This window comes from Aulostomus chinensis, chromosome 4 (assembly GCF_037954235.1).
Source record: "Aulostomus chinensis isolate RoL2024-O1b breed Wild chromosome 4, RoL_Achi_v1.0, whole genome shotgun sequence".
Lineage (NCBI taxonomy): Eukaryota > Metazoa > Chordata > Actinopteri > Syngnathiformes > Aulostomidae > Aulostomus > Aulostomus chinensis.
Window position 1 is genome coordinate 21,452,314 of NC_141323.1, and position 72,089 is coordinate 21,524,402.

Consider the following 72,089-nt stretch of genomic DNA (forward strand, 5'->3'; position numbering starts at 1 on the left):
GCCAGATTCTGCCAGTCCCACTGACATATTTCAATCACACATGTTCAGAGATGGTTTTTTTTTCCTGAATACATTTATTATTTTCTGATCACCTTGTGGATTTTTCATCATTCTCCTCATTACCATACTTTAGGTTGCAGTATGTACACCTTAGTTAGTCTTGGGTTTCAGAAATCATACAGCATACAAATAATAGCAGGTTGAAACACATTTATTTAAAAGAATTTAACATGGTTACACACACACACACACACACACACACACACACACACACACACACACAGAGCCTCTCTTTGGTATAAAATGGTCTGTCACGTTCTCTCACATTGCACAACAACAAAACAAACAAAGACGGCCATGTCCAGTGTGGTCCTGGATATGACGACTGGACTGCAGGGTCCCAGTATCACTGTGACAATTCTTTTACCAGCTATGACCTTGGACAAGAACTTCTCAGGAGGAAACTTATCATGGTGGCACAGTGAAGAAAACTGGACCTGAGCTGCCTGCTGAAATCTTGCAGGTGAAGGACAGAGCTCCACCTCTCTGACAGACACCACCACTGTTGGCTCATGTTGTCAAAAAATGAAGTGTGTCAGTTTTTGACACACACGCATCGAAACACACACACACACACACACACGCATCGAAACACACACACATACATACACATGCATGTTCTTACACACAGAGACTTTTCCTCTGTTTTTGTTTTTTACTGGTTTTGAACCAGTAGTTGGTTTCTGTTGGTTTGGTTTGCTTGACTGGTTGTTGTTTGTTTGACCTTGCAAATCCATATTTTGGGTTCTCGCTTGTTCTGCTTTTCATTTTGTGTTTGTATTAAAGTTCTGTTGCTGAAAAAAAGACTTTTTTGTCTTTTTCTTGAAGTAAATATATGAGGGTCGAAACTGACCCATAACACCATGGATGTTACAATAGTTAATAATATTGAAATGAATAATAAATAAAACCAATCCATGTCAGAGATGTGTTCTAACACCCCTCAGTAATGGTCAGGAAACACAACAACCTTTTGTTTATTTCTATGATTTTCTTGAGGTTCATTTGATAATTTTTTAAACTGAAATCGAGGATTTACTGACTAAAAAAGGTCCAGAGGCCCACAACAAAATATTCAAATCAATATTTCCATGGATAAGGAAGCCTAACAAGGTAACCAAGAGATGGGAAACAACTTGGATGATAGAAAATTGTTTTTAGTTTATTTTACAGCTGATTGAAGACGTGGGTCAAAACCGACCTGTTAACATAAGAGATGGGAACAGAAAGCTAACACAAGAGGAAGGTTGAAGCTATGAAAAAGGAGTTTGATAAAAATCTTGAACTGACAGTAGAAATATCCTTTTGTATGTTTACCTTTGTTGACAGAAGTCACTTTAGCTTGGCAGTGAAAAGAATCTCTGCTAGCTTGACAAATAAGTGCACAAACTGGGTTCAAGCTGGACTTTGGACACTGGTATCTGCAACAACTCCCATCAACTCCTAATTTGTGTGTACAAAAAAATCATTGAGAAATCAAGGTGAGATCAAAGAAAGAATTTTAAGATCACCCAGGGACGATGAACAGGCTCTACTGGTGCTTAGGACTCTGTTGATCAGCTGCTGAGTTGCTACTTGATGTCCACATTGGTCTGTTTCATCCTGAGTAGTTTGATCATAGCAGAGTCGCTGCATCACTGATCTGAATGTGGACGGACAGATTGACCCTCCACAGCAGACGCATGTGACAGATCTCTTGATGAGACTCCTCAGTCTTCAATTTAGTCGTCGTGTGTCATGCAGTGTTGAGGAGGCCGGCTGGCTGTGGGTAAAGTGGGGCGCAGAGTTTGTGGAGTTGGCTCTGGACTGAAGGGGGTCACTGATTTGTTCTCAGATGCTACAGCTCAGGTTAGCGAGGTGGTGGAGAAATGAGTGAGAGCTCTGCCAGCTTGAGCCTCTTGGGTCCCGGGAGGCTTCACTCCTGGAGGTGGAAATGATGAGGAGTTTTAAAATCTGCTCCTCTTTCACGCTGACTTGTTTTCTTGGGTTCCCTCTTTTATTCATGTGTGATTTTAATCTCAGCTCTCTAAACCTGAATGGAGCCAGAACCCATTTTAAAAGAGTTGCTCTTTTTAAACTGCTGGAGATCAAGAGGATCCCTGCCATGTTTGTCCAGGAGACCCACAGCACAACAGTCAGTGAATGGGGATGCAGGCAGGCTTTTAATGGAGGTCATTTGAAGTCCCAAGTCCAGTTGGAGCAGAGGGTGGAGTTTGATTCTCCAGGAGTTTTTTTGTTGTTGTTTTTTCACCAGTTTCTTTTGATTTGGAGGAAATCGTTCCAGGTGTTTGAAAGAAGGTGAGAGCAACTTTGGAAAATCGAAGCGAAGTAAAATCTGGTCAACTGGACGTAAGTTTTAAACTACGGTTCGTAAACTTACGTCCAGTTGACCAGATTTTACTTCGCTTCGATCTACGATGACCTGGATGAATGAGAACCTACACAGAAAACTTTGGAAAATGTTCAACTGGTGTTTTTAAATGTCTTTGCACCAACAAATGGTGGACAGGACAGCTTTTGAAACATTTTAATGCCACTGTTCAACACTGAATCTGCTGGTTTCCTGTTTTTAGGAGCTGATGGGAGCCGCACAGAGAAGCTCTTTTAGACAGGAACCATTCAGAGCTCCATCCTGCTTCTTCCAGCAGGATCCACAGATCCACCAACACACCAGCTGTTTGATGTGTGGAGGCTTTTTACCAGGATTCCTAGACAGCACAGCTGGACTCACTCAACAGCTAACTTGTTAGCACCGACTAGACAGGAGCGCTTCTATGGTTTTACTCAGTGGTTCAATATTTTTAAAAGATGTCCCATTCAGCCTGTGGGTTTTAGTGATCACTCTTCAGTCTCCTGTTCCGTTTTATTAAAATATTCATTTAAAAGCTCCTGAGAGAGAGAGAGAGAGAGAGAGAGAGAGAGAGAGAGGGAGAGAGAGAGAGAGGGAGGGAGAGAGGATCAAACTGATCTCAAACTTGACTTCAAAATTCTCTGATTATAATAATTTGTACTCCTTGATAGATTCATCACTACAGTGTCATAGAGGGTCCATTACTATTGCAGTATATTAAAGAATATAAGAACGAGGTTTCCATCCATGGAAATATAATATTTCATGTATTGCAGTATATTTTCAAAGATATAACACTTTAATGTGAGACTTTAATGTCTGTCTTTGGTTTCTAAACTCTGACTCTCCTGTTATTGGTGCTGACTGAATTCTACCACCTGACAGACTGGGAAGGCTCATATTTGTGATGGATCCATCAATACATGAATATCTTGTTTCAATGTTATAACATTAAAGCTCATCTTAGTAAAACAATGAAGTTACCTGAACTAAATTCTTGAAAAAAATGACTGTCACTGACTTAAATAAATCAAATCTACTTCAAAGTTCCTTCTGTTGTCTTAAGTCGGCCATTTTAAGTGTACTTGTAGTTCCAGAGCATTCCAAGTGGAGATGATATGAATCATTTTGTTAGATGAACTCAGTTCCTCTGCTTTGATGTTGGTGGACTGAGTGGAGTTTGCCTGAACCTGCTTGAACCTGTTTGCTCCTGCTCAGTCCCTCACTCAAGCCTCACTCAGCCTCAGCAGCACCGCTCCACTGAGGACTGATTCAGGTTCCTCGCAACCAAATACAGAGGAGAGCTGAACCTTCTCTCTGTGAGGCCACAGTGCTGACCACTGCACCATTGTGTCCCCTGAAAATGCCACCACATTGTTGGGATTTTCTGTAAAACCAAGCACACATGAACATAGCAGTTCCTTCACAGGGCTAGTGGTGCAATGGATAACGCGTCTGACTACGGATCAGAAGATTCTAGGTTCAACTCCTGGCCAGCTCGCTTTAAACTTTATACTGAGAAGATGAAGTGAGAACCACTGCTAAAAGTCACTGACATCCTCCAAGGTTTCCTCCTTGTCTGCTGTAAACATGAACACATGCATGGATCCTGCTACCTCTCACATGTTAAGCTGGCACTTGACAGTGACAGCAGGAGAACAAGAAATCCCAGAGTGTCATCAACATTTCCTGTAAACTAAATGACAGAAGCTGTTGAATTTCTGTGTCAGAACAAGGAGAAAGGAGCCCCAATGAAAGAGTGGTGTGTGTGTGAATGAGAGGACATTGTTCAGTCCACAGACCTGAGCATCGCTGCTCTGACTACCACGTTACCTCCTGGTTATCAGTGTGAAGTCAATGGTGAGGTAGTCAGTTGTTCCTTGTGTTTTATTCCAGAGGCCTGGTAGTTAAACGCTGAATTAAATAATTTTAATTCTTAACTTGAATTTTCATGCTGTTTTGCTGGAAATGTTTGACAACTTCTTGCATGTTGGTGCCCCATCACACAAAAAAGGTGCAGTTGTACTCTTTTCACCTCTGACCCACAAACATTCCACCAGTGAACGTCCAGAAATTGAAGCATAAACAGTTCAGCAACAACGAATTCTTCAAATCATCCTCTGAACCGAGAGCCACAGGCTCCTCCCAACATATGCAACACTGCCATTGAACTCTGCTTCAGTGTAACGGTGGTCGAAGGGTCAACATTGAACCTGTTGTATGACTTGAAAATTGTATCAGAGATCTGTGAGCAGGGCTAAATATATGAAAGTGTTGTCATTAACAGGTTGTGCATTTCTGTAGGTCCAAACATATCCTGGAGTCCACCAATGCCAGTTGTGACCTTGTGGGCTCCGGCTCCAGCGCTGTCAGTGAAAAATGACTGACAATCCATTGTCTCCTGGTGAGTCCTGCTGTGTTGGTAGGATGCATCAAATCACTGTGGGAACAAGAGACACAGTGACTGAACTGTAGCCCATCCATCCATCCATCCATCCATCCATCCATCCATCCATCCATTCATCCATCCATTCATTTTCTTCCACTTATCCTGTTAAGGGTTGTGGGGTGGGGGGACCTGTCTCCCCAGCTTTCAGCGTGAAGTGGGTTCACCCTGGAGGGGTCGCCAGTCCATTGCAGGGCCAACACATAAAGACAGACAACCATTCACACTCACAGTCACACCTAGAGTCAGTTTAGAGTATCAATCAGCCTCGTCCTCATTCTCATGTCTTTCCCACTGAAAAACTTTCACACCTGAAGTGTGAAGCATCGATAAAAGTTAATTTGACAGCACAACAGAAAATCCGAGTATATCACTGACATATTCTGTAAAAGAAATGATAGAAGCTGTTGAATTTTTAGAATGAGAAAAAATTTCCCCCAATGAAAGAGTGATGATTCTTTATTTTGATTTTGTTCTTCACTCCTACACAAGAGAGGGAAAGTGTCGGCTGGCTAGGAGCAACTGCCTGCTTCAGAATGGGAGGAGCCTCAGGACTTTCCAGTGAGAGCTGCAAACTTCCACCAGCGCCCACTGCCAGCACGTCTTCATGATGGAGCTGAGAAGAACACAACAACACAAGAGCACTGGAGAGGAGCACAACACTTCTTTGCTTCCTTGTCACTCTCATATCTGTCTGTACCATCTGGAGCTGGGGGGAGGAGCTTCACATGTTTTTTTTCTTGTTTTTTTTTCCAAAAGGGAATGACATGACTTACTCTGTATATTAGTATATGAACTACTGAGAATGTTCATCCCCAGTTTTAAGTTAGAATTAAATGTTAAGTAGAAAAATCTTCCCTCTTCAATCCTGTCACTCAGTGTTGTAAACTGTTTCAAACAAATTCTACTGTTCAACAGTTCAAGTGTTTCTAATGAAGCTGAAAGTGCTCTCTTATACTTTCCTCAATTGTGTTTCTTTCATGTCCTCCTGAGATCAAAGACAGAATTCTAGGTACTGTCAAAGCCCTGATGACATCATCAGGAATTCTGACTTTGATCTGGAAACTCTTGCTTTAATCTGAATTTGATCTGACTGAAGTTTTAGTTTAGGTTGCATGAGACAGATGCCCCCCCCCCCCCCCCCCCCGTGACCCTTAAAGGATAAGAATAGAAAGTGGATGGAGGGATGGACTTAACACTGAAATCAGCTGATCTGATCCACATTCTAATTTTTCCTTTCTCTCTTTAGGAGTCATGGAGAATAGTAGTGTATATAATAATGTATATAAAACCTTGGAGTATCTTTCCAAAGCTTTTAGTATTTCATCTTGTTTCTACTTGTAGTTTTAGTGTCTGGATCTTTTCTTTTTATATCCTGCTGTCTGCTCTTTGCTTTTGGAGCTTCCTTCAACAACTACCAAGCCTCCTGGGTACTGTAGGAAACATGGTCAAGTTCTTCTTACTTTTGCAGTCAAGTCCTGCTCACATTGGTCTGTCTTCATTTTGACTCCTCCCACTGCCACAATGACAAGCCTTTATACACTTGGTGACTGGGGCCCTGGTTGCTGCAGGCCTCAACACCAGCCTGTGGTTGTGAGCAGGGCAGAACAGAACTGACAGTATCTCACATGCAGGACCTGGGTCAGTGCCTGGTGCCAGCTGGGGCACCGCTTTAACCTGGACCCCCTGGAAGATCTTCTCCAGGAAGTCGCCTTTTTGGTTCCATCAAGGCCTGTGAGGATGGTGAAGAGTGATCCACCACCAGGCAGCACAGTCAGCAGCAGCCATTTTGTTCCACTAGACTCATGTATGATAGTGAAAGACTGGTGAGTACTTGCTAACGAACACTTCCTGTTTTTATTGCTATTCTTCCATGAATGTGCTCATGTTGGCTTGTCCCCAACCACAGTTTCAAAGCCATGATGACATCTTTCATTAACAATCAGATCAAATTTTTTCTCTATTTGGACAAATAAGGTTTCAACTGACACGGCTGGCCAACGTCCTGGAGTTAATTCAGCCTGTAGAACCAGGTGCTGGTTCCTTCTTTTACCAGGCAGGAACAGGCAGCAGATCCAAGATCAGTAGGCGAAGATATCTGCTTTGACTGGTAGGAGGAAAGAGAGCAGGAGAGCTGGTCAGAGACAAAGACAGACAATGAAGAAGGAGTGCTGTATTCTGCTAGCACATGCTAGTCACAGTCAGAGATAATGAGTCTCAGCAGGTAAAGATTCATCACTGATTTCAGAAGATAATTGGACGTTCACTGGAAGACTATGAATGTTTGTGGGTCAGAGGTGAAAAGAGTACAAGTGCACCTGTTGTGTGTGATGGGGCACCAACATGCAAGAAGTTTTATACATTTTGAGCGAAAAAGCGTGAATCTTCAAGTAAAGAATTAAAATTATTTAAGTAACAATGAGGTCTCTGTAATAAAACAAAAGGGACAACTGACTACCTCACCATTTCCACCCCTCTTTAACAGATTCACATTTCAAAACAACCAAGTTTATTTTATTCCCTTCTTTTAGTAGAGGATGGTTTTGATCCATCAACCTCTGGGTTCTGGGCCCAGCACGCTTCCTCTGTAAATCCATATTTTGGATTCTGGCCTTTTCTGCTTTTCATTTTGTGTTTGTATTAAAGTTCTATTGCTGAAAAAAGGTTTTTTTGCCTTTTTAAACACACACACACACTTCCAGTGACTAATCCATATTTTCATCACTTAAACCACCACTGGAGTATTGAAAGAGATTCCACATGTTGGTCAACCAGAGAAGCTTCACCTGGTGACGCTCATCCAACCATGCATGAAGGTCAAGCTGCATTATCTGCTGTGCTCATTAGCAGGGGAATTAGCTGAAATGGTCAGTATCAGTAACAGGGTGACACTTTATCACAGCAGTGGACAAACATCAGCATTCATCACACAGCAGCTCCTCTGATCAACAGAACAAGCTGAAGTATTCTGGAGAATGAGGGCATGGATCCCTCTACCTCTCACATGCTAAGCTAGCACTCTACCATTGGAGCTAATTCCCCTGCTAATGAGCACTGCAAATAATGCAGCTTGACCTTGAGATTTGAGGGAAGAAAACCTTGAAACATTCATTCATCTTCTTCCACTTATTCCTGTTCAGGGTCTCGGGGGGAGCTGGAGCCTATCCCAGTGTCTACGGGCAAGAGGCAGCGTTCACCCTGGACCAGTCACCAGTCCATCACAGGGACAACATACAGGGACAAACAACCATTCACACTCACATTCATACCTACAGTCAATTTAGAGAATCCAATCAGCCTTGTCCCCAAATTGCACGTCTTTAGACTGTGGGAGGAAGCCGGAATACCAGAGAGAACCCACACAGGCACGGGGAGAACTTGCAGACTCTACACAAGAAGATACTGCGCCCGAGCCGGTACTCGAACCCACAACTTTCTTGCTGTGAGGCCACAGTGCTAACCACTGCACCATCCTGCAGCCCCCTTGAAACATGATGATGTTATTATTTATGTCTTTAATGCACCCAAACCTTTATTTTTCAGGGGTTTTGAGTGGTTCTGGGTCATGAATCAAAATTTGAATTGGACAAAAATTTCATGCAGGGTCACTGGGGCCACACGTTTCATGTTCTCAACAGATTGAAACTGTAGAGTGTGTGACATGTGGTGTGTTTGTCAAGTTCATCAAGGACAGTAAACATGAGCAGGTCTAGATTCACCTCCATCTTTGGAGGTTGTTGAATTTCCTCCTGAGGACCGTCAGGCTGTTTCCTTACTTTGCTGTGACACAACAGCAGACAGCAACAAGGACTGCTGTAGTGCACTTGGTAAAATCACCATCTGTAGACTGGACCAATATGCTGATGTGATCCTTTGATTAGTTTCGGATCAGTCAGAGATCAAAGACTGAAGCAGGAGATCAATGCTCAGCATTCAGAGATCAAAGGCTCCTGGAGCGTTGCCCTCTCTTGTCTTTGGGCCTGGATGTTAATGAATGTTTTACACAATTCTTTTTAAGAAAAAACTTGCATGACATTTCAAGGAGTTTTTCCTGCCAATACAGGACAACACCCACTCACAAACCAGTGCTGGACAAGTTCCTTCAAAGCTGTAATGCCTTATTTCTTACTTGTTACTGTCATTTTAAAATAATTGGTTCCATTACGATTGTGTCTGCCAGCGCTTGGTGACTGTACAGGAGGTCTGGGGACCGCAGGGCCACAACAAGCCCATTTCCTCAACTCTCCATTTAGTACAGAGGTCCCCAAGTACGGACCAGTGAGGATAAATGTGATCGTGGAGAAGTCTGTTCTTCAACTGGTCCAACTTGATGGTGAGATCTGTGACGCCATCTTGTGATAGTGGATTCATTCATCTGCTATTTCAACACATTCAAGTTCATTATCCCTACATGTCCAAATACATTTGGTGTGGAGTTTTACTTTCTGGCCTCAATCATAATGTGTGCATTTATTCTTCATGAACATTTCTCAGCTTTGTAAGTTTATGATATTTTGTCTTCCTCTGTTTTCTATTCCATTGTTGTTGATGATTCTATTGCAGGTTTGAGTTCCCTGTTGACTGAAGCAGAAACAGGAACAAAAAGCTGGAGGTGGTCAGAGCTCCAAGTTGGGACGCTGATATTAAAGTAGGAGATGAACACATCCAGGTTAGCCATCACTCTCAGAACCTGCTACTTTACCTCTTCAGAATGTAGCAGCATAGCATAGCTTCATCTCACCGGTTAGTGGCCCACTTTGATGTCTGGGATATGAGGTTAAAGGTTCTTTACAGCTCTGAATGAAGGGTTTATAAAGTGTTAACAATGCCATGAATAACACAAGCATTCAGTAATCCTTGATAAAAGGAGACTCACCATCAAGTTGGACAAGTTGAAGAACAAAAGGACTTCTCCACTATCACATTTATCCTCACTGGTCCATACTTGGGGACCTCTGTACTAAATGGAGAGTTGAGGAAATGGGCTTGTTGTGGCCCTGCGGTCCCCAGACCTCCTGTACAGTCACCAAGTGCTGGCAGACACAATCGTAATGGAACCAATTATTTTAAAATGACAGTAACAAGTAAGAAATAAGGCATTACAGCTTTGAAGGAACTTGTCCAGCACTGGTTTGTGAGTGGGTGTTGTCCTGTATTGGCAGGAAAAACTCCTTGAAATGTTTTTTCTTCAAAAGAAATGTGTCCTTCTCATGTTGAGCTGTGGACATCAGCTGACTGCTTTTCTTGCCACTGCCTTGCTGGCAGGAAAAGCCTGAGCAGAAATGAAGAGTGAGTTCAAGGCAGTAGATTTCACTCCATAGTTTAGGCCTTCATCCAGCAAGGAACCATAAATGATGATGTCAGCACTCCTCCAGCACTGCGATGCAGCTTAGAGAGGTCGGAGAATCACATGACTTCTCTCACTGGTTATTGATGTTTATCTGTGTCTATATATAATTTATGTCATGTATATATTTGTATATTAATATGTTATTCATGTTACATAAAACATGTTAAACACGGAACAGCGTGGACACAACAAATGAACTGGTTCAGAGACACGAGGCAAAAAAAGCTGGATGAACTCTTCTTCATTCCAAAAATGACTTCACCCTTGAACACTGACGTCAGGTCATTTTATAGGGTCCTCCATTTTTTATTTATGTGACGTTGCATATTGGGAAATAATTATAAAAAAATATATATTTTGATGAAAACTATATTTGATCAGGAAAACTACATTGGGTCAAATAAATCCATCGTTCGTGACGGTGTTACTAATTTTAACTTTAGTGCTCTGGTGCTGATTGCCTCATTAAGATCTTCATGAAGAAATAAACTGAGATTTGTAAAAATGTTTTTTTTTTACAGAGTTGGCAGTTTGAGCATTGAATCTTTCTTTGTGTTGAGAACAAACCCTCAAAGCCTTCATGTTTCAGTTTGCTTCACAGCTAACAGACAAACACCTCTTAGCCTGGTTCTGGTAGTCCAGGTTTAAACACCAATACAAGGATTTTATGCTGATTTCTTCACATGCAGCTGAAATCTAGACTTCAAGTGTTCATGTGAGGTTACAGCTTCACGCCTATTTAGTTTTCAACAAATATTACGTCACTTTTATGCATTGAGCTCACTAACGAACTTTAGTCTCAGTAGCTGAATCTGTTAGGGGGAAGGCAGTGTGGACCGGCAGGAGCCTCCTACAAAATGCAATGGAGAGAAGAAGAAATCCTGAGGAGTCGCTATGAGATTGAAGTGTTAAAGACGTGGCTCCTTTGGTGGTGATAGGATTTGAGTTATTGACTCTATTTTTAGTTTATTTCAATGTTATTGCAAACATCAGCTGCTCACTTATCAGCTAGCAAGTAAACAACAGTATTGTTCAGTGTGCTAGCTGAAGTAGACCGAGCGGTCAGTTGAGTCTTTATTTCCATGTGTGCTCATGGTAGCAGGGGTTTAGATTTCTAAATGTAACCCTTTTACCACCGGCTCCAATATTAAAACCCACCTTAGGCTTACAGGGAACACTAACTCATTTCAAATATCTTGTATGGTAAAAGTCCCATCTGGAATAATTAATATCAATCTAGGGCAATGTATGATTCTCACTCTTAAATATTCAAATGGAGGCTATGGGGAGTACACTTGACCTTTAAACTCTGCTGAAAAGCTTCAGTAACAACACACAAATTCAATGAAACCAACACAAGATTTCAGTTTAGAAAATGTATTAAAAGCTTGCAGAAAAACACATTCAAACCTTGAATAAACAAGACTATAGAAAATGAAAAGAACCCCGGGGTATATTGTTTGTCTTTTTTTCAACTGTCTAATTTTATTTCGAGTGCACTCTTGTTTACTTTCGTTGGCCCGCTTTAATTGGAGCTCATGATGGAAACCTTTACCAGATCCCCCCGTGTGTTGGTGAAGTCAACAATACCGGACCGCAGCCGATGAATCCCTCGCTCGTTGTGGCAGCAACCGTCCCGCTCGCAGCAGCCCGCAGCAACAGACCTCCGTGATTCGGCAGCAGCGGCACATCCTCCGACTCCTTCGGCAGCAGTGACGCGTCCTCCATTAACGACTCTCTCCCGAGGCGACTATCCGAAGCTCCTGTCCCGTCCGTGCAGCGGCGTCTCCATTCAGCGTGGACAGCGTTAGCCTAGCTCCCGCTAGCTTCTGTAACTGGACTTGCCTGGTGCTCAAAACACAATCGGTGGCGGAGAATCCGACTCACGCACTCCGATCACGTCGGTCAATTATAGTTCACAGTCCGTTACCGATAAAAACTCCTCTCCGACAACACACAGTCTCCAAACTCCGATAACGTTACGTCATTCACACGATGCTCCTTCCTCGCGCTCGTTTCTCCCGGAAGTGTAAACACTAAAGGTCATGAACTCACGCACGTAACCTAACGTAATAGAATTACTTTAACATTTTTGAAAGACATTCACACCCCATGAAATGATGTTTTTTTGAAAGTTAAATTTTAAACCAATATTATTTTAATATCTTCTTCATAATACTAATGTAAATTTTAGCTTAACCATGAACTGGCATTTTATTCTTAACTTATTCCTGTGAAAATCATGAAATAAATACCACTGATTTCTCAGAGTATTACATCAACCTCGGATTAAATTAAAGCTGCAGTCAGTGTTGTTTGGGCCTGAGCCTCCTCCCGCCCACCGGGGCCGAGCAGCAGGGGTCGTCCTGAATCCAGTGATGAATTTTATGAAAGCGGTGGGACTTGTACATTTACAGCAATTGCTTGCAGTGTACTACAAGATTTCAACAGTATCACCCTGTTTATAAAAATACAGTACTTTGCTGTTAATTCTAATAGGAATCTGTTAAATTACACCCCATGACTGTTTAACAGAACTATGCTGTAATGCTAAAATACAGTACTTCACTGTAAATAAATCAAGAGTATCATGCAGTATCTTTGCCTTATGGACGCAAGGAGAATCTCCTGATCTGCACGTGAGGCCAGAGCCTTGGTTTTCATCATCCATCTCAATCACAGTCATTTGGTGAGTAGCGATTGCATTTATTGTAGACACTGGCGCAAAGTCTGTAGGCCAGTGGAGGCTAAGTGAAGTTTCCAGTTTGTGTGGCGACACACGAGTGGGGGGTGCACTTATTAAAATATAATAGTGACCAAAGCCGGACAACGCCACCTTGGGAATTTCGCCCAAGGAAATAGTTAACGTACTGACCAAAAGGCACTCACAGGTTCATTTACTAATTGGCAGGAGACGTGGTTCCATGACAAAAATATTTTATTGTAAACAGGCCAGCAGATTAAAAAGAGAACAAGAATGAATCTAAACAAGTCTGGAGCTTACCAGTGGGGGTGAGGGATCCCAAGGCAGAAGACACCCTGATCAATTGGGACATCACATTTAAAAACACATGATTAAAGCAAAACAGGGGTGCACAGCACACAAGAGGAAAAGCGACACCAGGACCATGAGCTCCCAGTACCTGAAACGAAATGACAAGAATTATAATTTAACACCAAAACTAAAAAAAAAAAAAAAAAAACACAAACCAGAACCAAACTCAAACCACAATTTAAAAATTAATTCGAGAAACAAGATTTAATTATTAAAAACAAATTAGCAAGGAAAAATAATACAACCCAAAATAACCAGAAACGAGTTCATTTCTCCATTGCTAGACCAGGGAGCTAACGGATAGCCGTCCAGCAGCTTGCTACACCCTGAAGCCCAAGCGGAGGAATGGGAAACAATGCAGATCCAAACCTTCAGAGCACCATGAAGTACAGTTCAGTGGCGCCACACGGTGGACATCAGGATCTGGCAGACCCTGGTTAAACAAGGTGAATTACTGCAACAACCTCCAGTTCAACACAGCGGATTCCAATTCATTAACACAGAAGCAGAGCACTCCAGTGAACACAGTAAACAGTGAACAAACAAACAAGCAAAACATGTGTAGATGGCCAGTAGGTCGCAGAACAGGCTAGTAGCAGAGCAGGCTAATAGAGCAGGAGCCTGTAACAAAGCTGGGTAGTCTGTAGCCAAACAGCCAGAGCAAAGCAGGGTAGTCTGTAGCAAAACAGCAGCCAGAGCAAAGCAGGGTAGTCTGTAGCAAAACAGCAGCCAGAGCAAAGCAGGGTAGTCTGTAGCAAAACAGCAGCCAGAGCAAAGCAGGGTAGTCTGTAGCAAAACAGCAGCCAGAGCAAAGCAGGGTAGTCTGTAGCAAAACAGCAGCCAGAGCAAAGCAGGGTAGTCTGTAGCAAACAGCAGCCAGAGCAAAGCAGGAGCATCTGGCAAAGCAGGATAGTCTGGCAAGACAGCGCCCGGTAGCAAAGCAGCAGCTAGTTCTTCCTCAGTGTCACGGCTCACCAGCTGTGCCAATCAGGTGTAGATCGCACGCATGCAGAGCAAAGGGTTTCACAGCTAGTATGCTGTGGCAAACAGCCTCTGCACGTCAGATCGGCGGGGGGGGGGGGGGTGTTTCCCCACTAGCGGCGATTAAGGGACCGTGTCCCAAAAGCCGGACGCCTACAATTAAACACGTGAATATGAAAAACGTGCATGATCAGCATGCAACACGAGCTACAGGGAGCTACTGCTACATACCAGCAAAGACGGTGGCGAGAAGGCAGACGTGAGGCGATCAGAGGCGGAAGCGAGGTGACCAGGAAGTGGGAGGACCGCGGACCCCAAGAGCAAGAGATTGACCAGGTAGATGCTGCCCCTATTTATAGAGCAGCGCCTCACACTGGTTGGCTAATGATGGTACAAGCCAAGTCAGGCATCACCAACCAGTCTCACTGCTAGGATGGGACCTCTCATCCTGCCACATTTGCATTGATAATTACACTCGGTGCACATCATGCTAGCCAGATTTAGCAGCTAGCCAAAATGTTGAAAATGCTTGCAAATTAGTCCAAAAAACACAGAGAGTTGACTTTACTTTTTACATCTCGAGCCTCCACAAATTAATGTGTGCGACATCTGTATTTTGCCTGTGAATTCATGAAGCTTTCTGATAGTCTGAACCATTTTACAGTACACACAATATACGTGTCACACAACAGTTAAGTCGGTTCATATTAAGATGAGTGCACACTGACTGTGTTTACATGCAATTACGTTCCTCCATCTTGTGCTAGGCTACTGCTCTGGCATGAGTCTGTCTGATGGCATGATTACAGTGTACTTAAGGCCATAGATCAGGAGCTGTGGTTGTATTTGTTTAAAAAAGAGTGGTTTTAGCATCGTTCAAGTGCCTGCTCATTTGTGTTGATTTTTCTTTGTCTCTGATATTGCCTACAGATGCAGGAGCCTATTTTCCAGCTGCCCTGATCCTAGTAAGTACTTGCCTGTCCATCACATTTCACAGTTAATCAGTTATTTTTTCAGACCTCAAACATTGAAATAGACAACTATGTTATCTGGTCAAAGAAGCTGTTTTTTTCTTCTTCTTCTTCTCTTCTCTTTTCTCCCTGTTTTTTTGGATCTCCAACACTATATCTACATGTATATATTTGATGGCTTATAATGTCTCATTTATCTGAGTGAGTTCCAACACTCCTTTTTTAGGCGCTTCATTGGAATAAATCCTGAGAGTGTCTGCATGTTTTCCCTGTGCTGGTTCTCTCCAGGTACTCCAGCTTCCTTCCACAGTCCAAAGACATGCAAATGGAAATGCAACTCTAAATTGACCGTAGGTATGGCTGTGAGTGTGAATGGTTGTCTGTCAATATTTGTTGGCTGCGGTGGACTGCGATGGACCACTGACCTGTCCAAGGTAATGTCCCCTCTGGGATAGGCTCCAGCCCCACCCTGTGACACTTAACAGGATAAGCGGAAAAATGGATGGATGGATGGATGGATGGACGGATGGATGGATGGATGGATGGATGGATAGATGGGTGGGTGATCACTCACAGGACTGTGAGTCTCTCACTCTGACCGCTTCATGCTATGGGACTTACACTGACGTAACCTGATTAGCTCAGTCAGTTGAGCATGAGACTCTTAGTCTCAGGGTTGTTGGTTCAAGCCCCATGTTGGGTGTTGATCTTAAACACCACTGCTTGTCCTCTCAGTTTTGAAAGCTTTGTTTGTAAATTGTCAGAAAAATCAGTGAATAAACAATACAAACTTAGGCTTTGTCAGAAATTCCATGCTTCCAAACTAACCAATATGAAAAAAACAAAAGGTGAGACTTTTTCATGCATTCGAAAAATTTGTATGCGCTTCATTGTATCCGCTTTCTATACTTCCATGCATCCCAGCTTATTTCTGTTAAGGGTTGCAGGGGGAGGCTGGAGCCTTTCCCAGTGGCTTTCAGGTGAGAGGCAGGTTTCACCCTGGACAGGTAGCCAGTCCATTGCAGACAGAATACCCACGCAGGCACGGAGAGAACATGCACACACCACACAGAAAGAACCTGTGCTCGAGCCAGGACTTGAACTTGCTTTGAGGCGACACTGTTAACAACGGTACCACCGTGCCACCCATTGACTGTAACACATTGTAAACAATATACACTCTTGTTATCATACAACACGTAGCCCTGTACAAAAATCAAATAAATTACATCGCATAAAAAGCATAAAGAGATGTGTTAAAAAGTTCAAAAATAAATAGAGTTCATGATCTTTAAAATTGGTTATAATGTGAGCAGGTTAAAAGCATAAATATAATATGTAACATTTAAAAAGTAAAACTATTTACAGTTAAAAAATAAATTCATATAAAGGTCTTTAAGTTCTCTGAGTCTGGAAAAGATCAGTGATCTGAGAATAAGGAGAGGGGAAGAAGCCGTGTTTATATGTAACCTCAATTGTTACCTGTCAATCATTTCATTCCTGTCTTATCTTTGGGTGTATTAAGACCGCAAAAGCCAATGAGAGGAAAGTTACTGTGTAAGGGGTGGGACTAGTGGCGCAGGTTTGTGAGGTGAGTAGTTAGCGCGCATGGGGAGAGAAACAGAGGCAATGATCAGAGAGTTAAGAGGGGAGGCATCATTTGTGTGGAGAGCATTTAAGTTTATTTTGGAGGTCGACGACTGGTGGTCCTGATGTAAACTTCTGTGTGACCTTCGAGAGGTGAATATTTATGCCTGTATTTGCGCTTTATCTAACTGTTATAGTGAAAAGAGACTGGATGTGTACATGGTTAGCGACGTGCTAGCTAGGGATAGCATTCCGTGCTAATGTGCCAGCAGATCGTAGCTTTAGCGTTGTAATATTTTTGGAGCGAAAGTAAAGGTAATGCGAATTCGACACGAGATAATGTTTGATAATTGTGGCTAAATTAAGATAATATGCTTGAAGGAGACGGACATTGGAGAGAGAGAGACGGGTTTCCATCCGATGGCTCTGCTGTTCTGCTGTGCCTTGTCCTGCTGTGTTTTCTTCTTCGTGACTTTCGCTGTCCCGCCATTGCGTGTGAGTGTTTGGATTGTGACTTCCACCGCCATTGCCATTACCATTCAGACTCTCATCCTCCATTCCCGTTCTCCCCCTTCTAATAAAACCCTGGATTTGTGAGGACTAACATACACATGCACTTGCTTTTATTGTGTGCTCAGCTGCGAGTGAAGCGGCCATTACAGTTGTGAAGCCCCGACCGCACACGAGCTTCAATAAACAGGCCTGAAACAGGTAAAAATTTAATTTAAGGTGTTTCATATGAATGTGTGTGTGCCCACAGGTAAAATATTGAGTTTTAGTTGTTGTAAATTAAAGAATACCGTTTTAGAAGGTAACTTAAGGATTCTGAAAGGGATTAAATATGATGTATATTTTAAAAAAACAAAAGGGTTATCTTTTGTAGAGGAAACTTTTTTTCCTTACAATTGAGGTGTAAAGGATGACTTGAGGGTATTTTATGTGAAACTATCTAACTAAAAAAGATTTTTTTTTTCATTGAAATGAAAGTTCAGAACCAAGAAAGACACTGTTTGTTTTGTTTTGAAAATCCTCTTACTCATTGTTAATAATTTTGTTCATTGTATTTTTATAATACTAGAATATATTCAATTTTTATTTCATCCATCTCTGTGAACAAGTACCTGTGAAGGATTAATTTGCAATTCTTTTAACTTCAGCTTGAGGAAAGGGCAGCTTTGAGTCTTTGGGGACCAGCATGAGCGACCTTCCCTCACGCACTTCTTCTTGAAGCGCCTTTCCGCAGCTTTGAAATGGAATGTCATGCAGCGTGTAATTTGAAGTCGACAGATGGCAGATGCAGTACTTTTCTCTAGATGACATCAACATTCTTTTCTTTATATTGACAGGACACCTATTTGGCGTGTGAAAAGACCCTGAGCCTGTTGCGCCTCACTTTTTTTCTGAGGTTGTAAAGTATGTGAAATGGATATAGAGCCCATGTGTGTCAGCGTCAAGGGCTTACGGCCATACCACTCTGAACTCGTCTGATCTCGGAAGCTAAACAGGGTCGGGCCTGGTTACTACTTGGATGGGAGACTGCCTGGGAGTCCCAGGTGCTGTAAGCTTTTTTGTTTCTTTGTGAGGAAAGGGCAGCTTTGAGTCTTTGGGGACCAGCATGAGCGAGTTTCCCTCACACACCTTTTCTTGAAGCGCCTTTCTGCAGCTTTGAAATTGAATGTCATGCAGCGTGTAATTTGAAGTAGACAGATGGAGGATGCAGTACTTTTCTCTAGATGACATCAACATTCTTTTCTTTGTATTGACAGGACATGTATTTGGCGTGTGAAAAGACCCTGAGGCTGTTGGGCATCACTTTTTTTCTGAGGTTGTAAAGTGTGTGAAATGGATATAGAGCCCATGTGTGTAAGAGTCAAGGGCTTACGGCCATACCACTCTGAACACGCCCGATATCGTCTGATCTCGGAAGCTAAGCAGGGTTGGGCCCGGTTAGTACTTGGATGGGAGACCGCCTGGGAATACCAGTTGCTTTAAGCTTTTTTGTTTCATTGTGAGGAAAGGGCCGCTTTGAGTCTTTGGGGACCAGCATGAGCGAGCTTCCCTCACACACCTTTTCTTGAAGCGCCCTCTGCAGCTTTCGAATGGAATTTCATGCAGTGGTTAATTTGAAGAAGACAGATGGCAGATGCAGTACTTTTCTCTCGATGACATCAACATTCTTTTGTTTTATTGACAGGACACCGATTTGGCGTGTGAAAAGACCCTGAGGCTGTTGCGCATCACTTTTTTTCTGAGGTTGTAAAGTGAGTGAAATGGATATAGAGCCCATGTGTGTCAGAGTCAAGGGCTTACGGCCATACCACTCTGAACACGCCCGATCTCGTCTGATCTCGGAAGCTAAGCAGGGTCGGGCCTGGTTAGTACTTGGATGGGAGACCGCCTTGGAATACCAGGTGCTGTAAGCTTTTATGTTTCTTTGTGAGGAAAGGGCAGCTTTGAGTCTTTGGGGACAAGCATGAGCGAGCTTCCCTCACACACCTTTTCTTGAAGCGCCTTTCTGCAGCTTTGAAATTGAATGTCATGCAGTGGTTAATTTGAAGTAGACAGATTGCAGGTGCAGTACTTTTCTCTAGATGACATCAACATTCTTTTCTTTGTATTGACAGGACACCTATTTGGCGTTTGAAAAGACCGTGAAGCTTTTGCACGTCACTTTTTTTCTGAGGTTGTAAAGTGAGTGAAATGGATATAGAGCCCATGTGTGTCAGAGTCAGGGGCTTACGGCCATACCACTCTGAACTCGTCTGATCTCGGAAGCAAAGCAGGGTCGGGCCTGGTTAGTACTTGGATGGGAGACCGCCTGGGAATACCAGGTGCTGTAAGCTTTTTTGTTTCTTTGTGAGGAAAGGGCAGCTTTGAGTCTTTGGGGACCAGCATGAGCGAGCTTCCCTCACACACCTTTTCTTGAAGCGCCCTCTGCAGCTTTGGAATGGAATGTCATGCAGTGGTTAATTTGAAGTAGACAGATGGCAGATGCAGTACTTTTCTCTCGATGACATCAACATTCTTTTCTTTTATTGACAGGACACCTATTTAATTTGAAGTAGAAAGATGGCAGATGCAGTGTACTGGGCTTCTCTCTACTCCTCTCTCTCCTCCTATATGTGTCATACATTAATTATACTCATAGGTATTACTAACTTGTCTCCTTTTCTGGAGCCTTTTAGGCTCCTCTCATTCCAGATCTGGGTGCTGCTGGAGGAGGCTGCAGAGCTGAAGAGGCTCAAGCTGCCACCCGTAGCTCCACCTACTCACATCACCGTCTTTCCATCAGTCTCTCTCTCTCTTTATCTCTGTCCCTCTCTTTCCTTCTACATATCCGTCTTCCTCCATTATCTGTTTGTTTCCTGTTCTCTTTCCCCCCAATCGGTCAAAGCAGAAGGCCGTCCCCATTGAGCCTGGATCTGCTCGATGTTCCTGCCTGTTAAAAGGAAGGTTTTTGTCGCCGCTTTTGCAGGATGTGCTTGCTGATGGAGAATTGTTGGGTGTAGATTCATTGAAGCAGTTTGGTACTGGACCTGCTCTACCTGTAAAGTGTCATGAGATAAGTTTTCTTGTGATTTGGTGCAATATAAATAAAATTAACTTGACCAGTGTCATTTGTGGTCTTTCGTTAATTGCATGCCACATGAAATTATTATTAGTCACTTTTATCTCACATTTGACCTGCAGCTACAGTCTCACAGTGGCAAGACGAGAACACTTCTACTTCTGATGATAACAGTTTGTTCAACAATGAACTTCATCCAGTACCATGTTGTTAAACACTGGAACACCAGCATAGCACCTGAACAGGGACTTGAACCCTGGACCCTCAGATTAAAAGTCTGATGCTCTACCGTCTGAGCTACTCAGGCTCTTCCTTCAGCATTTAGACAGGAAAAGAAACACCTGTGAAGGTCAAACTGCTGCTTTCTTGACTTGTTCAATCCTCCATGTTCAAGTCCACCATGCTTTTGATTGGCTCTGATTCTCTGTGGCAAAATCCAACAAGAGGCTCCAGAAATGTCTTAAATGTCATAAGAATGCACAGGACAAGATGTTCGTTTCCTTCATGTCTGCAGTTCCTCCACTGGAAAGTAAAGTCAATGCTGTTCCTCTGCTGAAACCTGGGATCGGACCAGGGACCTTTAGATCTTCAGTCTAACGCTCTCCCAACTGAGCTGTTTCAGCTCTGCATGAGGGCCCTGCTTTTCTCATTTTATAATCTCTTCCACTCTCACTAGAACTTAGAGAGGATTTGAGCTTCTGAAGTCATGACACATTGAACAGTTCGACAGGACCATTTTTGATGAATGTCTGAATCAAACAAGCCTCTTTTGTTTGTCTTCTTCCCAGTTGCCTCAACATTGTGTGAGCCAATAATTCCACATCTGTACCAGACACACCTCTTGTTGGTGGGTTTTCTGGATCTTTCTGTTCTAACAGTGTCTTTTATCTTAAATATGCCACTTTCACATGAAAACATCAATAACAGGACAATATCAATACTATTATTGCTGCTGTTGCTGTTGTTGGTTGTGTGTCTGTCTTCCATCCCCCTGTCCCCCTGTCTTTCTCTCTGCTTGTCTTTCACCCTCATCTTGTTCCCATCTTTTTGTCATTCTCTCCCTCATTTCTCTTTGTCTTTTGTCTTTTCTTCTCTATATTTGTCTTCTGCTGCTCCAGGATCAGCTCCTATCATACAGTGGTCCAGAACCATTATGAAGCCTGATCATGAATGTGAGCAAAGCTCTTAGAACAGGCCTGCTGCCACCACAACTAAGATCCTGCAGGTCACTAGAAACTCCAGTGTCCAGCTGACAAGTGGACTTTCCTCTGATCTGTGGTGGTGCTGAGTTTAGCAAACATCTCCAACAAGAAGATGAAGGAGGCCATCAACTCCTCCAAGCTCAACATCTATACTGGCTTTACTGGGAGATCAGGAGGTCAAAGCAGATCTTCACCCTCCACCTCAGATGGTTTCTACTCACAGAGATGAGGGACCAGTTCAAACCAGCTACCTGGAGCTCCCTTAAGCCATTGTCCCCATCAGCTAACATCTGGATCTGGACCTGCACCGGTGCTGATTTGTGTCTTGAGTCCCCAGAGTTTGTTGAACCAGAGAAGCTTCAACTGGTGACGGTCGTACAACCAAGTGTGAAGGTGAGCCTGCATTGTCTGATCTGGAGCTAACAGGGGAATTAGCAAGTACTCTGACTGTTCTAGAGTTGCTGCTTAGTTGAATTTGAATTTATTTGTTGAAATGTTCCAGTTTCTATGAGGTCAGGGAAGATTGGTGTGGATCTAAAGGTCCCTGGTTGGATCCCAGGACATTGTTTTGGCTCATTTGAACATTTTCAAACCCTCGTTGCTCAGATTTTACATGAATTTGATCATGACTTTTGGACAAATGTCTTGTTTATTAATTAAATAATCACTTCAGTTATGAATTTAGTGAGTCACCCAGACTTGGTCAATAACAAAAATTAGTCTGGTTATTATTCAGTTTCCAGTCAGTAGGGACACACGCACACACACACACACACACACACACACACACACACACACACACAGCCTGTCTTTGGTATAAAATGGTCTGTCACATTCACGTTGGAAGATTTCTCTGACTCCATTGTGAATAAAGAGATTCATCATCTGACACCTGAGTCTTGATCCACTGATTCCTCTGATCCACCTCTTTCTGCTCCAACAAGGCTGACATGGATCAGGTGGGTCCATGTCATCCAATCAGTAGGTTTCTCTTCTCAATTAATTTTCTTCATCCCAGTTTAGATTGATTCTTCTCAGCCTCATGAAGGAGCATCTGATCAGGTGTTTGACTGCTTGTTAGTTGTAATTCCATAGATTTTAATCTCAGATGTTATAGAATTAATAAGAACATCTTAAAGACCTTTGTCCAACACTTGAAACTCACCTGTCTGTGGAGGCCCAACTGGCCTTTGGTCGTGAGGTGGTGGATGCATGTGAATGAAATGAGGCTCGTGTTGCTGTGAGGAGCCACTAGAGGGAGACACCTGTCGTTCCTCCCAGCTGACAATGAGGCTTCACAGCTGCATTTGAAGCTGTCCTTTATGAGTCACAACTGTCTTGAGCTCAGGAGCCAAACTCACCGAAAAAATATGCAAGTGGCTTTGGACAAAAGCGTCTGCTCAATGAAATTGTAGGATTGTAGAATTCTATAAATGTATAATATAATTGTCGAAATGCTCTTTCTCACCACCCCCCAAAGTCTGTGCCAGGGTCTCTGGCCAGTGGTCAATGGCTCCTATCACCTTCCCAGGATGGATCCAGCTTGCTTGTCTTTTTAATTCTGCACTTATTAGAGACCTGGAAACAAAGGAATGCGGAAAAAGAGAAAATAGGACCTCACACAAATGGGCTTGTGACACAATTTTAAAGAGTTGTGTCAATGTGAATCTTTTACAAATGTGTGTGTGAATGTGGTTGTTGTGGCCGAGTGGTGAAGGCGATGGACTAGAAATCCATTGGGGTCTCCCTGCTCAGGTTGGAGTCCTGCCAACAACGTTAAAGTGTTGATGTTCTGGAGGAGACAACATCTGATCTTTTTAGATCCACGAGTCAAAGGTTTTCTTTAAAGTGCTGCAGCAGCTGAGGATGAGGGAGAGACAGAATTTCAAACCATCTTCGTGAGGACATTTTGAAAAATGATGATATTTGCCACAGTTATTATTGACTTGGAACACTGCAAAAATATCCCCTCTCCAAAAACCCTCCTCTTCAACTTTGTACCCAAGTTGTCTCCTCATCAGGCACCACAGTGTCCAGGATGTTCAGTCAAAAAGTCATTAATGATTTTAAAAATGTCCATCAAACACAAAATAAGGCTTCAAATAGGTAAAATCACCATCTGTAGACTGGACCAATATGCTGATGTGATCCTTTGATTAGTTTAGGATCAGTCAGAGATCAAAGACTGAAGCAGGAGATCAATGCTCAGAACCCAGAGATCAAAGACAGAATTCAGACATCAGAGAAAGAATTCAGACATCAAACACATACCTGATGGAGGCTCCACCCCCCCCCAGACAGTTTCCATGTAAGTCGTAAGTTTTATTTTTAAAGCGCCAAATCACAACAAGTGTTATCTTCTTTTTATTCTTTTTATTAAAGATTGAAGCTCCATACAAGACAGTTTGTAGACAAGAACATCACAGCCTGGGAAGCTTTCACTTCTTTTGATGGACAGCTTTGATTTCAGGTTCTACCTCTGTAAAATTGAAAGTAAAGTAAATGAAGCACCTGTGAAGGTAAAACTGATGATGTCATGACTTGTTCAGTCCTCCAACGTTAAAGTCCAACAAGCTTTTGATTGTCTCTGATTCTCTGTGGCAAAATCCAACAAGAGGAAAAAGAAAATCTTGAGGTTGTCTCACTTTTTTTTTTTAAAGAAACTCTGCATAGGACAGTGATAGGATGCTTGTTTCCTTGGATGAAAAAGTCTGGTACTCTCATCTTCTTAAACATTTACTTGCTCAATCAGGACAAGAGAATCTGAGCTTGGATGTCATTTTGTAGTAAAAGGTGAATTAAACTTGTAAACATCAGCTGGTGTTCACTCTGATGATGTATCGATGGTCTGTATTCTGCCTTCTGTAGCACGATGCTGCTGGGAAGAAGCCTGATTATGTCAGAGTTGTGTTCAGTGGCTCCTGCTGGGTCCATTTCTGACAAATAGGCTCCAAAGAGTTCAGGTGTTTAAAAGCTCAGGGTTGCTGTCAGCAGACGAGGTGGCCGAGTGGTTAAGGCGATGGACTGCTAATCCATTGTGCTCTGCACGCATGGGTTCGAATCCCATCCTCGTCGTGAGCGACTCTGGTTTCTACTCCAACATTATGGAATTACTGTGAGGCTTTTAACTGACACAGATACCAGTTGAGTCAACTTCCCTTTCACAACCTGACCAAAACAACTCAGACACCCAGAGCTCACATGTGTCAATCACCTCTGTAGAAGGTCCCGCCCCCACAGAGCTATAAATCCTCCCATCAGTGAAGAAAACTGAAGACGCCTCTTGGATGAGAGCTGAAGCATCTTCAAGAAACCTGAAATAGTCCACTTGGTACATTTAAATAATTCTACAATTTCTTTCAGCTTTCGTCCAAAGCCACGTGCATGTATCACATGTATATCATATATATGTGATACTCTTTCATCTACTCATGAACCAAAAATGCAGTCTAATACCAGTAAATTTGTGCAGAAAAATGTCATTTGTGCTCCTTCTTTTATTTATTTGTTTATTTAGTATTTTTTAATGTATTTTCTTTCAATTCACATTTTGTCCATTAACTTCATAATCACTCTTCACAGTCGCCATCTCATCACATGACTAAAGTTTGGGTTCTGTATTGGTGGTAAAATATCCTTCCATGCCCCTCACTAGTTTGCACACAGAAAAGCATATTTTACTGGTTTCAAATCTCTTAGTGTGTTCTCTCTCTTAAACCAGCTGTGGCAGCTTTCATTGTGTGATTGATTTTAAAATATAAAGATAGAACAGAACCATTGGAAGAAGATGTCAGGACATTTGAAGGAATGTAAATCTCCTCTTGAAATGTTGCAGTGTGCAGCTGAGACTCTCTGGCAGTGGCACAAGGAGCCACAATGGCAGAACCTGGACCCTCCTGGAGGAGAACCACAGGTGAGGGCCTTCTTGGCTCCAGATTGATGGAAATCAAGTGTCTGAGGCTGTTAGCAGCCATGAAGTTGATCTGGTTGGGCACTGGTATTTTTTCTTGCTGCAGCTCAGGAGTGATTCAGGAGAAGAGTTTCAGAACAGCCAAGGTTGGGGACTGGAATTTTCAAATTTCCCCTGGAACCAGACAAACTTGGGAGGTAAAACCTCCAATCATAGCCACTCAGATGCAGCAGCAGAAAGAAGCTGTCATCTACCCTGACAGTCAGAGCATCAAGTCAAGAAAACATCAACCATCTTGTAGTTCCAAACCTTCACCTGTCAGATTCAGCTACTTCTTATTGTGGGACTTTAAATTTGAACACAATGGAATTTGGACAAGGAGTTTTCCTTCAAGTCAGAACATCATCGTCCAGCCTCCAACCAGAGGTCCATCAGTTATCATGGGAGCCACATGTGGAGTCTGGGTTCTTTTCTAGAATGTGACGGCAATGACAGTCCTGCCAAGTGACATCACTGACATGACTGGATGACTTCAGTCACATGACTGGATGGCTTCAGTCACGTGACTGGATGGCTTTAGTCACGTGACTGGATGACTTCAGTCACATGACTGGATGATTTGAATATTTTGTTGTGGGCCTCTGGACCTTTTTTAAATCAGTAGTTGACCACAGGTAGCTTAGCCAACTGTTAACTAATTAACTTTTAGTCCAGACAAAGAATGTGGGTTGACAGTTATTCATACAAAGTCTTTGGTTTCAGATGCAGCCTCAACTGAGACTCCTGGTTCAGAGGATGGGTTTGTTTGCTGTCAGGTTGCCACCTTTCAGAAATGAAAATCAGGGACGCCCACCACGGCTCCTGGGGGCCATGACCACCAGGGGCCTGACTCCCATGAGGTGGGTGCCCACAGCAGTGGTGTGTTTTATTTTGTAGGTGTTTTTAGTCAAGGGGTGATCAAGAAAGCAATTCCTCCTACTTAAAGCTTGAAATGCTTTATCACCAATAAACACATTCTTTATTGTTCAACACTGAACTGCACAATTAAGTTTTAAAATACAAACTCAATAAATGGAGAACTTTATGTGACTTAAGTTCATAACACATCAGCAGGTTTCCCTCCCTTCTTTTTCCAAGTCTCCTTCTTGTTCCTCCTTGCAGCTCTGGGGAACTCTTGGTCTCTCAAAGCCCTGTTGGAAAACTCTGAACAGGACTGCTCAAAGTTGAGAGTGATCACTCCTTTGAGCTCCATGGAGCTCCTGTTCCTGCAGTCACTCCATTTCTGCTTTTTATTTTGTGTTTGTATTAAAGTTCTATTGCTGAAAAAAAAGAGACTTTTTTGCCTTTTTCTTGAGGTAAATATATGAGGGTCGAAACTGACCCATAACACCATGGATGTTACAATAGTTAATAATATTAAAATGAAGAATAAATCAAACCAATCCATGTCAGAGATGTGTTCTAACACCCCTCAGTAATGGTCAGGAAACACAACAACCTTTTGTTTATTTCTATGATTTTCTTGAGGTTCATTTGATCATTTTTTTAACTGAAATCGAGGGTTTACTGACTAAAAAAAGGTCCAGAGGCCCACAACAAAATATTCCAATCAATATTTCCATGGATAAGGAAGCCTAACAAGGTAACCAAGAGATGGGAAACAACTTGGATGATAGAAAATTGTTTTTAGTTTATTTTACAGCTGATTGAAGACGAGGGTCAAAACTGACCTGTTAACATCAGAGATGGGAACAGAAAGCTAACACAAGAGGAAGGTTGAAGCTATGAAAAAGGAGTTTGATAAAAATCTTGAACTGACAGTAGAAATATCCTTTTGTATGTTTACCTTTGTTGACAGAAGTCACTTTAGCTTGGCAGTGAAAAGAATCTCTGCTAGCTTGACAAATAAGTGGCACAAACTGGGTTCAAGCTGGACTTTGGACACTGGTATCTGCAACAACTCCCATCAACTCCTAATCTAGCATCTCTGCTGTGCTCAAACTATTTTACAGAACATTTGACAGACCTGTGGAGCAGTGAGGACAGACATGAGTTGATCCACATGATCCACTGAAGCGCCATTTTCCCCTGCCACTGAGGTCACCAACATGAGCTGGAGTTGGGACTCTTGAACTGAACCTGGTATCACAGCGACACCTACTGCTGCAAAATGGAACAGCAACATTGAACCCAAGTACAGGATTGGAGGGAGACTGATGGTCGCTGTTTGGGTTTTTGAAGAACAAGGAGGGCGTTGGTTCAAGCTGGATTCTCAGAGACTATTTCCCCAACCTCTACATTGGCATCTACACTGTCATCCAGTCAGGTGACTGAAGTCATCCAGTCATGTGACTGAAGTAATCCATTCATGTCAGTGATGTCACTTGGCAGGACTGTCATTGCCGTCACATTCTAGAAAAGAACCCAGACTCCACATTTCCTCCTATCTATTATTGTGTACCACCCTCCTGGTCCTTACTCTGAATTCTCAGAGTTTATATCCAGTTCAGTCCTCAAAACAGATGAAGTCATGAGTGTAGATAAATTTCCTTTTCTCCACTGATTATATGTCAAGGTTTGTGTGTGGGGGTGGAGCCTATCCCAGCAGCCTTTGGACAAGAGGCGGGGTTCACCCTGGACGTGTCACCAGTCCATCACAGGGCCAACACACATAGACAGACAACCATTCACACTCACAGCCACACCTACGGTCAATTTAGAGTATCAATCAGCCTCGTCCCCTCTTGATGTCTTTGGACTGTGGGAGGAAGCTGGAGTACCAGAGAGAACCCACACAGACACAGGGAGAACATGCAGACTCCACACAGCTGGGGCTCGAATCTGGAACCTTCTTGCTGTGAGGCCACAGTGCTGACCACTGCACCATTGTGTCCCCTGAAAATGCCACCAGATCGTTTGGATTGTCTATAAAATCAAGTACACATGAACATGAAGAGGTCTTCACAGGGCTGGTGGTGCAATGGATAGCATGACTGACTACTGTCAGAAGATTCTAGCTTCAACTCCTGGCTCGCTCACTTAAAATTTTATACTGAGAAGCTTTCACACCTGAAGTGTGAACCACTGCTAAAAGTCCCTGAAATCCTCCAAGGTTTCCTCCTTGTCTGCTGTAAACATGAACACATGCATGGATCCTGCTACCTCTCACATGTTAAGCTGGCACTTGAAAGTGACAGCAGGAGAACAAAAAATCCCAGTGTGTCATCAACATTTCCTGGAAACTAAATGACAGAAGCCAGTGGTGGCAGGTGAAAAAAATTCTTGGTGGGGCTGGTGTGCCAAAAACATTTCCGTGCCTAGTCTAGTATAATCATTCAAAAAGAGCAGCCGGACAATTATTAAATGTTTTAAAATCGTATTTACTTTCCTTCTTAAAATCGACAGTTTCAAAGACAAAAAAAACCAACAACAATTTACAACTACAGTAAATTTTATGCGATCAAATATTATACAATGATGTTAACTTTACAGAAGGTGATTTGAGCTTAATCTATACAATACAAATCAACAATGTGTGTGTTTGTCTCTCTCTCTCTGTCTCTCTCTTTGTTCATCTGTGTCTGTCTCCTTCTCTGTGTCTCCGTCTTTGTGTCCTTTTCTCTGTGTCTCTATCTCTGTTTGTCTGTCTCTTAGTGTGTGTGTCTCTCTCTGTCTCTCTCTCTTTGTGTCCGTCTCTCTTTCTCTCTTCGTCTACCTGTCTCTCTCCCTCTGTCTCTCTGTCTATTTGTTTCAGTCTTTCTGGGTGTGTGTTTGAATTCAGCAGTTATTTGTACAGGAACTTTGCTCGTCTCTCTTTCTGGGAGGCAAATTTCTCAATGACCCTGGTGTTGAAACCAGGAATGTTTCGTGTCAGTTTTTTCTCAATGGAGAGCATAGCCAGAGCGTTGAGCCGATCTTGTGCCATGGTATTTGTAAGAAAAGTTTTTATCCTCTTCAAAGTGGAGAAGCACCTCTCAGATTCTGACGTTGTCATTGGTGTGGTGATGAGGATGTTGAGCAGACTTACAGTTTCAGTGAACGTGTCTTGAAGGTTATTTTCCATCAAAACCTGATAGAGAGCCAGTGCACCACTGCAACTCTGAAACTCTTCGTTCCCGTAGATCAGAGACAGCTCTGTTTGAAGTCTGGCCTTGTCCAATGAGGGATAGGCTTCCACTGTGGTTTTCAGTGCTGAATCTGGGAACTTTCGGCTGTGCTGTGGGAACAGGTCTCCTTGCAGGAGTGTGGCGCTGACAAGATGCTTGGTGAAACTAAATCTCTCCTTGGCATGGCTCACAATGGTGTCACATACCTATGCAATGATATAATTATACAAAATAGGAATTATTGCATCTTCACTTGTCTTCATACATTGACCTGATGAGCTAGCCTATATTATGTAATAAACATACTGTAATGATTCATATCATCATAAAACAATATACATTTAAGTCTGGACCACTGTATCATATGGCCAACATCTTATTTTGATTTTATTTAATAATGTGATTCAAATCACACTAAGAAGCAAGTTCTTACCTCCAGTGCCAAATGGTGCAGTGTGTCTTCTCCCAAGGTTCTGCGTCTCTTTGCGGGTGGCTCCTGAGCAGGTCCCCTGAACTCCTCATCCTCAGCCAGAGTAGGCACATCCTCCCTGACCCAACACATAAGTTTCATGAGTAAGTTCTAAAAACTGGTTAGGGATACATGAACAAAACCAAAGGTGGATATCATTACTGTCAATTATATTATACAGATAAATCAATGCTTTAAATAAGATGATATATAAGCATTTAAGTCTACATATACAGAGAAATTGAGGTTAGGCTACAAATTAATTAATTTAGCATACCTGATAGCCTGCATGTGGTCAATGAATGTCTGGGTGACTCCTGCCATGTAGACAGCATCAATGTTTCTCTTCTGCAGCTGGTTGTAAAGGATGTCCACATGTGGCATGATTTTGTGGAACAGGGCCAGTAAAAAACAAAAAGTTTCATCTTCCAGCATTCTCACATAGCCACCAGCTTCTCTCTTTGTCTGGCTATCAAACCCTTCACTGTTCCGGATAGCCTGAAAGCAATTCACCAGATCCTTCTTGTGCTCATAAACTGTGTTAACACGACTGTTGAAGTTCCAACGTGTTGATGATGCACTTGGAAGTCGGTGCGCAACCATCTCATCAAGCACTGCAGTTCTCTTGCTTGACTTAGAGAAAAAAGAAGCAAATCCCCCCATGTCAGAAAAAAAGTGACTGATCTGAGGGATGTGGGAGGTTGCTTGCTGCAGTATCAGGTTTAACTGATGGGCATAGCAGTGAACATAGTGAGCGTTTGGATAGATGTCTTGTACCTTTCGCTGCACTCCTCCTTTGGCACCCCTCATCACAGCTGCCCCATCACAGGCCTGGGCAATCAGCTTCTTTTCTTGTCCCTCAGAAAGGATGCTGTGCAGCCTCTCCAATAATGCACTGGCTATTGCATCCGCACAGGTGTTGGGCAGTTTCAAAAATTCAAAGAACCGCTCTTGAATATTGTGGCGGTCGTCAATGTATCTCAGAACTAAGACTAACTGACACTGTGTTGAAACGTCAGTAGTTTCATCAGCCTGGATCGCTAAAAAGTCTGCCGATTTAACTTCATCCAGGATCTGTTCTCTCAAAACTGCCAGCATACAGTCCAGGAGCTCGTTCTGTACTGTCTTCGAGGTGCCTTTAAAAACGGTTGCATTTTCAAGGTGCTCCCTCAAGTCCCGATCAATGGATGCCATCAAGTCAACTGGACCTCTGAATATTCCAGCGTTGTCAGAGGTATCACTTTCGTCATGTCCCCGCAGAGCCAGTTCAAAAGCACCACAGAATTTAACAGTTAATTATCTTAGATAAGATGTTACGGTTCTTATCTACCTCATCATTGTGCTTCCTTACAGCGATGCGGTGACTGTCATCGAGCTGCGTTGCTATGCTAATCTTCCCAAGAACCGCTAGCTTCACGCAGTTTTCCATGTGAATTTTCGCTCTTTCGTGTTTCTTAATCCGCTCGGAGAGGTGCTTTAGGTCAGTGATTCCTGTCTGTGTCCATGCTGAATCACACCGGTCACTCCTGAAAGGGATGCAGGGGAAGCAAAAAAGTGCGTTGGCTGCTCCACAACCCGTCAGCCACGGCTTGCGCTGAAACCAGCTCCGGCAAAAAGTCCTGTTGTAGGACTGCTGGATGTTGATTTCAGGCTTGTCCGGTCCCAGCTCCTTAACGCGGATTTTTTCCGCCATGGTCCTCCTCGCAAAAGGGACATTTAAAAGGGATCTCACCGAATTTGGTGGAAACTGCTGCTCTTGAACTTCGATCGTTGTTGTCGCCATTTTCTCTCTCACTCACTTCTCGCGGTATTTTTTTCGTAGGGATTCGGAAATCTGGGAATCTCACTACGCAAAAAGAATATCGCGGGCTCCTCAGCTAGCTTTAGCAATCCAAACCTTCACGCATTTTACGTTGGCGTAGGGGCGACTTTTCCAGCGCCCCTACGCCGTTAAATTTGGCGATGTTGATTGGCCAATTATTCATTATTTTTCCCTAGCAACCATACAGGATTGGCTAATTAATTGCAGGTCTGGGGCGCTTTGACGAGCGCCCCTAAAGACAAATTATACAGTCTATCAGAGTAAATTCACTATTAATTGAATGAGTCAGTTGGCGTAAATGTTGTTTAAATGACCCATATTGCATGTAGACACACACAATTAAGTAAGGCTGACACTGACGATACAAATTGTAAACATATGCACATATATATGTATCAATACATGTAGGGATTTTCCTCTCCACAGCTGGTGGGGCGGCGCCCCAGCGCCCCCTATGAGCCAGCCGCTACTGATACTGGCTTTACTGGGAGATCAGGAGGACAAAGCAGATCTTCACCCTCCACCTCAGATGGTTTCTCCTCACAGAGATGAGGGACCAGTTCAAACCAGCTACCTGGAGCTCCCTTAAGCCATTGTCCCCATCAGCTAACATCTGGATCTGGACCTGCACCGGTGCTGACTTGTGTCTTGAGTCCCCAGAGTTTGTTGAACCAGAGAAGATTCAACTGGTGACGGTCGTACAACCAAGCGTGAAGGTGAGCCTGCATTGTCTGATCTGGAGCTAACAGGGGAATTAGCAAGTGCTCTGACTGTTCTAGAGTTGCTGCTTAGTTGAATTTGAATTTATTTGTTGAAATGTTCCAGTTTCTATGAGGTCAGGGAAGATTGGTGTGGATCTAAAGGTCCCTGGTTGGATCCCAGGACATTGTTTTGGCTCATTTGAACATTTTCAAACCCTCGTTGCTCAGATTTTACATGAATTTGATCATGACTTTTGGACAAATGTTCTGTTTATTAATTAAATAATCACTTCAGTTATGAATTAAGTGAGTCACCCAGACTTGGTCAATAATAAAAGTTAGTCTGGTTATTATCCAGTTTCCAGTCAGTTAGGACACACACACACACACACACACACACACACACACACACACACACACACACAGCCTGTCTGTGGTATAAAATGGTCTGTCACGTTCTCTCACATTGGAAGATTTCTCTGACTCCATTGTCAATAAAGACATTCTGCATCTGACACCTGAGTCTTGATCCACTGATTCCTCTGATCCACCTCTTTCTGCTCCAACAAGGCTGACATGGATCAGGTGGGTCCATGTCATCCAATCAGTAGGTTTCTCTTCTCAATTCATTTTCTTCATCCCAGTTTAGATTGATTCTTCTCAGCCTCATGAAGGAGCATCTGATCAGGTGTTTGACTGCTTGTTAGTTGTAATTCCATAGATTTTAATCTCAGATGTTATAGAATTAATAAGAACATCTTAAAGACCTTTGTCCAACACTTGAAACTCACCTGTCTGTGGAGGCCCAACTGGCCTTTGGTAGTGAGGTGGTGGATGCATGTGAATGAAATGAGGCTTGTGTTGCTGTGAGGAGCCACTAGAGGGAGACACCTGTCGTTCCTCCCAGCTGACAATGAGGCTTCACAGCTGCGTTTGAAGCTGTCCTTTATGAGTCACAACTGTCTTGAGCTCAGGAGCCAAACTCACCAAAAACATATGCAAGTGGCTTTGGACAAAAGCGTCTGCTCAATGAAATTGTAGGATTGTAGACTTCTATAAATGTAGAATATAATTGTAGAAATGCTCTCTATCACCACCCCCAACGTCTGTGCCAGGGTCTCTGGCCAGTGGTCAATGGGCTCCTATCACCTGCCCAGGATGGATCAAGCTTGCTTGTCTTTGTAATTCTGCACTTATTAGAGACCTGGAAACAAAGGAATGCTGAAAAAGAGAAAATAGGACCTCACACAAATGGGCTTGTAACATAATTTTAAAGAATTGTGTCAATGTGAATCTTTTACAAATTTGTGTGTGAATGTGGTTGTTGTGGCCGAGTGGTGAAGGCGATGGACTAGAAATCCATTGGGGTCTCCCTGCTCAGGTTGGAGTCCTGCCAACAACGTTAAAGTGTTGATGTTCTGGAGGAGACAACATCTGATCTTTTTAGATCCACGAGTCAAAGGTTTTCTTTAAAGGGCTGTAGAAGCTGAGGATGAGGGAGAGACAGAATTTCAAACCATCTTCGTGAGGACATTTTGAAAAATGATGACATTTTGCCACAGTTATTATTGACTTGGAACACTGCAAAAATATCCCTTCTCCAAAAACCCTCCTGTTCAACTTTGTACCCAAGTTGTCTCCTCATCAGGCACCACAGTGTCCAGGATGTTCAGTCAAAAAATCATTAGTGATTTTAAAAATGTCCATCAAACACAAAATAAGGCTTCAAATAGGTAAAATCACCATCTGTAGACTGGACCAATATGCTGATGTGATCCTTTGATTAGTTTAGGATCAGTCAGAGATCAAAGACTGAAGCAGGAGACCAATGCTCAGAACCCAGAGATCAAAGACAGAATTCAGACATCAGAGACAGAATTCAGACATCAAACACATACCTGATGGAGGCTCCACCCCCCCCCCCCCACAGTTTCCATGTAAGTCGTAAGTTTTATTTTTAAAGCGCCAAATCACAACAAATGTTATCCTCTTTTTATTCTTTTTATTAAAGATTGAAGCTCCATACAAGACAGTTTGTAGACAAGAACATCACAGCCTGGGAAGCTTTCACTTCTTTTGACAGACAGCTTTGATTTCAGGTTCTACCTCTGTAAAATTGAAAGTAAAGTAAATGAAGCACCTGTGAAGGTAAAACTGATGATGTCATGACTTGTTCAGTCCTCCAACGTTAAAGTCCAACAAGCTTTTGATTGGCTCTGATTCTCTGTGGCAAAATCCAACAAGAGGAAACAGAAAATCTTGGGGTTGTCTCACTTTTTTTCATAGAAACTCTGCATAGGACAGTGATAGGATGCTTGTTTCCTTGGATGAAAAAGTCTGGTACTCTCATCTTCTTAAACATTTACTTGTTCAATCAGGACAAGAGAATCTGAGCTTGGATGTCATTTTGTAGTAAAAGGTGAATTAAACTTGTAAACATCAGCTGGTGTTCACTCTGATGATGTATCGATGGTCTGTATTCTGCCTTCTGTAGCACGATGCTGCTGGGAAGAAGCCTGATTATGTCAGAGTTGTGTTCAGTGGCTCCTGCTGGGTCCATTTCTGACAAATAGGCTCCAAAGAGTTCAGCTATTTAAAAGGTGAGGGTTGCCATAAGCAGACGAGGTGGCCGAGTGGTTAAGGCGATGGACTGCTAATCCATTGTGCTCTGCAAGCATGGGTTTGAATCCCATCCTCGTCGTGAGCGACTCTGGTTTCTACTTCTAGATTATTGAATTACTGTGAGGCTTTTTTTTTTTTTGGAACTTATTTTTTATTTAACATACATACAGCACAGATAGAACATGACAGAGATGCGCAGACAAATATTCCAGACAAGTGTTCAGATACTTATTCCAAGATACACATGAAAAAAAAATAAATAAATAAAAAAATTTTAAAAAATGTTGATGTTTATAATTCCAATACTGTTTTCACTGGTGCCCATCTTTCAGCAAACTGTCCTGTTTTCAGCTGTAACCTTGCTGTGATTTTTTCCATGATGTATACATTTTTTACTCTATTCCTCCATTGTGATATGTTTGGAGGTTCTGGCTTTAGCAAGCAGGCTGTTATTGTCTTTTTAGCGATCAGAATCAAAATCCTCCACAAAGCAATCAGGTTTCTGTCTGTCAGATTCTCAGGTGGTATGCCAAGGATAAACATTGCTGCGTCCAAAGCAAAATTAATGTCCAAAATTTGCCCAATCTCCTTCCGACCATTCTCCCAGAAGTTCAACAGCTGTGGGCAATCCCAGAATATGTGCGTAAAATCTCCTATTAACTGACATCCTCTCCAACACAGTTCAGATGTGTTGCTATATTTTGAAGTCTTAGATGGAGTGTTGAAATATCTCATCTTCACCTTCCAGTCAAACTCCCTCCACATTGGGCTGCTTGTTAATTTGTGTCCTGCTCTGAATGTTTCCTCCCAATTTTCATCTGGTATAATCGTATTTGTTTCTAATTCCCATTTTTCCTTAACATCCAAATTGTTGTCCTTACATTCATGTTGTAGTACTCTATCGATTTTTGATATTAACCCCTTTTTAGTCTCCCCCTCCAAATACGACAACAGCAATTCCTCCAGCTTAGATGGTGTTCTACAAATATTTTCCCACTCTCTGTGCTTCTGAAGGTAGTGTCTTCATTGTAGAAATTTGTAGAAGTCATGGTTCGGTAAGTTAAACTCTTTTTTAAGTTGCTCAAACGACTTCATATACTGTCCATTGAAAACTTGTGCAATATAAATTAACCCCTTACTTCTCCATTTGTTGTACCCTGCATCCATAACAGATGGTAAAAAGTCTGGATTTCCTGCTTTTTTGGTGATTCTACTTATTGAGTTCGATATTTTCAGTTTTTTTCGCACTATTGACCATACTTTTATTGTTACCCTAATCCAGTCATTACGCAGCCCCTCTTTTTTCTGCATCTTCTCTTTCAAAAACGGGAGTACCTCCAAAGGTGTTTTCTGACAGGAATTTTCTTCCATTCCCACCCACATTGTGTCTGTCTCCTTCGTGATCCACGTAATAATCGCTCTAAGTTGTGCTGCCCAATAATAATTTTTTAGACCAGGTAAATTTAACCCTCCCTTCTCTTTTGGGCAAAGAAGGATTTTGTATTTGATTCTAGCTTTTTTATTTTGCCAAACAAATTTAGATATGATTTTGTCTAACATCTTAAAAGTTGAACTAGAGACCATAATTGGCAGTGACTCGAACAGAAACAACAATCTGGGTACAATGTTCATTCTCACTGTTTCGATTCTTCCCACCATCGACAGGGGCAATATCTCCCATCTGGCCAAATCCTTCTTTATTTCTGTAATCAGTTTTCCATAATTTTCTTTAAATAGCTGTGATATAATGGGAGTAATAATGATGCCAAGATATCTAAACCCTGTGGTGGTCCATTTGAAATTGAACTTTCCCTCTAATTCAGTTGGATATTTGCCTGAAAGCATCATTGCTACTGACTTAGATTCATTAGTTAAATAACCTGATGATTCTCCATATTCATTCAGATTGTTCAATAAAGCTGGTATAGTTAAGGAGGGTTCACTTAGATATGTTCATATATCGTCAGCAAATAAAGATATTTTATGCTCCACTCCCCCTTCATCTCTTATTCCCTTAATATCCTTATTTTGTCTTATTGATTCGGCTAATGGTTCAGTACTTAATGCCAACAGCAATGGACTCAGACAATCCCCTTGTCTGACCCCTCTTTTGAGGGGAAAGAAATCTGAACAGCATCCGTTAACTCTAATCCGTGATTTGGGGTTTTTATAAACCAATTTTACCCAATCTATAAATGTTGAATGAAACCCAAAAACTTCTAATGTCCGATATAGGAAGCTCCATTTTACCCGGTCAAATGCCTTTTGTGCATCTAAACTGAGCATCAAAGCGGGCTGTCTTTTGTTTTTAGTACATGATATAAGATTTAATGTTCTCCTAATATTGTTAGCTCCTTGTCTACCAGGGATGAACCCTGTCTGATCTGGTTTGATTAATTTTGTTATATATATCTGTATCCTATGTGCTAAAATATGAGTCAATATCTTCAGATCACTACACAACAAGCTGACAGGCCTGTATCCTTCACATGTGGTTGGGTCCTTTCCTTCTTTATGTATGACTGAGATAATGGCTTCTGACCAAGATGTTGCTGGGTCACCTGATGTCAGGGCATAATTAAATCCTTTGAAAAGGGCTGGTGTAATCTCCTTCGCAAAACACTTATCAAATTCTCCCGAGAGCCCATCCGTGCCAGGGGATTTATTATTTTTAAGTACCTTAATTGTATTAGCTATTTCCTGTACTGAGATTGGCCTAACCATTTCAGATGCCTCCTCTGTTAATAATGACGGTAAGTGCAATCTTTTGAGGAATGCCAGTGTTTTATTTTCTAGTGATTGCGAGTCAGGGTCATCATATAGATTTTTATAATATTCTGCAAAGGCTTCTGCTATCTCCGTTGGCTTTATCATATATTTTTTAGAGTTAGGATGTCTTATTTTATTTATCGTCCTATTTGCCTGGGCTTTTCTAAGTTGAAATGCTAATAATCTGCTGGCTCTATTCTCCATCTCATAATATCTCTGATTCGTAAACCTTAAAGCCCCCTCTGCTTTGTAAGTTAATAGTTCATCGAGCCGTTGTTTGATTTTTTTCAGTTCGATAAGTGTTGAGTTACTTGATGTTCTTTTGTGTTCCAATTCCAACTCTCTAATTTTATTCTCTAACATATTTTGTTGCTTTAATCGGGCCTTTCTCATTCTGGAAGATATCTCTATTATTTTCCCTCTAATAACTGCCTTCCCCCCGTCCCATAAAATTGAAGGTGAAACTTCCCCTTTGTCATTAGTTTGAAAGTATTCCTTTAAATTTTGTTTTAGTTCCTTTACCACACTCTCATCTGATAACAGAGATACATTAAGTCTCCAGTATTTGAAAAAAGATTCATTACCCATATCTACCGTTAGCGTAATAGGAGCATGATCACTTATAGTGATGGTGTCTGTGCCACAGTCCAGCACTTTATGCATATGTTGTTGTGAAACGCAGAAAAAATCTATCCTTGAATAACTCCCGTGTGGGTTTGAGTAAAAAGTCAAATCCTTCCCTCTAGGGTTATTTCTTCTCCATGGATCAGTAAGACCTCGCTGTCTTATGACATTATTTAGTACCTTCGATTTTTTTGCACTTGGTCCCTGTTCTGGAGGCAATCTATCCAGCTTACCATTCTGCACCGTGTTAAAATCACCCCCAATCACTATCATCCCTTTCCCATTGTTGGCAATTACGTTGGCTATATTTTTAAAGAATGCCGCATTTTCCTCATTTGGGGCATAAACATTTAGTATGGATATTGTCATATCGCTTATGGAACCAACCATCATTATATATCTTCCCAGATGATCTTTTATCACTTTCTCCGTATGAAATTGCAGGGATTTATTTATTAATATGGCTACTCCCCTTCTTTTTCCAAAAGAAGCATGAAATACTTGGTTTACCCATTCCCTTTTCACTTTGTTACATTCGTTGTCATCCAGATGTGTTTCTTGTATCAAAGCTATTGAACATTGCATTTTTTTCAATTGACTCAGTATTTTTTTTCTCTTTATGGGGTGATTCAACCCATGGACATTATATGACACAAGGTTTAGCCTACTCATATTTGTTTAAGTGGAAACCCAGTAACTTTACATCTCTTATTAACTAATATAACTGTGCAAAAAGTAGCACAGCGAAAAAGACAAGTCTGCATCTCCTCAAGAACGAATACACAATAACAAGAAAAACAAGAAAAACAAGACTCCCAACTGTCCCCTGACCAGAGAGTTGTGACGAAGGCCCTCTGGTGGTTCGCACTATATGCACTTGCAACTGCTCGGATGTTGTGTAAAGTTGCCATTTGCTCCACAAAAGCAGTGATTTTGCTCCAAAATAGAACCAAAACAATATTTTGTCTGTTTTTTTTTTTTTTTTTTATAAGTAGTAAATTACCTCTTAACCAGCTCCATTTGTCTTCGTGTATGTCCTTTTTAACAGACACTTGTATTGATCATGTATATTTCAGGGCATCCTCTTCGTATGAAATACTTCACTTGATAAGGGCCCGTAGATCCGTCTCTGTGATGTTTGGCTGCTGTCTTCTCCCCCTCTGTCCCGTCATTATGGTCCAGCTGCCTTGCGCCATCACTCTCTGTAGTCTCTCGGTCTCGTCCTCCTCCTCCACCTGAATCCCCATATTCCTCAGCATGGGTGCAGCATCCATTAATGTGGCAAACGTCTTTGTCCCATCTTCCAGAAAGACTTTCAGCTGTGCAGGATATGGAGATTGTGCCTTCACATTCTTCTCCTTCAGTTTCTTTATGACTTCCCTTACTTGTTTCCTCTTTTTTTGTACTTCATTTGTGTAATCCTGGTTAAAGTAGACGTTACGTCCCTCATACGTGAACTTTTTCTTCCATGCTTCTTGAATCAGCCGTTCTTTCACCCTGTAGTTGAGGAAGCGAACAATTATTGCTCGCGGGGGGGCCGTGTTTTCTTTCGGCTTCGTAGTCAGTGATCGGTGCGCTCTCTCGAAATGAACCACCATTTTATCAGGGAAGTTCATTGAGGACTGAATAAAATGAGTCACAAATCCTATGGTGTCGTTTTTCTCAGCACCCTCTGGGATTCCGTGTATTCTTATGTTGTTTCTTCTTGACCTTGATTCCAAGTCCTCGCATTTCGCGGACAGCCTTGCCTCGTGTTGAAGTAGAAAAGTGACCATTCTTTCCAGCCTCGCCGTCTGGCCTTCCGTGTCGTTAATCCTCTCTTCCATCTCATCTGACCGCTGCTCCAACTGAGCCATTTTCTCCCCCATTTCAGCTATTTTAGCTTCTAGTCTTGCTAAGGCTCCTTTGTTTTCCGTCACCGCGTCTGCATGTTCTTGGCGTAGTTTACGGAGCTCCGCTAATATCATCGATACCTCGTCTCCGGACATCGCCATCCCCGGTGCGGCGCTCCGCCGGCGCCTGTATCATTCGCATTTTCTTTCTTAGCTGACTTCCCTTTTTTGTCCATTTTATTTCTCTTATCTTTAGTCTCTGATTATCCACGTCCTCGACCCCTTTCTGCTGCTAATATCACGTTAAAGAGCTATTTTTACATAAGTTTTCTCTCGGAGCAATTCTCCCTCGTGTCTTCTACATCATGGCGTCACCGGAAGTCCCTTCACATGATTTTTATTCAGAAACAATAGAATTGTCAAAAACCACAACAGTTTTCAGCTTGCTGGTAAACAACACACACACACACACACACACACACACACACACACAAATAGTTTGTGTTTGTGAGAAGATAAAAAAAAAATCTATTGTGCTTTGATGAAGATAAATTGTTGAATATCAATCCTCTACTCATGTGTGTGGGAGTGTAGTTGTTGTGGCCGAGTGGTTAAGGAGACAGACTAGAAATCCATTGGGGTCTCCCCGCGCAGGTTCGAGTCCTTCCAACAACGTTAAACTGCTGTTCCAGAGGAGACAACATCTGCTCCTACTGTAGGTCCATGTGTCAAAGGTTTTCTTTCAAGGGCTGTAGCAGCTGATGATGAGGGAGAGAGAGAGGATTGGTAGCATGTTGTCTTGTCTCAACCATTCTGGTGTTGACCAAAATCTTTGTTGATACTCCAGTGGTGGTGAAGGTGATGGAAATGTTCCAAGTGGGACGGTTCCATGTTCAACCAGTTTCATCTGGAACTGAGGTGGAGCTTAGGGTTACGTAGGAATTGGTTTGGTTTAGTCCCTGGGAATGTCAGTTGGTGTGTGTGTGTGTGTGTGTGTGTGTGTGTGTGTGTGTGTGTGTGTGTGTGTGTGTGTGTGTGTGTGTGTGTGTGTGTGTTTACATGCAGACTTTCCCTTGTGACAGCTGATTTGGTTTGGAATCCATCTTAGTCAGGACATTTTTGAGAAATTCTATCATGTCGTTGTAGTTATTTTGATTTACAACACTGGAAAAAAAATCCCTTCCCCTCCAAAAACCCTCCTCTTCAACTTTGTACCCAAGTTCTACAATTCTACAATTCTACAATTTCATTTAGCAGACGCTTTTGTCCAAAGTGACGTACAACACAAGTAAGAATTTAGACTTAATTAAGGAAAAGTCCATAGGAAGAGAAAAAGTGCTTCAGTTGTGATTTGGTCACAGGTACCGCCATCTAGTGGCAGAAGAAGTGTCGCCCCCCCCTCCCTTTTTTTTTTTCTTTTTTTTGACAGACATACAACATCACACAACACAGTTAGTGCTACATAATCACTAAGTGCTGGGTCTTGGACCCTCTGACTTATTCTACCCCACAGCACAAAGAGGAGAAGAGTCAGGTCAAGTGCCTCGGTGCTCTCTGAACAATTGAGTCTTCAATTGTCTCTTAAAAGTAGAAAGGGACTCAGCAGAACGCACAGAGTTGGGTAGTTTGTTCCACCATTTGGGAACAACAGAAGAGAAGAGTCTGGCTAGAGATTTGGAGCAGCGCTGGGCTGGAAGCACCAGGCGTGCTGCTGCATTCTGGATCATCTGCAGAGGCTTGAATGAGCATGCAGGGAGGCCTGCTAGAAGAGAGTTGCAAGTTGTCTCCTCATCAGGCACCACAGGATCCAGTAGGTTCAGTTAAAACAAGTCATTAGAGATTTAAAAAATGTCCATCAAACACAAAATAAGGCTTCAAATAGGTTTCCAATTTTATTTCAAGTTGACACATTTTGTCCATTTAACATCAGGACTGCTCCCAGATCGTCTCCATGACCTCATCCCAGCACCAGAGACTTTGCTGTGACACAACAGCAGACAGCAACAAGGACTGCTGCAGTGCACTTGGTAATTGGATGCACTGAAGTCATCCAGTCATGTGACTGAAGTCATCCATTCATGTCAGTGATGTCACTTGGCAGGACTGTCATTGCCGTCACTTTCTAGAAAAGAATCCAGACTCCACATGTGGCTCCCATGATAACTGATGGACCTCTGGTTGGAGGCTGGACGATGATGTTTGGTCTGGGGGGGTTAAGATGGTGGGGGCTGTTTCAGTTCTAGTGCTGAAGGCTTTCGCCATGACAGTCAGACTCTCAGCTGTCCCTCATGTTCCCTCAAATGTGCAGTGTGGACCTCACACTCTGAAATTAGCCTGAAAACTCTTCATGAAAAGCAGGCGACTCAGAGTCTCTGTGGCTCAATCGGTCAGCGCGCTTAGTTAGTCTTGGTTTTCAGAAATCATACAGCATACAAATAATAGCAGGTTGAAACACATTTATTTAAAAGAATTTAACATGGTCACACACACACACACACACACACACACACACACAGAGCCTGTCTTTGGTATAAAATGGTCTGTCACGTTCTCTCACGTTGCACAAGAACAAAACAAACAAAGACGGCCATGTCCAGTGTGGTCCTGGATATGACGACTGGACTGCAGGGTCCCAGTATCACTGTGACAATTCTTTTACCAGCTATGACCTTGGACAAGAACTTCTCAGGAGGAAACTTATCATGGTGGCACAGTGAAGAAAACTAGACCTGAGCTGCCTGCTGAAATCTTGCAGGTGAAGGACAGAGCTCCACCTCTTTGACAGACACCACCACTGTTGGCTCATGTTGTCAGTTTTTGACACACACGCATCTAAACACACACACACACACGCATCTAAACACACACACACACACACACACACACATGCATGTTCTTGCACACAGAGACTTTTCCTCTGTTTTTGTTTTTTACTGGTTTTGAACCAGTAGTTGTTTTCTGTTGGTTTCATTTGCTTGACTGGTTGTTGTTTGTTTGACCTTGCAAATCCATATTTTGGGTTCTGGCTTGTTCTGCTTTTCATTTTGTGTTTGTATCATGTGAAAGTGGCATAATTAAGACAAAAGACACTGTTAGAACAGAAAGATCCAGAAAACCCACCAACCAGAGGTTTGTCTGGTACAGATGTGGAATTATTGGCTCACACAATGTTGAGGCAACTGGGAAGAAGACAAACAAAAAAGGCTTGTGTGATTCAGACATTCATCAAAAATGGTCCTGTAGAACTGTTCAATGTGTCATGACTTCAGAAGCTCAAATCCTCTCTAAGTTCTAGTGAGAGTGGAAGAGATTATAAAATGAGAGAAGCAGGGCCCTCCCTCAGAGCTGAAACAGCTCAGTTGGGAGAGCGTTAGACTGAAGATGTAAAGGTCCCTGGTCTGATCCCAGGTTTCAGCAGAGGAACAGCATTGACTTTACTTTCCAGTGGAGGAACTGCAGACATGAAGGAAACGAACATCTTGTCCTGTGCATTCTTATGACATTCAAGACATTTTTGGAGCCTCTTGTTGGATTTTGCCACAGAGAATCAGAGCCAATCAAAAGCATGGTGGACTTTAACATGGAGTATTGAACAAGTCAAGAAAGCATCAGTTTGACCTTCACAGGTGTTTCTTTTCCTGTCTAAATTCTGCAGAAAGAGCCTGAGTAGCTCAGACGGTAGAGCATCAGACTTTTAATCTGAGGGTCCAGGGTTCAAGTCCCTGTTCAGGTGCTGTGGATGTTCCAGTGTTTGACAACATGGTACTGGATGAAGTTTAGTGTTGAACAAACTGTCATCATCAAAAGTAGAAGTGTTCTTGTCTTGCCACTGTGAGACTGTAGCTAGAAAAGTGACCAATAATAATTTCATGTGGCATGCAATTAACAAAACACCCACATTAATGGTTGCAGGGGGGCTGGAGCCTATCTATGGGCGAGAGGCAGGGTTCACCTGTGAGCTCTGTCAGGTATGAAGGAACCTGACTGTTGAGGACGTCAAACCTGCAAAGACACAAACACACCCACCAACAGGACCCTGCACACACAACGCTGCATAGGACCCAGGCCTGGGGCCGTCACCAGTGTTCCCATAGAAACCACCAGCGTAGTCCAACATTGGGAACATGAACTGTGTTATAATACTTTTCCAGACGTCTCATGGAAAAAGTCAACAGAAGGACAAAAGTCATTTTAGCCCACCAGATATTTGCTTGGACACTGAGTTCATGTGAAATTTAAATGACAGCTGAGAATCACGCCAGAGGTCTGGATATTCAAAGTCTTCAACTTTTGCTTTTGTTGTTCCATCAAGAAAGCCAATGAGCCAGTTAGTTGACAACCAAGAATCAGGTCAAACGGAAAACAACAAACAATATGAGGTTTTTCTTGTTTCTTGATGGGCAGCCAAGAATATTTTCAGCATTGGATCATTAAAGTCTGTTTCATTTCTGATGTCGTGTTCTAAAATAATTGCTCACCTAAGAGGATTCTAAAAAGTCAGACTTTCTCAGTGATATTCTCTTCTCAGGCTTTCAAATCTTTTAAATTTCCATTTTCCACAAGTGAGTAGAAAGTTGTTACTCTCTTTGAACCCAGGATTAAAAGCACATCATTAAATGACTTGTAGTGATATTCTCCTGTTAACATTCCAAATTATTCATTGAGATTTGGACTTTACGGAAACATTTTTCCAGATTTTGATGGGCCAGTACAGCAGGAACTGGGGCTCATTCATGTCGTGGTTTAAATTTGAGCCTGGGTTTCTTCCCCTGCAAGATAAATCTGGAAAGCATTTTGTTCAATTCAGAAACGGTTTTGAAGGCAATTGCTCCAGTTGGTCCTGGAACTAGAAAGAGATCTTGTGGTAGGACATTTGTTTTTACTCTATCAATCCTGTGACTCAGACTCAGAAAGGAAATGGAGTTCCATCTTCTTCTATCATCTTCAAGGAGTTCTGGCCCCAATCCAGGTGGAGGTTTTCCTCCATGTGTTCTGGAGGTGAGTGATTAGAATGGAGAATTTATATCCAGCAAAGCTTCCAGTGTTTCAAAGAGTTTTATTAATGCAGGTCCTGTGTTAGGGGGCTCACTTCAATATGTTAAAACATCATCAGCGTCCAGCGCCACCTTGTGTTCTTCTCCATTTATGTAGACACCTTTAATATTTGTGGTCTCTCTCAACCACTGTACGAGGGGCTCGATATGAAGAGCTGGAAGCAGCAGGAACTGGGGTGTCATGTCTCATGGTCTCTCTTATTTTGATATCCCATTTGTGTCCTGTTCTTCCTGTTTTAGTTTGATGTCGAACCTCCCCTCTCATTTTCAGGTTACTTCACTTGCCCTTGTCTTCTGTTTGCCTGAGTCTCTCGGTGCATCTGAATAGACGTCAGGACTCTGACAGGGAACGACCTCAGCAGAGACTCCTCTATTTAGAGGAAAGGAGAGCTTAGAGAACACTTTTTTGACATCATTCAACATCCTCAGGGACGATCGTTTACAAAGTTCGATTTAATATAGGACACATAAAATCACACCACATGAAGCAGGCTAATGAATAATAAATCAAATATAAAAATGCTTCATTTTAAGATATAAAATATCTTGTGAATATCTGGAGCTTAATTCCAGCAGCAGACCTCCTCAGGTGATGGAATTTATATTTGACATGTTTACCATTAAATGAGACACATTTGCAGTCCATTGAAATCTACTTGTGTTCATGGTGAGTTGATTTCAAAACATGAGCTGACAGAATCTACGTTTAGGGAGGAACCACCATATCCAGGGGTCTGGACCTTTTTGTAGTCAGAGCCATCAAAGTAGCAGACTAAGCTAGCAGATATTAGCATTGAGAAGAGACTGATACCTGGAGCCTACTTTTGGGTCTGGTCAAGTGATAACAAAATAATATGACATCATTGTCAGACTGACGCCTGCTCAACACTGACCAAACACCGCCCTATTGCATTGTGGGAAAATTCTGCTTGGTTTGTGTCCATCAATACACACAAGAAATTTGTCTCATGCTGCCGTGACCCGGAGTCGAACCGGGGTTGCTGCGGCCACAACACAGAGTACTAACCACTATACGATCACGGCCTCCTCAACAGCAGATTGAGCTTCCATGTCTTTGTCTCAGATGAGATCAAAGAAAGAATTCTAAAATCAAACACAAAACTCTTAGATCAAAGGTTGATGTTCCCCAAGGTTCAATTTTAGCTCAGACACTCTTCAAGGTGGAACCAGCAGAGGAGCTCAGTAGAGACAACTGGACAGCAGCAGGACAGAACAGAGGCTCTCCACAATGGCAGGAGACAGGAAACAGGTTTGGACCATCTGGGCTTCTGTCTACTTTGATGGTTTTTAAAACATTGAAGGAAATTGTAAAAATCAACATTGTGTTTAAATCATGATTTCTAGTTGAGTGCGTTTGCTCATCTGTTCCAGAAGCTTCTTCTAGAGTTGACCCTGAATGAGTGGAGGGACCTTTTTGATCATCAGGACTGGTTTTTGATGGCCTGATGGTGCATCGGGGTCATCATGGTCCTCCACCATCTGCAGGGGTTCCAGGACTGTTGTGGTGTTTGTGGGAACTGCAGGGAGAAGCTGAGAACTGGAGAGGAAGTCCTGGACACCAGCAGACCTCTCAACACCTGCAGCATTTTTTCAGCTCCACCAAACCCAACATTCACTGCCTCCTCATCATCTGGGCATCAAAAGCAGCTCAGACCTGCTGCAGCTCAGCAGACCTCAGCCATTTTTAGGATGTCTCAATGATTCTCCTTCACATGATTTTCATTCAGAAACAATAGAATTGTCAAATATCACAACAGTTTTCAGCTTGCTGGTCAACAGTATTTCAACTTCCATTCCACTGTGTAATGGCAGTGACTGATGTGTACTATATGCAGTACTAATCAAGTACAGCCCTGACTGAAACTTTATCTCCAATGCTAGGAAGGATAAGAATGTTGAAATGGACCAAGCAGGAATAGAATCTCAAGTCATGTCAACTTTACTGAGCAGCACTCAGTTAATTTCAGGAAACACAAGACATTTTTACCACATGTCAATGAAGTAGTCAGCAAAATAAATATGACACTAAACAGTAGTTGAGGGAGAGCAGAGCTGGAAATAAGACATTACTGGGAGGGGAATAAATCTGAAACATGCAGAACCAGAACACAGCCACAGCTTTCTGTCATTTTCTGTCTCAAATACTTGACAAGTTTCAACTTGGTCCAAAACCTGCTCACCTCTCTGGGTGTCAAGTGTGTCTGCACCGTCTGACCAAACTTCATCAAATGTGTGAGTCTTATTTCCTGCAGATCAACTCTGGGCAGTGTTGATTGCAAGAAGAAAAAAAAGTGGAAAAATAATGGAGTCTTTGCCAGAAGTTCCTTCTGGCTCAGGCCCTAAAAAGTGCTGTCAAGTCACATTAGAACCAAGCTCTTTTGTTCTCCTGCTGTCACTGTCAAGTGCCAGCTTAACATGTGAGAGGTAGCAGGATCCATGCATGTGTTCATGTTTACAGCAGACAAGGAGGAAACCTTGGTGGATTTCAGTGACTTTTAGCAGTGGTTCACACTTCAGGTGTGAAAGCTTCTCAGTATAAAATTATGAGTGAGCGAGCCAGGAGTTGAACCTAGAATCTTCTGACAGTAGTCAGTCACGCTATCCATTGCACCACCAGCCCTGTGAAAACCTCTTCATGTTCATGTGTACTTCATTTTAAAGGAAATCCAAACGATCTGGTGGCATTTTCAGGGGACACAATGGTGCAGTGGTCAGCACTGTGGCCTCACAGCAAGAAGGATCCAGATTCGAGCCCCAGCTGTGTGGAGTCTGCATGTTCTCCCTGTGTCTGTGTGGGTTCTCTCTGGTACTCCAGCTTCCTCCCACAGTCCAAAGACATCAAGAGGGGACGAGGCTGATTGATACTCTAAATTGACTGTAGGTGTGGCTGTGAGTGTGAATGGTTGTCTGTCTCTATGTGTTGGCCCTGTGATGGACTGGTGACACATCCAGGATGAACCCCGCCTCTTGTCCGAAGGCTGCTTGGATAGGCTCCACCCCCACACACAAACCTTGACATATAATCAGTGGAGAAAAGGAAATTAATCTACACTCATGACTTCATCTGTTTTGAGAACTGAACTGGATATAAACTCTGAGAATTCAGAGTAAGGACCAGGAGGGTGGTACACAATAATAGACAGGAGTAAATGTGGAGTCTGGGTTCTTTTCTAGAATGTGATGGCAATGACAGTCCTGCCAAGTGACATCACTGAATGGATGACTTCAGTCACATGACTGGATGACTTCAGTCACATGACTGGATGACAGTGTAGATGCAAATGTAGAGGTTGGGGAAATAGTCTCTGAGAATCCAGCTTGAACCAACGCCCTCCTTGTTCTTCAAAAACCCAAACAGCGACCATCAGTCTCCCTTCAATCCTGTACTTGGGTTCAATGTTGCTGTTCCATTTAGCAGCAGTAGGTGTCGCTGTGATACCAGGTTCAGTTCAAGAGTCCCAACTCCAGCTCATGTTGGTGACCTCAGTGGCAGGGTAAAATGGCGCTTCAGTGGATCATGTGGATCAACTCATGTCTGTCCTCACTGCTCCACAGGTCTGTCAAATGTTCTGTAAAATAGTTTGACCCAGCAGAGATGCTAGATTAGGAGTTGATGGGAGTTGTTGCAGATACCAGTGTCCAAAGTCCAGCTTGAACCCAGTTTGTGCCACTTATTTGTCAAGCTAGCAGAGATTCTTTTCTCTGCCAAGCTAAAGTGACTTCTGTCAACAAAGGTAAACATACAAAAGGATATTTCTACTGTCAGTTCAAGATTTTTATCAAACTCCTTTTTCATAGCTTCAACCTTCCTCTTGTGTTAGCTTTCTGTTCCCATCTCTTATGTGAACAGGTCAGTTTTGACCCACGTCTTCAATCAGCTGTCAAATAAACTAAAAACAATTGTCTATCATCCAAGTTGTTTCCCATCTCTTGGTTTCCTTGTTAGGCTTCCTTATCCATGGAAATATTGATTTGAATATTTTGTTGTGGGCCTCTGGACCTTTTTTTAGTCAGTAAACCCTCGATTTCAGTTAAAAAAAATGGTAAAATGAACCTCAAGAAAATCATAGAAATAAACAAAAGGTTGTTGTGTTTCCTGACCATTACTGAGGGGTGTTAGAACACATCTCTGACATGATTTGTTAGGGCCTGAGCCTGAAGGTACTTCAGGCGAAGACCCTATTATGTTTGCTCGTTTTCAGTCAATCAGTCAATAAACTCAGGCTCCGGAAAAGGAGACGAGTTCGTAATACGTATGAGTATGATTTATGTATGACACATACAGGAGGACAGAGAGGAGGAGAGAGAAGCCCAGTGCACCATGGGAGATCCCCCAGCAGCCTAAGCCTATAGCAGCATATCTAAGGGCCAGCCTAAGCAGCCTAACTATGAGCCTGATCAAAAAGGAAGGTCTTTAGTCTGTTCTTATAGGTCGAGAGGGTGTCTGCATCCTGGACCGAAACTGGGAGACGGTTCCACAGGAGGGGAGCCTGATAGCTGAAGGCTCTGGCTCCCAGTCTACTTTTAGAACTCTAGGAACCACCAGTAACCCTGCATCCTGGGAGCGAAGGGTTCTAGCTGAATAATAGGGGACTAGGAGCTCTGTCAGGTATGAAGGAGCCTGACTGTTGAGGACTTTGTATGTTAGAAGGAGAATTTTGAATTCTCAAAGGCAAGGCAAAAGGCAGACAAAGGCATGGACTAGTTTTTCTGCATCTTTTTGAGACAGGATGTGTCTGATCTCAGCAATGTTTCACAAATGAAAGAAAGCAGTCCTAGAAATTTGCTTAATGTGGGCATTAAAGGACAGATCCTCATCAAAGACAACTCCAAGGTTCCTTAGGGTCGTGCTGGGGGCCAAGGTGATACCTTCCAGGGTACCGATCTCAGTAGATAAACTTGTAAAGTGTCATGTGATAACTTCTGTTGTGATTTGGCATTTATAAATAAAATTGACTTGACTTGACTTGACTTTGAAGTTAGAATTAAATTTAAAGTAGAAAAATCTTCCCTCTTCAATCCTGTCACTAAGTGTTGTAAACTGTTTCAAACAAATTCTACTGTTCAACAGTTCAAGTGTTTCTGATGAAGCTGAATGTGCTCTCTTCTACTTTCCTCAATTGTGTTTCTTTCATGTCTTGAGATCAAAGACAGAATTCTAGTTAATGTCAAAGCCCTGATGACATCATCAGGAATTCTGACTTTGATCTGGAGAATCATGCTTTAATCTGAATTTGATCTGACTCATGTTTTAGTTTAGGTTGCATGATACCGACCACCTCATTTCTCCTGATGGACTGGTGACCTGTCCAGGGTGAACCCTGCCTCTTACCCAATGTCACCTGGGATCGCCCCCCCCCCCCCCCCGTGACCCTTCAAGGATAAGAATAGAAAGTGGATGGAGGGATGGACTTCACACTGAAATCAGCTGATCTGATCCACATTCTAATTGAAAAAGTAGTGTATATAATCATGTATATAACATTTTGTAGTATCTTTCCAAAGCCTCACTTGCCTCCCCTGACCGCACGTCACTGACACACACACACACACACACACACACACACACAAACACACACACACACACACACACACACAGCTGAGACATGCAGCAGCTCACAGTAACTGCCTCCGTCACACAGCAGAAAGACTCCTTTCTACCATAAGATAAGAAGTAGAAAATGGATGGAAGTGATGGTTGAACTGATGAACAGGTGATTTGTCCAAAAGTCAACATCAGATTCATTTCCAATCTGTGGAAGCAGTTTCATCTTGAGGTTCCAGGTAAGAACAGCCAGCTGTGGGCTGACACAAATCTTTTCAGGAGCACTTCTATGCACCAGACCTACCAGGTTGAATTGTGTCTGTATTCTGAGGGCAGCAGGAGGACGAAGGAGTGAGGACACACACATTTGGGAACTGAGAGTAGCTGTGTGTGTGATTTCCCCTTCAAAGATAAAACCAGCTCCTTCATGCTGGCTTTGAAGGCTTACAGTCACACTGACTCTGGTGGTCTCAGTTGAGCTACAGAGGGTCCACCAAGACCACCAGACACCTCAGCTTCCCAAAGACAGTCCACCCCCAGGATCTTGCCCCCTCTCTGCTCCAACTCAGCCCTCCATTCATAACGTGACTTTGTCTCAGTCTCTTCACAATGCCAGTCACTGAAACACTGACGATGTGATGGGGGCTTCCTGTCTTTATTGCATTTTCTTCAAAGGATCCCGTGTGTCTTCTTTCTCTCTGTCTGTACTGAAGTGTGGTATCAGGCCCAGCTTGAATGGGTGACTGTGTCTGAGTGGCTCAGCTCAACTGAGACCACAGTCATTGTGTATCATCTCTGTTGTTGGAGAGCTCTGTGCGGTCCCTGATGGTCTAGTGGCGAGGATTTGGCGCTTTCACCGCCGCAGCCCGGGTTTGATTCCCGGTCAGGGAATGAGTTATTTAGAGGTTGAAACTGGATACAGGAAAGGTGGTCCACATTATGGTGGAGGTGATGAACTGTGAATCCATCGTTGGCTCCACTCTCACCCCCATTGCCAGTGTTCTTGGTTCACTCTGCCATGGCCCCAAGTTGAAGGGGAACTGTCACATTCAGATTCAACCCTTTGTTCGACACTATTAAGTCACTGACTCCTGCAAGGACAAACTCTGTAATCCTCCTTAGTAGCTTTGGTTCCTTCTCAGCACAGAAAGTGTGTTCACTGATGTAGGAACAGAAAAACTTAGAGCTCCAGTCCTTCGTTCCTTCCTCCACTGAGCAGAACAAACACAGAACAGTGAGGCAAGGCAAGGCAAGGCAAGTTTGTTTGTACGGCACATTTCAGCAACAGGACAATTCAACGTGCTTTACATAAAACAAACATAAAAAGACATTCAACATAATTAGAGAAAGTAAAGACAGAGAAAGACATTCAACACAATTAGAAGAGTTACATTGCAGCTTAAGTAAAGTTAGAGATAGAAGCTAAACAGGCAGATAGAAGTTACAGTGCAGTGTGAGATACTGATCAGAGGCCTCAAGTTTGATTTAATAATAGGCCACGGTAAACATATGGGTTTTTAGCTGTGATTGAAAAGAACTGAGAGTTTCAGCAGACCTACAGTTTTCTGGGAGTTTGTTCCAGATATGTGGAGCGTAGAAACTAAATGCTGCTTCTCCGCGTTTGGTTCTGACTCTGGGGACAGAAAGCAGACCTGTTCCTGACGACCTGAGAGGTCTGGATGGTTCAAAACGTACCAGCAGATCAGAAATGAATTTTGGTCCTAAACCATTCAGTGCTTTATAAACCAGCAGTAGTCTTTTAAAATCAATTCTTTGGCAGACAGGAAGCCAGTGTAAAGACCTGAGAACTGGAGTGATATGATCTACTTTCCTGGTCTTCGTGTGGACTCGAGCAGCAGCATTCTGAGTCAGTTGGAGCTGTCTGATGGATTTTTTAGGGAGACCTGTGAAGACACTTTTACAGGAGTCGAGTTTATTGAAGATAAACGCATGGACAAGCTTTTTTCAAATCCTGTTGGGACATCAGTCCTTTAACCCTTGATATGTTCTTCAGGTGATAGTAGGCTGACTTTGTAATTGTCTTTATGTGGCTGTTAAGATTCAGGTCTGCGTCCATGACTACACCAAGATTTCTGGTTTGGTTTGTGCTTTTAACATTACTGATTGAAGCTGAGCTCTGACTTTTAATCGCTCTTCTTCAACTCCAAAAACAATGACTTCAGTTTTATCTTTGTTCAGCTGAAGAAAATTCTGGCACATCCAATGGTTGATTTGTTCAATGCACTTACTTAGTGTTTGTATTGGGTTATTGTATCCGGCCAAGGAAGCAACGGTGCTTCAAGCAAAAGGACCAGAGATCAGCAGCCATGTTGCCTCAGCAGCTTGAAGGTGACTCTTGTAGGGAGACCATTTCATTTCTTGTTCACTCTCCCAATGAAGCTGATGTGTTTCAAAAGATCAAGTTAGGAAGCAGCAAAATGCACCGAGTGACCTCAAGTTAATTTTAGGTTGGAGGAGCGGAGCTCTGGTTCCGCTGGTATCAGCCCGGTCCAGTGTTGTGGATTTCTCTCTCTTCTCTCCAACATTGTAGACCAGCAAAAGCAAGTTAAGAGCAAAAACAGGTTTCTATCAGGTCGTCTCTCTAAATGCTGCACGTCTGTGCTGATGAACGTCTCATGATTGTGGTTTGTCTCCACCGGCCTCCCCCCTCCTCTCTATCAGCCTCTGACTCTCACTCTCACCCAATGTCCTCCCTTCCTCCTGCTTCTACGACTGAACAAAGATTTGTAGATTTGACACAAAAATACAAGCCTGTGGTGCAACGCTGCTTCTCACACAGAAATACATGGAAACACTTGGCCCTCAATCTGCTGGTCTGACCAACACATTCACTTGCAGGGTTCTTTTAACAGGCCTGAAATCACCAGTTCAGTTTCCCTGCTTTGAAATATGTGGTGACAATGTGTGAACATGACCAAGTTAAAGGTTGAAGTACTGCAGTTACTACAAGATAAGAAGTACCTGGATGATGAAGCCTCTTCAAGACATTCAAGCAAGTCCAGTTGCTTTTATCCTTTAAACTCAAATCTGATCCAGGATCAGTGAGTTGACACTCAGAACTATCATTAAAGTGAATTAACTTTTTTCCTGTATGTTCTGTTCATGATTCCTCTGGCAGGTTTGTGATTAATATTCCAGGAATGTGTGTCAGTTTTCAGTCTTTTTTTCCTGTTTCCTTCACAAACATGGGGGATGAAGTCCTGAGTGACGATCAAGAAACTCCCTAAAAATGAGAAGTAACGACAGCAAGGAAATCACCTGAAGTCAGTAAAAGTGTCATTTTAATAAATGGATTTAAAAGTCAGATCAGAGATTTTGTCAGATTTTACTTTTATGAAATGCCTGGGAAAAGCTTGCTTTCATCCTGAGCTCAGGAGGGTTCACTGTTTTGTTTCCAGTGTTGTGTTTTTGCCTCTGGAATGAAATTTCATTCTTATGTACACTGCTTGTTCGATCTATCCATCAATCTTTCATCTCTCTCTCTCTCTCCTCTGACCTTCGTTAGCAGTCCAGTGAAACTCAGCTAATTTATCTGAGGACTTCACTTTGAAACCCTCTGTTTCAGACACGCTGTCGTCTGCCTCCTCAGATGCTGAAACTGTCAGACGTCCTAAAAAATGTCTGGAGAATCATGGATGAGATTCACCTCTAGTAGGATTTAACAAAACATCTCTGTGTTGTTAAATGCAGTTGACATGAAATGTGTTAAGTTGGTCAGGCTTGTTTTATGAAGTACGTGTTGTTTTACATCAGGAAACAGGAGATGTGGTGCTGACAATCTGATGCGTCTGCAGCAGTGAAGGAGAGGAAACTGCTCATCTGATCAGAAGATCATGAGTGTCACAACTCTGATGTGGATGACGTGTCCGACCCTCAGCTTTATCTTTGTATCACTTCAGCACATCAGGAGCTGTTGACACGGACATGAAAAGCTGCACTTAAGAGTCCTGATGAGGAAATAAGAGTGAAGAAACTAGTAGCAGACGATCGGAGGAGCTTGACACTGGACATGGATGGCAGGGTGCTGCTGGTGCTGCTGGTGCTGCTGGTGCTGTGGAGCTCAGGTAGGCTTCCTGTTGGAGGTGTTGTTGATCTGCATGGTTCAGATAGACGTGTGTTTGAAACGGCTCAAATCAACTGGCTCATGTCCTGGAGGCAGCAGCTGCATTTCTGGATTGACTCCCTCACTGTTTGCTCCAGTCGGCCCTCAACTGCTCTGATGTTCTGTGTTCCGTATGTCAAGAAGTCAAATAAATGTACTGTTCTCCAGTTGTAGTGTGCTGGTACAAACACAGTAGTTCAATCACATGAGGTGGCTGAGCTGCTGCTAAACCCAGAGAGTGTCGGTCCTCCACAGTCTAACTAGTCTCAGCTTAGTTTCAGATCAACTTGAAAAATATTCTTTTAATTTACATGAAGCAGGAGAGACAAGATAACAGGAACGCTGAGAAAAGACCGAGTGTCAAAAACTGAACCATGAAATAAGAGACAAGAATCAAAGACACTGAAGCCACATTTGCAGAAATTGTGTGTGTGTGTGTGTGTGTGTGTGTGTGTGTGTGTGTGTGTGTGTGTTTGGGGAGGGGGGGTCAGAACCAGAAAAGACTTTTTTGCCAATGTTGTGCATTGAGGAGCGATTTGGTCAAAATTATAATTGTCAATAATTATGAATATGATTTTTGATTATTGAATGAAATACTAATTAATATTGAATATTAATCAATCGGGGCACCACCCTGATGAGTTCAGGGAAACTAAAATGTTGACCAAATTTGTAAAAATTGTCAGTCTCAAACAGAGTTTATCCACTAAACAGTCAATATTCTGTAATATCAACTAAACAGGGACAACTCTGATCTTAGAAGGGTGAGATCAGAGCGCTGCCTATCACTGAGACACGTGACCACAGTTTTGGACACAAAAGACACTGCGACTTCTCTCTTATGATTAAAAATGTTTATTAAACACAATGCAGCAATCAATCAGCAACACGTTGGTATAACAGTTCAATCGAACCAAAAGATACAAAGTGATAACGTGTGTGTGTGTGTGTGTATGTGTGTGTGTGTGTGTGTGTGTGTGTATGTATGAGTGTCCCAAAGAGAGAAGGAGGAGGGGGGAACCTGTCCAGTCAGCATCAGCAGCAGAGGCTCACAGCTGAGGCTGGCTAGCCACTAGTTAGCAGCGTCGGGTGTGGAACCAAACGAAAGGAGGAAGCTGCTGATGGAAGCCACCAGCCGCTATTCCATCTCCTCCCAGTTCAACCCCCAGACCCAATGTCAGGGCGTCTGCTCATGACATATTTGTCTCATTTATTTATTATTCATTTATTCAAGTAGTTGAGCAATCGGACGGTTGAAAGTCATTTTGTGTGTTTTCTCTTTAAAGAGGACTGGACAAACTGGAAAGGGAGAGGCAGGAAATTGGAGGAAACAATGAACAAGATTAATTCATGAATTGAAATGCTAAAATTAAAAGAATTATCTGGGGGGAAAAAGAAATAAACTAAAAATAATTTTAACAAATCAATAATTCATTAATAATGAGAGATTGATATTGTGTCAGTGTTGTGTGTAAATTGATGGTGTGTGTTCATTATCTTTGTATCTCAATCATATTAATAATGAATGATGAATATCTATCATGGTAGGCTGATGAATGACATCTGAAGAAGATCATTGTAAAAAGAAATAGAATAAATGAATGGGTAGAGAAATAAATCCTACTTTAAGGCCTTTTAACATTTGTAATTGAGAACCTCTGGTTTCTTTCATACAGAAATATCAATAAAATATAATTCCACAATAATTTTGTACAGCAAAGAATAAACAAACACATAGGAGACAAAGAGTAGAAATATGTAATTAATGACTATCACCATAATAAGAAAAACAATAACCATAGTTGTGATATTAATATAAAGGTGATGTCATCATTAACAACGTTGTTAATGCCAGAACAATAATAGCAAGAGTAGTGATGAGAACCAGAAAACAGTGATGCCACAAAAACAGTGATAATAATAATAATGATAATAATAATAATAATAATGAGAGAGAAGTGTCACATTTCATTAATAACTTGTGTTTGGTAATAATAATGGTGAATGAGGATAAATTGTTCATCTCTGGTTTGCTGTTCCTATTTTTTTCCTCCTCCACTTGCAGTGATTCATCAAACAGGATTTGTAGCATTTCTACTGTCAAAAAATATATAAACAAGCAAGTGGACGAGGAGAAAGAGACCAGAACATAGTTGTAATGTCTGAAATGATACATTATTAATAATAAAATAGAACAAAATATTGATTGAGTGAGAGTATTAATAATAATAACAATAATAATAATTTCATCATGCAGTAATTCTGTATTATTCAGAATCAATGGTATCCTTTTCAATGCTTTTGTTCTTATCACCACGATCAGTAGAAATGTTTCTAATACAGCAACAATAATATCAAATATAATATGATTATGATATTGTAATGAAAACAATAAATGTATGAACAAATAAAGGCATTTTAAAAAGAATAAAGGGTGAATGGAGCTGGTGTGTGTGTGTGTGTGTGTGTGTGTCTGTGTGTTGAATGTGTTGGGTGTTTGTGTGTTCAATATCACTTTGAGGGTTGGAGGTCAGGTTCATTTATTGATGGTAGTGGACCAGGTTTTACTGAAGTTGGTGGTTTCATGGTTGATGGATGCAGACATTTTTCCAGGGATTTCTGCTCATCAGCAGCTTCTTCCACTGTAGGATGTTGAGGTTGTTTGGAGGTTTCCAGTCTAACAGGATGGACTTCTGGGTGATAGTGAGTGCTGGAGGGGAATGCTGGAAGATGGATGATGGAATGGTCGTTGCCTCCTGGCTCCAGTTTGAACTCTTCTCCAGTACGACCTCCATCATTTTTCTGTCCTCAGTAACTGTGATAATTGTGTGTACGTGTGAGCATTTGACACCAGAAAAGACCACTGAGGCAGGTTTACTGGTCACCAGCACCTCTCCTCTCCTGTGACAGGTCTCCTGCTCCTCTCCTCCTCCACTGAGGGAGGGGGGAGGGGGGAGGGGGGGCACAGCTCCCTTCTATTTCCTTTAAGTTGGCTCATAGCACCGTAATTGAAAAGGTCCTGGAAACTCATCATGACACAGTTGTTAATCCAGGTCTGAGTGAACATGACCCTCTCTGAGTCTTGATACTCCAGTCTGGAATTTCAGTTTCTTTTTGGAGTCCTTTCTCTATAAACCCATCATGATACTGGTCCTCTTTGGTGATGTAACAGACTTAAATACTCTTGTAACTGTCATGTCCATGCATGTAGTGGTGTTCTTTGTTTGCCATGTGTCTATGTTGTGTCATGACGTCCTGTTTTATTTTGAAATTTAACCATCCTCCCAGTTTCTGGTAACTTCCACTTCCCCGTGGTGGATTTCCCACCAGTCTGATTGTCTTCCCCACCCCGACTGTGTCCTCCTGTTTCCGTCACCTCATGAGTTTATGTCGTCTGCATTTCTCTTTGTCTGGTGCGAGTTTGTCTTTTCCGTCAGTTCCAAACGTGCTACGTCATTTAATGCCTCATCAAGTTTGTGTTTTTTTTGAATCTTTGTCTAGTCAGGTTTTGTTTTCCATGCCGTGCTCCTTACCTGATCTAACTTTGAGTTTCTTTGTCACTTTGTCGAGTCAGGTTCTCCTCAGTCGAGTGAGTTTGAGTTTTTGTAGTTTAGGCTTTTTTCCTCATAAGAGTGGTTTTGATTTGTACTTTAGTAATAAACTTTCTTCATCTGGCACCTTGCCTGGGAGTCGTGGCTTTGGGTTCTCGTCCAAGCTCAAGTCATGACAGGAACAGAGATAAAGTGTGCACTTGATTTATTAGGTGGTACATAATTATCGAAGTGGTAAAATTGTGAAAATGTCAATAATCATATCATAAATCAAAATAATTCTTGGATAATATATCCTGGGAGTCATGGTTGTGCAGTGGTCAGCACTGTTGCCTCACAGCGAAAAGGTTCCAGGTTCGAGCCCAAACTTGAGCACAGGATCTTTCTGTGTGGAGTCTGCATGTTCTCCCTGTGTCTGCGTGGGTTCTCTCTGGTACTCCAGCTTCCTCCCACAGTCCAAAGACATCAAGAGGGGACGAGGCTGATTGATACTCTAAATTGTCCATAGGTGTGGCTTTGAGTGTGAATGGTTGTCTGTCTCTATGTGTTGGCCCTGTGATGGACTGGTGACCTGTCCAGGTTGAACCTGACCTCTCACAGGAAGGCTGCTGTGATAGGCTCCAGCCCCCCGCTATCCTTAACAAGATAAGAGGTACGAAATTGATGGGATACATCAACTAACATAACGTGTTACTGTGACAGGCCTAATATACACTCGTAATTTTAGGAGGTGCACTTGTTCACCTGGTGCAATAAAAACATTTTCCACTGAATACTTACAAATAGCCTCGATGATGTATATTAAACATCAATTATAGATTCAAATTTGTCATTTTTCAGAGTACAAGTACTGACATGCAGCTAGCATCCAACCAGAAGTGCAAATCAACTGGAACGTGCAGATGAATCCAAGTATAAATGTGGAATAATGTTGTATTATACAGTTTAGGCAGGAGTGTCATGAGAATCACACCATGAACTTGCTGTGTACATGAGGTTAGATCACATATAAACAAAGCTAGTATGTTTACTTCAAACCTTAGGTGCTGCCTGGAAATGTAGCATCAGTCTTTATGTATTTAGCTGCTTCTCAAGCACATTTTCTTCTCCCTCCCTGTCGGTTCCACAGTTTTCCAATTGCAGTACTTTTGAGTCCCAAAATGCTGAGGCAGGTGAAGGAAAAGTGCTCTCACTTGACTGGACCTGCAGTGAGCAGTAGAAAGTAAAATGTAAAACTCATCCAGGAAGGCCAATTAGAGGTTGGACTTTTTGGAACAGCAGAGTCTCCATTCTGGGCTCAGGTGTTCCAGTGTGAGGGCCATGAATCTTCCCTCCTGGACTGTGGACGCTCAGGGTCTGGAAACACCTGCTCACCTGGCAGATCAGTTGGACTCATCTGCTCAGGTGGAGCTTTGGTTCAGGTCCTCCTCCGTCCTGTTGCATATTCATGTATTAATGATGCTCTTGTCTCTGCTCAGATGCTGATGATGTCAGGTTGGTGGGAGGAGCAAACCACTGTGCTGGTAGACTGGAGGTGAAACACCTGGGAGAGTGGAGAGCAGCAGAGACAGACCGGTCCTGGACCCTGAAGGAAACAGCTGTGATATGTAGATGGCTGGACTGTGGTTCTGCTGTCTCAACACAGCAGAGAGACGAGTCCTCAGAACGACTCATGTGGTTCATCAACTCTGAGTGTGTTCAGTCTACATCAACACTGAAGGAGTGTGTGAGATCATGGAACTCTTCTGGTTCCACCATCCAGGAAATCACCTGCTCAGGTAACATTATCGACACTAACAGTCATGTGACTGAGATCCAGGACAAGTTGTCTTTGGCTGTTTACATGAACACAAATGTTCCTCTATGATTCTGACAATAACATACCAATTTTTTTAACCTTCATCTCGCCAGAAGACTCTCACTGCGTGTTTTCTCAATCGCATACTTCTATACTGCATACTTAAAATTTTGAGTCTACTCAACTGAAAATGGAAAAACGTATGGATAGTTTTCAAAAATTGAGAATGCAAAAGTTCCCGGATGACGTACTCCAATCAGTTAAGATTTTGAGTGTGCAACTGTGGACACTTGCTGTGGTGAGAGTCGGCCAACACTGACTTGTATAGAGTCATCTTTACATGAAATAACAGGGACAAGTAGGAAATTCTGTGTGGACACGGGTTTGAAAAGATAAAATCACTTGTCACCAAAATGTTGTGCTAAATAAATCACACAATTAAACTCTACAGACAGTTGCATCTTCAGCCAGTAGAAGGAGGACATCGTGTTGTTGGCGCCTATCGTGGTGTAACAATGTGCGATGACCCTCCATTTTGCTTTTTTACTGCTTCAGAAATTGACAAACAAGCACAGGCAAAAGGAGGCGGTAATTAGCTGATGCTGATGCGGTGCTCGCCAGTCACAAATCTGTGTAGAAGAAGAAGACATCACGTCATCATTTTGAAGAGTGCACCGCACGGCAGGATGTGGTTTGGGACAGCACTGCACCCTCGAAACACGCGCACTGCGCGATTGAGTTCATACTTTGCTTAGAATACTCAGTTTGAAAATTTTACATATGCAGTATGGAAGTATGTGATTTGGTACACAGTAATGCAGTCATGTTACTGTGATCCAGTACAAGTGACTTTGTTTTTTTAACATGCACACAAATATTCACAAAACTCCAGTGTTTTTATTTTTTACCTTTATTTAGTCCAAGGAAACTCACTGAGAGTGACTCACATTTGCAGGAGCACCCTGATCACATTCACAGTCATAGAACAGCAGCTGCTCAGTACCACCTCTGAGAGCCTTGCTCAAGGGCATCTTGGTGGTGTTAATGAGTGTGGCTGCTTCCTCCTACCAGTCCTGAGGATTGAACCAACAACCTTTTAGTTTCAAGTTCACTTCTCTGTCCTTCAGGCCAGTGGTTGTCTAACTCTTGAAGCAAGTACCTCCATGATGACCATGGAACAGTGTCATAGTGCCTCTTTTCAGCTGCATCAGAGGTGAACAGCATGTTTTCTCAGAGTCAGAGTGAGTCAGAGGCCAACCATCAGACAACCATAGAGAAACATGAAACACTGGAATATTTTATGAATCTGAACTTGTTTTCAAGTGTGTGTGTCAATCTGGTGAACTCTGAGGTTCCAGTGAAAAGATCCACTTGTTGCCAATTACTGCTATAAATGATGCATTGATCACTGATGAAATACAGTAAATTATATTAGAAATAGTGTTTGAGAATATTTGAAAGTAAGGAGCTGGGCAGTGTCTTTGGTATCAGTGCTCTGATGCAGCAGTCAGCTGGAGCCTCTGTTGGAATCACCTTTGATAGCAATACACACTGAGCACAGGTTCCAATAGAAGACCCAGTGTGTGCTGCTCAGGGTCCAGCACAGGTAGGCCAACACACTGTTGCTGTTTGACTGAGATGCACACCAGACAGTTGTAGAATCACAGACATCAGAATGTATCTTAGCATCAATCAGGGAAACGCTGGCTCTGGTTCTTCTGTGGAGGCGAGCAGCAGTGACGTGAGTTCATCCTCAGGACAACACAGGAGTTGGGAATCATTCAGCTCCTCCAGGAGCTGTGGCCTCATGACGATCTCTTCCAGGGTTTTCACACTGAACAACACCAGGGCCGGCTTTTCCTTCATCACCATTGTTATAATTTGCAGTTCCCTCCTGTCAGATCACCTGCTATTGAGCTGCTGGTGTAGCAGATGTTTGTTTTTATTTCCTGACACTCTGACTATTTCCCGTTCATCAGACTGAAAGCCTGAGGGTAGAAACTGTTTTTAGCCTGGGGGTCTCAGCATCCAGGGCTCTGTAGCATCTTCCAGAGGGGAGGGGATCAAACAGTTTGTGACTGGGGTGTGATGGGTCAGCAGAGATGGTGCCTGTCCGTTTCCTGACCCTGGACCGATAAAGGTCCTGGATGACAGGTAGGTCGGCCCCCATGATTCTCTCTGCTGACCCGATTGTTCGTTGCAGTCTGATCCTGTCTTGTTTGGTGGCCGATCCAAACCAGAGTGATGGCTGTGAACAGGACAGACTGAATGATGGTAGTATAGAAGATGATCAGCAGCTCCTGTGGCAGGTTCAACTTCCTGAGCTGTCACAGGAAGTCCAACCTCTGCTGAGCTTTTTTTCTGGACAGTGTCCATGTTAGAGGTGGACTTCAGGTTCTTGGAGATTGTGGTTCCCAGGAACTTGAACATGCCCTCAGGAGACACTGTGTGGTTGAGGATGGTGAGGGGGGAGAGTGTGGGTGGGCTTCTCCTGAAGTCCACTGTCATCTCCACATTCTTGAGCAGGTTCAGCTCCAGGTGGTTCAGACTGCCCCAGTGGACCAGCTGCTCCACCTCCTGTCTGAAAGCAGACTTGGAACCATCCTTGATTGATACAGATATGTATTTTCTTTCAAAATTGTTTGCTATTTTTTCTATAGTATTCATTGTTTCAAAACAATTTTGACTTGTTTAACTTTCCAAAAGATATTTGGGTTTTCCACAGTTTGAGAATCACATCTTTAGGCTGCCACTGCTAGGATCTGAAAATGGTGGTGATGATAACGTAAACTAGAGATTCCAGTTGTGTTCTCTGGTATCCACATGTGGGATATTAGATGGTTTAGGGAGGAAAGAGCAGGAATCATGATTCCCAGCTTCAATAATCACATGAATTATTTCAAAGAGGATAAATTCCTTCCAATTCTATATTTTCCTTCTCACTCTCAGGATAAATTCCTTGGAAATCTGTGTTTTCCTGTCTCATTTCCAGGGTTTGCTAGTTAACATGTCAGAGGCATGAACAGGTGCGTTCATGTTAACATGAATTCATTCTCATCATGAATCTGCCTCTTGTTGTCTTTCTCAGAGTCTGTCAGGCTGGTGGACGGGTCGAACCTTTGCTCTGGAAGACTGGAGGTGAAATCTAACCAGCTGTGGTCCTCGGTGTGTGAAGAGGACTTTGACATGCAGGATGCAGAGGTGCTGTGTGGAGAGCTGAGATGTGGGACACCTTCAGTCCTGGAGGGGGGACTTTTTGGACCAGCAGAGTCTCCATTCTGGACTCAGGTGTTCCAGTGTGAGGGCCATGAATCTTCCCTCCTGGACTGTGGACGCTCAGGGTCTGGAAACACCTGCTCACCTGGCAAATCAGTTGGACTCATCTGCTCAGGTGGAGCTTTGGTTCAGGTCCTCCTCTGTCCTGTTGCATATTCATGTATTAATGATGCTCTTGTCTCTGCTCAGATGCTGATGATGTCAGGTTGGTGGGAGGAGCAAACCACTGTGCTGGTAGACTGGAGGTGAAACACCTGGGAGAGTGGAGAGCAGCAGAGACAGACCGGTCCTGGACCCTGAAGGAAACAGCTGTGATATGTAGATGGCTGGACTGTGGTTCTGCTGTCTCAACACAGCAGAGAGACGAGTCCTCAGAACGACTCATGTGGTTCATCGACTCTGAGTGTGTTCAGTCTACATCAACACTGAAGGAGTGTGTGAGATCATGGAACTCTTCTGGTTCCTTCATCCAGGAAATCACCTGCTCAGGTAACATTATTGACACTAACAGTCATGTGACTGAGATCCAGGACAAGTTGACTTTGGCTGTTTACATGAACACAAATATTCTTCTATGATTCTGACAATGATGATATCCCATTTTTAACCTTTATTTAACCAGAGGAAACTCCCTGAGTGACTCACATTTGCAGCACCACTCTGATAATGTTCTTGAAAACAACACAAGCTGCTCAGTACAGCCACTGAGGGCCTTGCTCAAGGGCCCCATGGTGGTGGTAGTGAGGGAGGCAGCAGTGCTGCTTGTAGCTCAATCCTGGTGAGACAAAGGTGAAGTGTACTGATGTTTCCAGTAGCTTTTTAATCTGTTCAGCTTTCAGTTGTATTTTAACCTAATTTACTGTCTCTCTGTTTCATTTTTGTGTTCAGAAAAAAACCTTCAGAGCTAAAAGACAGATAAATGAAATGAAATCAGTTCTGAATAAAAACACAAATTTTAAACGTCAGATGTGCAACATGAACAATCTTCAAAACAATGAATCACAAAAATGAGTCATGTTCACCCATAGTTTGCTCATGTGGTGAGGTAGAGAAGCTAACAAGACTGAGAAACAGTTGTGACCAAAGCTCATGGTTTTAGACTCCATTGGTTTCCATCAGTCTGCAGGTGAGCCCACTCACTGTCTCAGTCACACCCTCAACCTCGTCCTGTCGTATGGAATTGAAGCCGAATATCAAGTTGTATTTCCACAGAACTCTTTTTAATCCCCGTCCCAATCTGTCCATCAGTCTCTTCCACTTTCTCTCTGTCTTTACATCTGTCCCTCTCTTTCCTCCTGTTTATCTGTCTTCCTCCCTTTTCTGTCTTGTCCTGCTCTCCTGCTCTCTTTCCCCCTGCTATTCAAAGCAGAAGGCCGTTCCTGTTGAGCCTGGATCTGCTCGACGTTCCTGCCTGTTAAAAGGAAGGCTTTTGTCACTGCTTTTGTGCCTGCTGATGGAGAATTGTTGGGTGTAGATTCATTGAAGAAGTTTGGTGCTGGACCTGCTGTACTTGTAAAGTGTCATGAGATAACTTTTGTTGTGATTTGGCTCAATACAAATAAAAGTGACTTGACTTGACTGATGTCAGCATAGCCTTTACCTCAACACACAGATACAAAAACCCCACCCAAAACACAGAACATGGCATCAAACAGAACAATGACAGAAGACCTTGTTCTCATTCCAACGTGGTGCTTCAAAGTTTTGAATGATTCCTACATGTTAGGAGCCTCGACTAAAAAAGGCCTTAAGAAAATAAAAGCTCACAGAGTTTAACCCCAATAACAACCTATCAGATTCATTTACACTCCTTCTTCCTGCCTCTCCTGATGATTGAACTGACAACCCTCCCATCACAAGTTCACTTCTCTATGTGGTCAGGATGCTGATGTAAACCAGAGATTCCAGTTGAGTTCTCTGATTTAGAAATGTGGGATATTAAATCCTGGGATATTAGGTTCAGTGAGAAATGAGCAGGAATATTGTTTCCCAGTTTCAACAATCACATGAATTTTTCCAAGGAGGATAAATTCCTAGGAAATCTTTTTTCCTGTCTCATTTACAGGATTTGCTAGTTAACATGTCAGAGGCATGAACAGGTGAGTTCATGTTGACATGAATTCATTCTCATCATGAATCTGCCACTTGTTGTCTTTTTCAGAGTCTGTCAGGCTGGTGGACGGGTCGGACCTTTGCTCTGGCAGACTGGAGGTGAAATCTAACCAGCTGTGGTCCTCAGTGTGTGAAGAGGACTTTGACATGCAGGATGCAGAGGTGCTGTGTGGAGAGCTGAGATGTGGGACACCTTCAGTCCTGGAGGGGGCACTTTTTGGACCAGCAGAGTCTCCATTCTGGGCTCAGGTGTTCCAGTGTGAGGGCCATGAATCTTCCCTCCTGGACTGTGGACGCTCAGGGTCTGGAAACACCTGCTCACCTGGCAAATCAGTTGGACTCATCTGCTCAGGTGCAGCTTTGGTTCAGGTCCTCCTCCGTCCTGTTGCATATTCATGTATTAATGATGCTCTTGTCTCTGCTCAGATGCTGATGATGTCAGGTTGGTGGGAGGAGCAAACCACTGTGCTGGTAGACTGGAGGTAAAACACCTGGGAGAGTGGAGAGCAGCAGAGACAGACTGGTCCTGGACCCTGAAGGAAACAGCTGTGATATGTAGACGGCTGGACTGTGGTTCTGCTGTCTCAACACAGCAGAGAGACGAGTCCTCAAAACGACTCGTGTGGTTCATCGACTCTGAGTGTGTTCAGTCTACATCAACACTGAAGGAGTGTGTGAGATCATGGAACTCTCCTGGTTTCACCATCCAGGAAATCACCTGCTCAGGTAACATTATTGACACTAACAGTCATGTGACTGAGATCCAGGACAAGTTGTCTTTGGCTGTTTACATGAACACAAATATTCTTCTATTATTCTGACAATGATGATATTCCATCTTTTAACCTTTATTTAACCAGAAGAAACTCCCTGAGTGACTCACATTTGCAGCACCACTCTGATAATGTTCACAAAAACCAAATCAAGCTGCTCAGTTCATCTACTGAGGGCCTTGCTCAAGGGCACCTCAGTGGTGTTCATGAGGGAGGCAGCAGTGCTGCTTGTAGCTCAATCCTGGTGAGACAAAGGTGAAGTGCACTGATGTTTCCAGTAGCTTTTGAATCTGTTCAGCACTCAGCAGGAATTTAACATAATTTACTGTCTGTTTCATCCTTTTCTTCAGGAAAAACCCTCAAGTGCTAAAAGACAGATAAATGAAATTAGCATTTTTTTTTAAACGTCAGATCTGCAACATAAACAATCTTCACAACAACGAACCACAAAAATTAGTCATGTTCACCCATAGTGTGCTCACGTGGTGAGGTAGAGAAGCTAACAAGACTGAGAAACAGTTGTGAGAGAAGCTCCTGTTCGCATAGCCTTCATCTCAACACTCAATCAAGTTCACTGATTCCCATAAATTGACATCAAACAAATGAAACACAGAGTTCCTTGTTCCATTTCCAGCCAGGAGCTTCAAAATGCTGCCTGCCAGATGTGCAGGAACTTAACTGGACGCTCTTCAATATAAAAGCCTCAACTCCTGAGAATTGCCTTAACAAAATAAAAGCCCACGGGAAATTTTCCCTCGGAAATGGACCGACATTAGAGTCATTTACACTCTCTTCCTGCAAATCCTGAGGATTGAACCAGCAACCTTCCAATCACAAGGCAATTTTCTTTCCTTTTGGTAACATGTTAGGGTTGAGGGTTGAGGATGGTGTGGGAGACCCAAATGCAGACAATTTTGGGAGGTGCACAAAAGAGGTTTATTGAAGCTGGGTGACTGGGGGCTAGACGTGGCGTGAGGGCGAAGGCTTGAGACGTGGCGTGAGGGCGGAGACGTGGCGTGAGGGCGGAGACAAGACGTGAGGCTGGAGGCTTGACCGGTGACTGATGAACTTGACAGTATACAAGACAGAACAATCAGCGACGACAGCGACATCATCAACAACAACAACAATGACCCAACAACCTAACAGGGGAAAACACACGGGTTAAATACGAGAGGGGAAACAAGACACAGGTGGTGCAATCAACCAGGTGAGACACATGAGGTAATCACAGGAGGGAGGTCAGGAAGACAGGACATGACTACAAAATAAAACAGGAAGCACGAGACAGGGATCGTGACATAACCAGTGCTCAATTTTGCAAGGGTCCAGAAGGTGATGAAAACCAGAGATTCCAGTTGTGTTCTCTGATTGACACATGTGGGATATTAGATGATATAAGATCAACAGGGTGGCTCTATGGGGAAGCAAGATCTGTCTCAAACAAATGTCCTGCCCCCTCAAATCAAAATTTTAGAAGTAAAAAAAAAACACATTTTGATATACGTACAAAATTGATATATTATGAGTTGACAAAATTATCTGCAGTAGCAGAAAAAATGCAAAAAAAGGTGCGTGATACAGTCTCAGCTTCCTCTCATCTCCCTGTCATTCAGCTGCACGCACATCTGTATTTGTAGAGTCAACTGAGGACCAGCCCGTTGTTCTTCTCACTGTTTGACTCTGTAAGAGAAGTGTTTCTTTCTGGATCCCACAAGCACCACAGTGAGCTGGTCTGCTGCATGGAGCCAACAAAGACCTTCAATGTTGTTGGTTGTCGAGATCTGGATGGATGTTTTATTTTATTCTTTATTTTATTTATTTATTTATTTTCTATTGATCGGTTTTGTTTTTCAAGACTTGGTGAAGGGATTTTTCTTTAATAACCTGGCCTACCCTTTTTGTTTTGTTGACATTGGCAATAATGATAAGTGTTATTGTTGGGTTTGAATATATTTGATACAGGCCATCCAATGAAGGTAGATGTCAAGATTTAGTTGTTGTCATCCTAAGAAATGTTTTTTTGTTTTTTGTTTTTGTTTTTGTTTTCTTTTTTTAAATTTTGCCCCGAGGTATTGCCACCTCATCAGGGTCAGGGGGTTTGTGGGCCTCAGTGACCTGAAGAGTTACACCAGCAGAAGCTTAGCCTTCAGGTGGGACAAGTTGGACCAAGAGGGACCGGTCTTAGGGTAAAGGTCTGATAAAGAGCAATCAAACTACATGATAATATCAGTTATCCAGAGAACCACCTACCCCCCCCCCCCAACACCGCCACCACACCATTTTCCCACATGTGTTGCCACCCTTTGCCCCCTTCACATTTCCATCTGCCCCCTTATATGTGACTGTCTAGAACCAGCCCTGTTGGATCACATGAATTATTTCAAGGATGATAAATTCCTTGGAAATTTGCGTCTTCCTGTCTCATTTCCAGGGTTTGCTAGTTAACATGTCAGAGGCATGAACAGGTGAGTTCATGTTGACATGAATTCATTCTCATCATGAATCTGTCTCTTGTTGTCTTTTTCAGAGTCTGTCAGGCTGGTGGACGGGTCGAACCTTTGCTCTGGCAGACTGGAGGTGAAATCTAACCAGCTGTGGTCCTCAGTGTGTGAAGAGGACTTTGACATGCAGGATGCAGAGGTGCTGTGTGGAGAGCTGAGATGTGGGACACCTTCAGTCCTGGAGGGGGGACTTTTTGGACCAGCAGAGTCTCCATTCTGGACTCAGGTGTTCCAGTGTGAGGGCCATGAATCTTCCCTCCTGGACTGTGGACACTCAGGGTCTGGAAACACCTGCTCAACTGGCAAATCAGTTGGACTCATCTGCTCAGGTGCAGCTTTGGTTCAGGTCCTCCTCCGTCCTGTTGCATATTCATGTATTAATGATGCTCTTGTCTCTGCTCAGATGCTGATGATGTCAGGTTGGTGGGAGGAGCAAACCACTGTGCTGGTAGACTGGAGGTGAAACACCTGGGAGAGTGGAGAGAAGCAGAGACAGACTGGTCCTGGACCCTGAAGGAAACAGCTGTGATATGTAGATGGCTGGACTGTGGTTCTGCTGTCTCAACACAGCAGAGAGACGAGTCCTCAGAACGACTCGTGTGGTTCATCAACTCTGAGTGTGTTCAGTCTACATCAACACTGAAGGAGTGTGTGAGATCATGGAACTATCCTGGTTCCACCATCCAGGAAATCACCTGCTCAGGTAACATTATTGACACTAACAGTCATGTGACTGAGATCCAGGACAAGTTGACTTTGGCTGTTTACATGAACACAAATATTCCTCTATTATTCTGACAATGATGATATTCCCTTTTTTAACCTTTATTTTACCAGAGGAAACTCACTGAGGGACTCACATTTGCAGCATCACTCTGATAATGTTCATTATCACATAAAACAAGGTGCTCAGTTCAGCCACTGAGGGCCTTGCTTAAGGGCCCCATGGTGGTGGCAGTGAGGGAGGCAGCAGTGCTGCTTGTAGCTCAATCCTGGTGAGACAAAGGTGAAGTGTACTGATGTTTCCAGTAGCTTTTTAATCTGTTCAGCTTTCAGTTGTATTTTAACCTAATTTACTGTCTCTCTGTTTCATTTTTTTTCTTCAGAAAAAAACCTTCAGAGCTAAAAGACAGATAAATGAAATAAATTTATCTCTTAGAAAAACAACAATTTTAAACGTCAGATGTGCAACATGAACAATCTACACAACAACAAACCACAAAAATTAGTCATGTTCACCCATAGTTTGCTCATGTGGTGAGGTAGAGAAGCTAACAAGACTGAGAAACAGTTGTGAGAGAAGCTCCTGTTAGCATAGCCTTCATCTCAACACTCAATCAAGTTCACTGATTCCCATAAATTGACATCAAACAAATGAAATACAGAATTCCTTGTTCCAGTTCCAGCCAGGAGCTTCAGTGTCTTTAACAGGATCAGCACACATCAGGAAAACCCTGTTTAACCTCACTTCATTCTGTGAAGGCATCAAATTGCTGCCTGCCAGATGTGCAAAACAAGAACGTAACTGGATTCCCTTCAAAATAAAATTCTCAAATCCTGAAAATTACCTGAACAAATTAAAACCCCTCAGGAAATTTTCCCTCAGAAACAGACCTACATGAGAGTCATTTACACTGCTTCTTCCTGCAAATCCTGAGGATTGAACCAGCAACCCTCCAATCACAAGTTAATATTTCTTAACTTCAAGCCACCAGTGCTCAAATTTGACAAGGGTTAAGATGGTGATGAAAACCAGAGATTCCAGTTGTGTTCTCTGATTTACACGTGTGGGATTTCAGATGATATAAGAGCATGTGAATTATTTCAAAGAGGATAAATTCCTTGCAATTCTAAATTTTCTTTTTCATTCTCAGGTTAAATTCCTTGGAAATCTGTGTTTTCCTGTCTCATTTCCAGGGTTTGCTAGTTAACATGTCAGAGGCATGAACAGGTGAGTTCATGTTAACATGAATTCATTCTCATCATGAATCTGTCTCTTGTTGTCTTTCTCAGAGTCTGTCAGGCTGGTGGACGGGTCGAACCTTTGCTCTGGCAGACTGGAGGTGAAATCTAACCAGCTGTGGTCCTCAGTGTGTGAAGAGGACTTTGACATGCAGGATGCAGAGGTGCTGTGTGGAGAGCTGAGATGTGGGACACCTTCAGTCCTGGAGGGGGGACTTTTTGGACCAGCAGAGTCTCCATTCTGGACTCAGGCGTTCCAGTGTGAGGGCCATGAATCTTCCCTCCTGGACTGTGGACGCTCAGGGTCTGGAAACACCTGCTCACCTGGCAAATCAGTTGGACTCATCTGCTCAGGTGGAGCTTTGGTTCAGGTCCTCCTCCGTCCTGTTTCATATTCATGTATTAATGATGCTCTTGTCTCTGCTCAGATGCTGATGATGTCAGGTTGGTGGGAGGAGCAAACCACTGTGCTGGTAGACTGGAGGTGAAACACCTGGGAGAGTGGAGAGCAGCAGAGACAGACCGGTCCTGGACCCTGAAGGAAACAGCTGTGATATGTAGATGGCTGGACTGTGGTTCTGCTGTCTCAACACAGCAGAGAGACGAGTCCTCAGAACGACTCATGTGGTTCATCAACTCTGAGTGTGTTCAGTCTACATCAACACTGAAGGAGTGTGTGAGATCATGGAACTCTTCTGGTTCCACCATCCAGGAAATCACCTGCTCAGGTAACATTATTGACACTAACAGTCATGTGACTGAGATCCAGGACAAGTTGACTTTGGCTGTTTACATGAACACAAATATTCCTCTATGATTCTGACAATGATGAGATCCTGAATTTGATGAGGGTCATGTTGATGATGTGAAATACGGAATCCAGATGTTTCACTTTAAGCAGAGAGACCAAGTTGTCTCAAATACGAGTGTGTGTTTGTGTGTGTG

General features: G+C 42.8%; 2 long non-coding RNA genes, 6 other non-coding genes and 3 pseudogenes across 9 annotated transcripts; 8 read left to right on the plus strand and 3 right to left on the minus strand.

Moving 5' to 3' along the window:
* Positions 1-14,489: 14,489 nt before the first annotated feature.
* On the plus strand, positions 14,490-15,536 carry LOC147263309 (uncharacterized). Its single transcript, XR_015112619.1, has 3 exons — positions 14,490-14,578; positions 15,173-15,207; positions 15,502-15,536. It is a non-coding gene; the product is annotated as an uncharacterized LOC147263309 (long non-coding RNA).
* A 1,287-nt stretch (positions 15,537-16,823) lies between these two features.
* On the plus strand, positions 16,824-20,017 carry LOC147263310 (uncharacterized). 2 transcript variants are annotated; one of them, XR_015112621.1, is made up of 4 exons: positions 16,824-16,953; positions 17,182-17,295; positions 17,439-17,511; positions 19,986-20,017. It is a non-coding gene; the product is annotated as an uncharacterized LOC147263310 (long non-coding RNA). The 2 variants fall into 2 exon arrangements; XR_015112620.1 differs by lacking the exon at positions 19,986-20,017 and having other exon boundaries at positions 17,439-17,664.
* LOC147263311 (5S ribosomal RNA) lies at positions 18,257-18,365 on the plus strand (annotated as a pseudogene).
* On the plus strand, positions 18,677-18,795 carry LOC147263312 (5S ribosomal RNA; annotated as a pseudogene).
* Positions 19,105-19,223, plus strand: LOC147263313 (5S ribosomal RNA). Its single transcript, XR_015112891.1, has one exon. It is a non-coding gene; the product is annotated as a 5S ribosomal RNA (ribosomal RNA).
* On the plus strand, positions 19,535-19,643 carry LOC147263314 (5S ribosomal RNA; annotated as a pseudogene).
* Positions 20,018-20,602: 585 nt separating the features above from the next.
* trnak-uuu (transfer RNA lysine (anticodon UUU)) lies at positions 20,603-20,675 on the minus strand. The gene has a single exon. It is a non-coding gene; the product is annotated as a tRNA-Lys (tRNA).
* A 243-nt stretch (positions 20,676-20,918) lies between these two features.
* Positions 20,919-20,991, minus strand: trnaf-gaa (transfer RNA phenylalanine (anticodon GAA)). Its single transcript has one exon. It is a non-coding gene; the product is annotated as a tRNA-Phe (tRNA).
* Positions 20,992-24,563: 3,572 nt separating this feature from the next.
* Positions 24,564-24,645, plus strand: trnas-gcu (transfer RNA serine (anticodon GCU)). The gene has a single exon. It is a non-coding gene; the product is annotated as a tRNA-Ser (tRNA).
* Positions 24,646-44,085: 19,440 nt separating this feature from the next.
* Positions 44,086-44,158, plus strand: trnak-uuu (transfer RNA lysine (anticodon UUU)). Its single transcript has one exon. It is a non-coding gene; the product is annotated as a tRNA-Lys (tRNA).
* Positions 44,159-46,451: 2,293 nt separating this feature from the next.
* Positions 46,452-46,523, minus strand: trnah-gug (transfer RNA histidin (anticodon GUG)). Its single transcript has one exon. It is a non-coding gene; the product is annotated as a tRNA-His (tRNA).
* Positions 46,524-72,089: the final 25,566 nt, after the last annotated feature.